This window comes from Triticum urartu, chromosome 6 (assembly GCF_003073215.2).
Source record: "Triticum urartu cultivar G1812 chromosome 6, Tu2.1, whole genome shotgun sequence".
In the NCBI taxonomy this organism is placed as follows: Eukaryota; Viridiplantae; Streptophyta; class Magnoliopsida; order Poales; family Poaceae; genus Triticum; species Triticum urartu.
Window position 1 is genome coordinate 423,347,558 of NC_053027.1, and position 71,742 is coordinate 423,419,299.

Consider the following 71,742-nt stretch of genomic DNA (forward strand, 5'->3'; position numbering starts at 1 on the left):
CATGTCTTTGTTTGCATATATGGAGTGCTCCAGGTTGACTCAATCGAGCTCAACTTTTGCTTCGTTGTTAATCTGGGCAGATCGTCAACTCGTTTGCGATTTTGCCGGTGCTATTGTTAGTGATCCATGCATGCTATGCCTTTGTTCTTGACATGTGTAGCTAGAATATTGTGCCTTCTTGCTGGATATATGCTTGCCTTGCCATGACTTGCACCGTAGTGAGTGCATCGAGCTCGTTTACATGCCTTCGCGAGTTAAATTTCTGCATGTCTCAGTTTTCACAAAGTCTGAAAACTGATTGTGTTCGAGCTATGTTCGTGTGCTCGGTAGAGTATTTTGTGAACCCTTTTGGCCCCAGGTCACTTTGGGTGTTTTGTTAATCTTGTTGAGTAGCTCCATGCCATGTTCTTACTTTTCATGTTCAGGTTTTCTATCATGTTGTTTTGCTGCTCCGAAGAGGGCTTCGTGATCTGAAATTTCAGGCTAGTGTTAATTTCACAAAGTCTGGAATCTGTTTTGCGTTTGCGTTTTTGCCATGCTTGTTTGAACCTCTTAATGGATGAATTTGCCTATGGCTCAGTGCTAGTGTTTTGTTAAGAATCTTGTGTAAATCACTGCCATGTATTTTGTTTTCATGTTTGGTGGTTGTAGCATGTTCATTTCATTGCATTTAGGAGCCTACTTGCTGTATATCGCAGATCGGTTCGTTTCGTAAAACGCTCGCCATTTCCAAACCGTAGCTCCGATTCCTATGATCTTTATATTGTTTTCAGGTGATTTCTTCCCCTCTATCCAGTGGCACACTTGGTTTTCCAAGTTGAGGCCAGATTCATGCATTTTCTGTCACGTCTTGCATTTTGCATCCCGCATCGCATCCCGCATAGCATACCGTCTTTGCATATTATTGTTGCCCTTGCACGTGGTTGATTGTATCCTTGTTGCTTGTTTGTGTTGTTGGGTAGAGCCGGGAGACGAGTTCGCTGACGAGGAGCCCGTTGAGTGTGTTTTTGAGGATCCAGTCAACTCTGACAGCTTTGCAGGCAAGATGATCATACCCTCGAAATCACTACTATCTTTGTTATGCTAGTTTGCTCGCTCTTGCTATGCCAATGCTACGATGCCTACCTTTTGCTTGTCAGCCTCCCAATTGCCATGTCGAACCTCTAACCCACCATTGTCCTAGCAAACCGTTGATTGGCTATGTTACCGCTTTGCTCAGCCCTTCTTATAGCGTTGTTAGTTGCAGGTGAAGATTGGAGCCGCTCCTTGTTGGAACATTTGTTTACTTGTTGGGATATCATTAAATTGCTATGTTATCTTAATGCATCTATATACTTGGTAAAGGGTGGAAGGCTCGGCCTCTCGCCTAGTGTTTTGTTCCACTCTTGCCGCCCTAGTTTCCATCATATCGGTGTTATGTTCCCGGATTGTTGCGTCCCTTACGCGGTTGGGCTATAATGGGAACCCCTTGATAGTTCGCCTTGATTAAAGATTTTCCAGCAATGCCCAACATTGGTTTTACCATTTTCCACCTAGCCTCTTTTCCCCTGGGTTTTCCGGAGCCCGAGGGTCATCTTATTTTAACCCCCCCCCCCCCCGGGCCAGTGCTCCTCTGAGTGTTGGTCCGAACCAGGCAGCCTGCGGGGCCACCTTGGGGAAACTCGAGGGTTGGTTTTATTCGTAGCTTGACCTATCCGAGCGTGCCCTGAGAAAGAGATATGTGCAGCTCCTATCGGGATTTGTCGGCACATTCGGGCGGTGTTGCTGGACTTGTTTTAACCTGTCGAATCATCTTGTTGTACCGGGATACCGAGTCTAATCGGTGTGTCTTGGGTGGAGGTCTATTCCTCCGTTGACCGTGAGAGCTTGTCATGGGCTAAGTTGGGACCCCCCTACAGGGATTGATCTTTCGAAAGCCGTGCCCGCGGTTATGGGCAGATGGGAATTTGTTAATGTCCGGTTGTAGATAACTTTAACTAAACTTAAATTAAATGAATCAACCGTGTGTGTTACCGTGATGGCCCCTTCTCGGCGGAGTTCGGGAAGTGGACACGGTGTTGGAGTAATGCTTGCGTAGGCTGTTCTTCTAGACTCTCGCTCGTGCTTCGCTTTCTCTTCTCGCTCTCTTTTGAGTATAAGCTAGCCACCATATATGCTAGTCGCTTGCTGCAGCTCCACCTACACTTGCCTTAACCTTCCTATAAGCTTAAATAGTCTTGACCGCGTGGGTGTGAGATTGCTGAGTCCCTGTGGCTCACAGATACTACAACTCCAGATGCAGGTCCAGGTGTTCCCGCTCCAGATGACGATTACGAGCTCAAGTGGGAGTTCGACGAGGAATCTCAGCGATACTACGTGTCTTTTCCGGATGATCAGTAGTGGTGCCTAGTTGGGGTTATCGATTCAGGGCCTTGTCGCATGTTGGGGGTCTTTTCTATTTTGGCACCATAGTCGGGCCATGAGTGATTTGTATGATGGATGTTATTTATGTACTTTGATGTGACGTGGCGAGTGTAAGCCAACTATGTACCTCCCCTTTATATTATTTATGTACATGGGATGTGTGATGATTTCCTGACTTGCGACATTGCTTTCAATGCGGTTATGCCTCTAAGTCGTGCCTCGACACGTGGGAGATATAGCCGCATCGAGGGCGTTACAAAGACAACCACTGATGCATTTGCCAGAGTGCCTCGAGCTCAGTGATCTGTTGAAGTGCCTGTTCCAGACACTAGAGTCACTTCATCTGCACCAGCTACAACTCCAGCGCAACCAGCTCCAGCACCAACTCCATCAGCTCCATCTACTTCGACTGAAGCCTTCGTCCTTGCCGTTCTCCGGACACCACCACCTGAAGACCAAGCTTGAGAGACGTTTTAGTGCTATGCATTTTCTATGAACTTTTTGGTAACTTGTTGCCAAAGGGGGAGAAAAATGTATAGATCATAGGCTTCGAGAGAGAGCGTTGCTTTTTATTCTCTCTTGCTTTGGTGGTTGAACTTTGTTTGTCTTTTGATTGCTTGAGATACTATGCTATTATCTGTGAGACATTGATGATCATGTGGTTGATCATAAGCTACACTTATGCTTGTTAGATGATATTATCTTACTTATCCTTATATGATCATTCACTTTGCTTGGTGATGAGTGCATGTATTTAATTCTTATCATTTTGAGCGCTCCACCAAGATGTATGTGACATGGAAGAGTAACCCATGATCCTAACTCATTGTGCATTTGCAGTCCAAAGCAAATCTTAAGATATGCACAAATTTAGGGGGAGCTCTTGCTTTTCACATACTTCTCAAAGCGACAATATCTTTCACTCTTATTATCATTTGTCGAAGCTTTGATCTATATGTTGTCATCAATTACCAAAAAGGGGGAGATTGAAAGTGCAACTATCCCTGGGTGGTTTTGGTAATTCCTAACAACATATAGCTCATTGAGCTAACATTATTCCAAGATTAATATTTCAGGAAAAGCTCAATGAATGGCATGGCATGGATGAGGAAAGTGGATCCCTCAAAATTCTAAGGACAAAAAATTTGGCTCAAGCTTCAAAATCAAGACTCTACATTTTATATTTTAGTGATCCAAGATCACATTGAGTCTATAGGAAAAGCCAATACTATCAAGGAGGGATGAGGTGTTGCTTAATGGCTTGCTTGCTCAAAGTGCTTAGTGATATGCTCCAAAATCCTCAACTACTCTCCCACATCCACATATGACCTAAACCAAAAGTCAAACTCGGCCCCACCGATTCTTTCTATCCGGCGCCACCGAGTTTCAAATGTCATAGCCACTGCCACAAACCCTAGGCAAATCGGTCTCACCGATAGGGATCTCAGTCTCACCGAGATGGGATTGTAATCTCTCTGTTTCCCCTCGTAACGTTTCGGTCTTACTGAGATGAGCGATCGGTCCCACCAAGATTGCAATGTAAACTCTCTGTTTCCCTTTTGTAACATTTCGGTCTCACCGAGATGAGCGAATCGGTCCCACCGAGTTTACCTGACCAACTCTCTGGTTAGCTTATTACCAAAATCGGTCCCACCGAGTTTGTGTAATCGATCACACCGAGATTACATTATGCCCTAACCCTAACCATATCGGTGAAGGAAATATGCCCTAGAGGCAATAATAAAGTTATTATTTATTTCCTTATATCATGATAAATGTCTATTATTCATGCTAGAATTGTATTAACCGGAAACGTAATACATGTGTGAATACATAGACAAACAGAGTGTCACTAGTATGCCTCTACTTGACTAGCTCGTTAATCAAACATGGTTATGTTTCCTAACCATGGACAAAGAGTTGTTATTTGATTAACGGGATCACATCATTAGATGAATGATATGATTGACATGACCCATTCCATTAGCTTAGCACCCGATCGTTTAGTATGTTGCTATTGCTTTCTTCATGACTTATACATGTTCCTATGACTATGAGATTATGCAACTCCTGTTTGCCGGAGGAACACTTTGTGTGCTACCAAACGTCACAACGTAACTGGGTGATTATAAAGGTGCTCTACAGGTGTCTCCAAAGGTACATGTTGGGTTGGCGTATTTCAAGATTAGGATTTGTCACTCCGATTGTCGGAGAGGTATCTCTGGGCCCTCTCGGTAATGCACATCACTTAAGACTTGCAAGCAATGCAACTAATGATTTAGTTGCGAGATGATGTATTACGGAACGAGTAAAGAGACTTGCCGGTAACGAGATTGAACTAGGTATTGGATACCCGACGATCGAATCTCGGGCAAGTAACATACCGATGACAAAGGGAACAACGTATGTTGTTATGCGGTCTGACCGATAAAGATCTTCGTAGAATATGTAGGAGCCAATATGAGCATCCAGGTTCCGCTATTGGTTATTGACCGGAGACGTGTCTCGGTCATGTCTACATTGTTCTCGAACCCGTAGGGTCCGCACGCTTAAGGTTTCGATGACAGTTATATTATGAGTTTATGCATTTGATTACCGAAGTTTGTTTGGAGTCCCGGATGTGATCACGGACATGACGAGGAGTCTCGAAATGGTCGAGACATAAATATTGATATATTGGAAGCCTATATTTGGATATCGGAAGTGTTCCGGGTGAAATCGGGATTTTACCGGAGTACCGGGAGGTTACCGGACCCCCCCCCCCGGGGAGGTATATGGGCCTTAGTGGGCTTTAGTGGAAGAGAGGAGAGGTGGCCAGGGCTGGGCCGCGCGCCCCTCCCCCCCTCTAGTCCGAATAGGACAAGGAGAGGGGGGCGGCGCCCCCCCTTCCTTCTCTCTCTCCTCTTTCCCCCTTCCCAAATCCTATTCCAACTAGGAAAGGGGGGGAATCCTACTCCCGGTGGGAGTAGGACTCCTCCTGGCGCGCCCTCCTCCTGACCGGCCGCACCCCCCCTTTGATCCTTTATATACGGAGGCAAGGGGCACCCCTAGACACACAAGTTGATCTGTGTGATCATATTCTTAACCGTGTGCGGTGCCCCCTTCCACCATAGTACTCGATAATATTGTAGCAGTGCTTAGGCGAAGCCCTACGACGGTAGTACATCAAGATCGTCACCACGCCGTCGTGCTGACGGAACTCTTCCCCGACACTTTGCTGGATCGGAGTCCGGGGATCGTCATCGAGCTGAACGTGTGCTAGAACTCGGAGGTGTCGTAGATTCGGTGCTTGATCGGTCGGGCCGTGAAGACGTACGACTACATCAACCGCGTTGTGCTAACGCTTCCGCTGTCAGTCTACAAGGGTACGTAGATCACACTCTCCCCTCTCGTTGCTATGAATCACCATGATCTTGCGTGTGCGTAGGAATTTTTTTGAAATTACCACGTTCCCCAAAAGTGGCATCCGAGCCTAGGTTTTATGTGTTGATGTTATATGCACGAGTAGAACACAAGTGAGTTGTGGGCGATATAAGTCATACTGCTTACCAGCATGTCATACTTTGGTTCGGCGGTATTGTTGGACGAAGCGGCCCGGACCGACATTACGCGTACGCTTACGCGAGACCGGTTCCCCCGACGTGCTTTGCACAAAGTTGGCTAGCGGGTGACAGTTTCTCCAATTTTAGTTGAACCAAGTGTGGCTACGCCCGGTCCTTGCGAAGGTTAAAACAGCACCAACTTGACAAACTATCATTGTAGTTTTGATGCGTAGGTAAGATTGGTTCTTGCTTAAGCCCGTAGCAGCCACGTAAAACTTGCAACAACCAAGTAGAGGACGTCTAACTTGTTTTTGCAGGGCATGTTGTGATGTGATATGGTCAAAACATGATGCTAAATTTTATTTTATGAGATGATCATGTTTTGTAACCGAGTTATCGGCAACTGGCAGGAGCCATATGGTTGTCGCTTTATTGTATGCAATGCAATCGCACTGTAATGCTTTACTTTATCACTAAGCGGTAGCGATAGTCGTGGAAGCATAAGATTGGTGAGACGACAACGATGGTACGATGGAGATCAAGGTGTCACGCCGGTGACGATGGTGATCACGACGGTGTTTCGAAGATGGAGATCACAAGCACAAGATGATAATGGCCATCATATCACTTATATTGATTGCATGTGATGTTTATCTTTTATGCATCTTATCTTGCTTTGATTGACGGTAGCATTATAAGATGATCTCTCACTAATTATCAAGAAGTGTTCTCCCTGAGTATGCACCGTTGCGAAAGTTCTTCGTGCTGAGACACCACATGATGATCGGGTGTGATAGGCTCTACGTTCAAATACAACGGGTGCAAAACAGTTGCACATGCAGAATACTCAGGTTATACTTGACGAGCCAAGCATATACAGATATGGCCTCGGAACACGGAGACCGAAAGGTCGAGCGTGAATCATATAGTAGATATGATCAACATAGTGATGTTCACCAATGAAACTACTCCATCTCACGTGATGATCGGACATGGTTTAGTTGATTTGGATCACGTAATCACTTAGAGGATTAGAGGGATGTCTATCTAAGTGGGAGTTCTTTAAGTAATATGATTAATTGAACCTAAATTTATCATGAACTTAGTACCTGATAGTATCTTGCTTATGTATGTTTGATTGTAGATAGATGGCCCGTGCTGTTGTTCCGTTGAATTTTAATGCATTCCTTGAGAAAGCAAAGTTGAAAGACGATGGTAGCAATTACACGGACTGGGTCCGTAACTTGAGGATTATCCTCATTGCTGCACAGAAGAATTACGTCATGAAAGCACCGCTGGGTGCCAGGCCTGCTGCTGGAGCAACACCAGATGTTATGAACGTCTGGCAGAGCAAAGCTGATGACTACTCGATAGTTCAGTGTGCCATGCTTTACGGCTTAGAATTGGGACTTCAACGACGTTTTGAACGTCATGGAGCATATGAGATGTTCCAGGAGTTGAAGTTAATATTTCAAGCAAATGCCCGGATTGAGAGATATGAAGTCTCCAATAAATTCTATAGCTGCAAGATGGAGGAGAACAGTTCTGTCAGTGAGCATATACTCAAAAATGTCTGGGTATAATGATCACTTGATTCAATTGGGAGTTAATCTTCCAGATGATTGCGTCATTGACAGAATTCTCCAATCACTGCCACCAAGCTACAAGAGCTTCGTGATGAACTATAATATGCAAGGGATGAATAAGACTATTCCCGAGCTCTTTGCAATGCTGAAAACTGCGGAGGTAGAAATCAAGAAGGAGCATCAAGTGTTGATGGTCAACAAGACCACTAGTTTCAAGAAAAAGGGCAAAGGGAAGAAGAAGGGGAACTTCAAAAGGAACAGCAAGCAAGTTGCTACTCAAGAGAAGAAACCCAAACCTGGACCTAAGCCTAAAACTGAGTGCTTCTACTGCAAGCAGACTGGTCACTGGAAGGAGAACTGCCCCAAGTATTTGGCGGATAAGAAGGATGGCAAGGTGAACAAAGGTATATGTGATATACATGTTATTGATGTGTACCTTACTAATGCTCGCAGTAGCACCTGGGTATTTGATACTGGTTCTGTTGCTAATATTTGCAACTCGAAACAGGGACTACGGATTAAGCAAAGATTGGCTAAGGAGGAGGTGACGATGCGCGTGGGAAACGGTTTCAAAGTCGATGTGATCGCAGTCGGCACACTACCTCTACATCTACCTTCGGGATTAGTATTAGACCTAAATAATTGTTATTTGGTGCCAGCGTTAAGCATGAACATTATATCTGGATCTTGTTTGATGCGAGACAGTTATTCATTTAAATCAGAGAATAATGGTTGTTCTATTTACATGAGTAATATCTTTTATGGTCATGCACCCTTAAGGAGTGGTCTATTGTTATTAAATCTCGATAGTAGTGACACACATATTCATAGTGTTGAAGCCAAAAGATGCAGAGTTGATAATGATAGTGCAACTTATTTGTGGCATTGCCGTTTGGGTCATATCGGTATAAAGCGCATGAAGAAACTCCATACTGATGGGCTTTTGGAACCACTTGATTATGAATCATTTGGTACTTGCGAACCGTGCCTTATGGGTAAGATGACAAAAACACCGTTCTCCGGTTCTATGGAGAGAGCAACAGATTTGTTGGAAATCATACATACAGATGTATGTGGTCCGATGAATATTGAGGCTCGTGGCGGATATCGTTATTTTCTCACCTTCACAGATGACTTAAGCAGATATGGGTATATCTACTTAATGAAACACAAGTCTGAAACGTTTGAAAAGTTCAAAGAATTTCAGAGTGAAGTTGAAAATCATCGTAACAAAAAAATAAAATTCCTACGATCTGATCATGGAGGAGAATATTTGAGTTACGAGTTTGGTGTACATTTGAAACAATGTGGAATAGTTTCGCAACTCACGCCACCCGGAACACCACAGCGTAATGGTGTGTCCGAACGTCGTAATCGTACTTTACTAGATATGGTGCGATGTATGATGTCTCTTACTGATTTACCACTATCGTTTTGGGGATATGCTCTCGAGACGGTCGCGTTCACGTTAAATAGGGCACCATCAAAATCCGTTGAGACGACGCCTTATGAATTGTGGTTTGGCAAGAAACCAAAGTTGTCGTTTCTGAAAGTTTGGGGTTGCGATGCTTATGTGAAAAAGCTTCAACCTGATAAGCTCGAACCCAAATCGGAGAAATGTGTCTTCATAGGTTATCCAAAGGAAACTATTGGATACACCTTCTATCATAGATCCGAAGGCAAGACTTTTGTTGCTAAATTCGGAAACTTTCTGGAGAAGGAGTTTCTCTCGAAAGAAGTGAGTGGGAGGAAAGTAGAACTTGACGAGGTAACTATACCTACTCCCTTATTGGAAAGTAGTACATCACAGAAACCTGTTTCTGCGACACCTACACCAATTAGTGAGGAAGCTAATGATAATGATCATGAAACTTCAGAACAAAATACTACTGAACCTCGTAGATCAACCAGAATGAGATCCGCGCCAGAGTGGTACGGTAATCCTGTTCTGGAAGTCATGCTACTAGATCATGATGAACCTACGAACTATGAAGAAGCGATGGTGAGCCCAGATTCCGCAAAATGGCTTGAAGCCATGAAATCTGAGATTGGATCCATGTATGAGAACAAAGTATGGACTTTGGTTGACTTGCCCAATGATCGGCAAGCAATTGAGAATAAATGGATCTTCAAGAAGAAGACTGACGCTGACGGTAATATTACTGTCTACAAAGCTCGACTTGTCGCAAAAGGTTTCCGGCAAGTTTAAGGGATTGGCTACGATGAGACCTTCTCACCCGTAGCGATTCTTAAGTCTGTCTGAATCATGTTAGCAATTGCCGCATTTTATGATTATGAAATTTGGCAGATGGATGTCAAAACTGCATTCCTGAATGGATTTCTGGAAGAAGAGTTGTATATGATGCAACCAGAAGGTTTTGTCGATCCAAAGGGAGCTAACAAAGTGTGCAAGCTCCAGCGATCCATTTATGGACTGGTGCAAGCCTCTCGGAGTTGGAATAAACGCTTTGATAGTGTGATCAAAGCATTTGGTTTTATACAGACTTTTGGAGAAGCCTGTATTTACAAGAAAGTGAGTGGGAGCTCTGTAGCATTTCTGATATTATATGTGGATGACATATTACTAATTGGAAATGATATAGAATTTCTGGATAGCATAAACGGATACTTGAATAAGAGTTTTTCAATGAAAGACCTCGGTGAAGCTGCTTACATATTAGGCATTAAGATCTATAGAGATAGATCAAGACGCTTAATTGGACTTTCACAAAGCACATACCTTGACAAAGTTTTGAAGAAGTTCAAAATGGATCAAGCAAAGAAAGGGTTCTTGCCTGTGTTACAGGGTGTGAAGTTGAGTAAGACTCAATGCCCGACCACTGCAGAAGATAGAGAGAAAATGAAAGATGTTCCCTATGCTTCAGCCATAGGCTCTATCATGTATGCAATGCTGTGTACCAGACCTGATGTGTGCCTTGCTATAAGTCTAGCAGGGAGGTACCAAAGTAATCCAGGGGTGGATCACTGAACAGCGGTCAAGAACATCCTGAAATACCTGAAAAGGACTAAGGATATGTTTCTCATTTATGGAGGTGACAAAGAGCTCATCGTAAATGGTTACGTTGATGCGAGCTTTGACACTGATCCGGACGATTCTAAATCGCAAAACGGATATGTGTTTACATTAAACGGTGGAGCTGTCAGTTGGTGCAGTTCTAAACAAAGCGTCGTGGCGGGATCTACGTGTGAAGCGGAATACATAGCTGCTTCGGAAGCAGCAAATGAAGGAGTCTGGATGAAGGAGTTCATATCCGATCTAGGTGTCATACCTAGTGCATCGGGTCCAATGAAAATTTTTTGTGACAATACTGGTGCAATTGCCTTGGCAAAGGAATCCAGATTTCACAAGAGAACCAAGCACATCAAGAGACGCTTCAATTCCATCCGGGATCTAGTCCAGGTGGGAGACATAGAGATTTGCAAGATACATACGGATCTGAATGTAGCAGACCCGTTGACTAAGCCTCTTCCACAAGCAAAACATGATCATCACCAAGGCTCCATGCGTGTTAGAATCATTACTGTGTAATCTAGATTATTGACTCTAGTGCAAGTGGGAGACTGAAGGAAATATTCCCTAGAGGCAATAATAAAGTTATTATTTATTTCCTTATATCATGATAAATGTTTATTATTCATGCTAGAATTGTATTAACCGGAAACATAATACATGTGTGAATACATAGACAAACAGAGTGTCACTAGTATGCCTCTACTTGACTAGCTCGTTAATCAAAGATGATTATGTTTCCTAACCATGGACAAAGAGTTGTTATTTGATTAACGGGATCACATCATTAGATGAATGATCTGATTGACATGACCCATTCCATTAGCTTAGCACCCGATCGTTTAGTATGTTGCTATTGCTTTCTTCATGACTTATACATGCTCCTATGACTATGAGATTATGCAACTCCCGTTTTCCGGAGGAACACTTTGTGTGCTACCAAACGTCACAATGTAACTGGGTGATTATAAAGGTGCTCTACAGGTGTCTCCAAAGGTACATGTTGGGTTGGCGTATTTCAAGATTAGGATTTGTCACTCCGATTGTCGGAGAGGTATCTCTGGGCCCTCTCGGTAATGCACATCACATAAGCCTTGCAAGAATTGCAACTAATGAGTTAGTTGTGAGATGATGTATTAAGTAACGAGTAAAGAGACTTGCCGGTAACGAGATTGAACTAGGTATTGAGATACCGACGATCGAATCTCGGGCAAGTACCATACCGATGACAAAGGGAACAACGTATGTTGTTATGCGGTCTGACCGATAAAAGATCTTCGTAGAATATGTAGGAGCCAATATGAGCATCCAGGTTCCTCTATTGGTTATTGACCGGAGACATGTCTCGGTCATGTCTACATTGTTCTCGAACCCGTAGGGTCCGCACGCTTAAGGTTTCGATGACAGTTATATTATGAGTTTATGCATTTTGATGTACCGAAGTTTGTTCGGAGTCCCGGATGTGATCACGGACATGACGAGGAGTCTTGAAATGGTCGAGACATAAATATTGATATATTGGAAGCCTATATTTGGATATCGGAAGTGTTCCGGGTGAAATCGGGATTTTACCGGAGTACCGAGAGGTTACCGGACCCCCCCCCCCAGGAGGTATATGGGCCTTAGTGGGCTTTAGTGGAAGAGAGGAGAGGTGGCCAGGGCTGGGCCGCGCGCCCCTCCCCCCCCCCTAGTCCGAATAGGACAAGGAGAGGGGGGCAGCGCCCCCCTTCCTTCTCTCTCTCCTCTTTCCCCCTTCCCGAATCCTATTCCAACTAGGAAAGGGGGGAATCCTACTCCCGGTGGGAGTAGGACTCCTCCTGGCGCGCCCTCCTCCTAGCCGGCCGCACCCCCCCTTTGATCCTTTATATACGGAGGCAAGGGGCACCCCTAGACACACAAGTTGATCCGTGTGATCATATTCTTAACCGTGTGCGGTGCCCCCTTCCACCATAGTACTCGATAATATTGTAGCGGTGCTTAGGCGAAGCCCTGCGACGGTTGTACATCAAGATCGTCACCACGCCGTCGTGCTGACGGAACTCTTCCCCGACACTTTGCTGGATCAGAGTCCGGGGATCGTCATCGAGCTGAACGTGTGCTAGAACTCGGAGGTGTCGTAGTTTCGGTGCTTGATCGGTCGGGCCGTGAAGACGTACGACTACATCAACCGCGTTGTGCGAACGCTTCCGCTGTCGGTCTACAAGGGTACGTAGATCACACTCTCCCCTCTCGTTGCTATGCATCACCATGATCTTGCGTGTGCGTAGGAAATTTTTTGAAATTACCACGTTCCCCAAAAATTGGTCCTACCGAGTTGCATCTCAGTCCCACCGAAAATCCTAACGGTCACTAGGTTTGCTGAATCGGTCCGACCGAGTTTAACCATTCGGTCCCACCGAGTTTGGCAAATTGTGTGTAACGGTTAGATTCTGTGTGGAGGCTATATATACCCCTCCACCCACTCTTCATTCATGGAGACACCATCAGAACATACCTACACTTCCAACACACATTTTCTGAGAGAGAACCACCTACACTTGTGTTGAGCTCAAGATATTCCATTCCAACCATATGAATCTTGATCTCTAACCTTCCCCAAGTTGCTTTCCACTCAAATCCTTTTTCCACCAAATCCAAATCCTGTGAGAGAGAGTTGAGTGTTGGGGAGACTATCATTTGAAGCACAAGAGCAAGGAGTTCATCATCAACACACCATTTGTTACTTCTTGAAGAGTGGTGTCTTCTAGATTGGCTAGGTGTCACTTGGGAGACTCCGACAAGATTGTGGATTTGAACCAAGGAGTTTGTAAGGGCAAGGAGATCGCCTCCTTCGTGAAGATCTATCGCTAGTGAGGCAAGTCCTTCATGGGCGACGGCCGTGATGGAATAGACAAGGTTGCTTCTTCGTGGACCCTTCGTGGGTGGAGCCCTCCGTGGACTCACGCAACCGTTACCCTCCGTGGGTTGAAGTCTCCATCAACGTGGATGTACGATAGCACCACCTATCGGAACCACAACAAAAACATCCGTGTCTCCAATTGCGTTTGAATCCTCCAAACCCTTCCCTTTACATTCTTGCAAGTTGCATGCTTTACTTTCCGCTGCTCATATACTCTTTTGCATGCTTGCTTGAATTGTGTGGAGATTGCTTGACTGTGCTAAGATAGCTAAAATCTGCCAAGAACTAAAATTCAGAAAAGGCTAGATTTTTATTTGGTCAAGTAGTCTAATCACTCCCCCCCCTCTAGACATACTTTCGATCCTACAACAAACAACGTAAAAAAATACCTACACACAAGCAAAGCAATGCTTGCACCCAATGAAGGCAAGGGGGTTATCAATCCCCTTGTTCTCGCCAATTGCAAAGATTAAATCTGATAGTGATAGGTAATCAAACAAAACAAAATAAAGCAAATAAAAACAACAAGCAATTGTAGGATTTTTAGTAATAAGGGAAAATGGACTCGGGGGCGATAGGTTCACTAGAGGCATCTCTCTCATAAGCATAGCATCGGTGGGTAGAAAAATTACTGTTGGGCAATTTGACAGAATTACTCATGGTTATGATTATGATTCTTCATGGCATGATTCATATATAGGCATTACGTCCATGACAAGTAGACCGTTAATCCAACTGCATCTACTACTATTAATCCACCCTAAGACCGCTATACAACATGCATCTCAAAGTATTAAGTTCATACAAACAGAGTAACACATTAAGCAACACGATATAATGCAGACAAAGTAAGACCAAGCAATATGTTCGAACCCCATCATTTTATACTTAGTAGAAACAATACAATACGTGCCCTAGCTCCTCATGTCACAAAGTAAGGCTAACCACAAGATTGAACCCACTACTATGCACCACTCCCTCTGAATATCTACTCATCCAATTGGACAAAGAAGACTCATAGATCGGCTTTGGTAGGAGAAGGATTGGAGTGGAAAGCAACTTGAAGAGGCTAGAAATGAAGGTTCAAATGGTTGGATTGGAATGCCTTGATCTCAACACATCAGTAGGTGATTCTCTCTCAAAAAATGAATGGTGGAAGTGTAGTTTGGTCCTGATGGCTCTCCTAGAGAGTGAGTGGGGCAGAGGGGTATAAATAGCCTTCACCCAAAATCCAACCATTACAACCTTTTGACTCAACTAGGTAACATGGAACCAAAAATTCGGCGAGACTGACCTATGTAAAAGATTTAAACGTTGGGCTTTTTGGTGGGACCAAACAAAGAACCCCGAACAGACCAATATGTGACAACCTAAGCGAGACTGCATTTCAGTAATTCTTATCGGTTCAACTCGATAATTCTGAAGTGAATCAATTGGGTTACAAAAACTTGGTCAGTGCAAATCGGTAGGACCAATCGTCATCTCGGTGAGACCGAAACTCTAGGGTTTGGGTATGGCAAAGTATAGGATCAACTTGGTGGGTCCGGATGTGGTGATTTTGATGGGACCGAGTTGGGTTTTAAGGGTTTGGACAGATATGATGTTGAGAAGGTGGTTGAGGGTTTTTGGAGCGATGTTTTCAAGCACTTGAGAAATTGAGTCATGATCAAAACCTCATCCCCTTTTAATAGTATTGGTTTTCCTATGGACTCAACGTGATCTTGGATCACTTAAAAAAATTAGAATCTTGAAGCTTTGCCAATCCATGTCCTTAGCATTTTGAGGGTTCCACGTTCTCATGTCCTTGCCATGCCAATCATTGGAAGTTTCTGAAATCTATCTTGAAAAGCATTAGTTCAATGACATATATGTTGTTATGAATTACCAAAACCACCCGGGGATTAGGAGCACTTTCAATCTCCTCCTTTTTGGTAATTGTTGAAAACATAGATCAAAGCTTTAACAAATGATATAATCAATGAAAAATATCGCCGCTTTGATAAGTATGTGATAAGAAAGAGCTCCCCCTAAATTTGCGCATTTTAAAAAAATTGCATTTGAATGCAAATGCACAATCGATTAGGTTCATGGTCACTCTTCCATGTCACATACATCTTTGTGGAGCGCTCAAAATTATATGAATGAAATGTAACAAGCACTCATCACCAAGCATACACATGAATGATCATACAAAAAGCATATAGATAGATAGATAAACATGCACACCATCGAAGTATGGTATGATCAAGCACAAACGTAGCACGGTCTCATACAAGCATCAAACAATGTATCACGAAGTAGCAAAAACTCAATGACAATCAAACAAGCAAAGAAAATCTCTCTCTCTCTCTCCCTCTCAGCCCTAATGATCTATACTAATTGTCCCCCTTTGGCAACAAGTACCAAAAAGTTTGAATGAGTGAAGAGCTAAATGTCGTTCTTGGCTCGATCTCCGGCAGCTCCTGATGGAGAAGTCCTCTAACTTGCAGCTCTGGTGTGCGTAGACGTTGTTGGAGTAGAGAGAAGTGTGTCTGCAAAGATCTCAGATGATGTCTGTTGAACTAGTGGAGTGGAAACAGCTGGAGGGACTGTGGGAGCAACTGAAGGTGCAGCAGCTAGAGCTGAGATTGTGGCTCTGGTGTCGGTGACTGGCATGGTTGCTGACCTAGGTATCGTGTGAAACTGAGTAGTAGTAGTAGTAGCAACAGTAGTAGTAGTAGCAGTAGCAGTAGCAGTAGCAGTAGCAGTAGCAGTAGTAGTAGTAGGAAGACCTATGCCCTGGTGCTCATCGTCACTACTAGAATGCAGCTTTGCATCATCCATCTCCTCTCTTCTCATTGATGTTTGCTTGAACACCGGATGAGCAATTTGCTTTCTCTCTCTTTTCCTCCCGGCCACTTTGGCTATAGATTTGCCTTGACCCTGCTTTGAGCTAGCTACAATCTCAAAAAAAAAAAATTGGTCTCTCCTTTTGAGCATTGTCATACTCCTTGGCAACTACAACATTCTTCTTCTTTAAGGTGGCCTCCTCTGGCTGGAAGTCTTCATCTTCCTCATCTGAGTTCTTCTTCCTAGCCCTAGTTGTCGTCTTAGGAAGACTGTGAGAACTGGGAGTGTATGTGTCCTCAAAGCTTCCTTCTGGACTAGTGTCTGCATCCAAGTCAACACTGGCCTCTGCAGACATGTTCTGACTGTCCTCTCAATCTGACATGCTGAACACTGACCCTGTGAAGTAGAATGAGTAGAGTGAAATGGATGAGTATCACAAAACACAACAGGTTTTTTAAATAAAATAAGTTCAAACTTCAGTTTAGGTTTTCACATAAAACATTTCGGAATTACCGAGTTGATAATTTCGGAAGTACCAAGGCAACGACAGAACTAGGTTTCATTGTTCGAGGAATTCGTCCGGTTAGTTCAAACCCGGCTTCAAATGTATTCAGACAGCGTTCGATGGCCGCCTTCCTTATCCATGTCCGCAGACGGATGCTGGAGTAAATTTGTGGGTCAGCGTTGGAGATGCCCTTATCTACTCCCTCTATTTCTAAATATAAAGACATTTTGGCAATTTAACCTGAACTACCAAAATGTCTTATAATTAAGAAATGATGAAGGGAGTATTTGCAAGATATACTCATTCATAACTATAGGGCATTTCACTTTGTTGCGGCAGTGGGGCTGCGAAGATACATAGATATTGGGGAACCAAACACATTGCAGGTAGCAGGCGGTGCAGGCACTCACCACGCCCATTGATGCTTCCAGATTGAGCCACGGGCTGCGGCAGACAAGGGGGGATTTTCCTATCATTGCAGCTGCGGCAAAAGCCTCTTCTTCAGGCCCTGCTCTCCTTGGCCACTTCTCCCTCAATGCGCACACATCTCTGCCACTAAATCCATCATGCATGCATGTGCATGATCTCCAATTAATTCGAATTAAGGTGCAAGATCCATGCGTATGCAAGTACTACTGCGTTTATCATCTGCGTGGTGAATGTACGTACATGCATTGATCCGATCAAGCAGTACAGTACATGTTCAATACTGCTGTATGTACGACGAAATGGTTGGTCCGTGAACATGGAGCAGGCACTTTGCTAGGCAGGGGGTGCATCATACATGCACGTGAGCGCCACTACCGCTGCTGGGCTAACGTGCAGAATCCAAGAGAGCTCGGATGGCGTGCCCGGAAACGGCGAGGCACAAAGAGTTGGCATAGGCAGGCACAGGAAACGGCGGCCGCAGCGGCAAGAAAAGAATAGAAACCCCAAAGTGGCGGCCGGTGTCGCCGTGGTAGCCAGCGCCGTGCGTGCCGACCCAGACCAGGAATACGTACGTACGTGGAGAAGGAGCAACGGCAAGGAGACAAGGGGTACCAGCTAGCTACACTACTCCTGCATACGTGCGTGCATGCATGCGCATGCTTGCACCGCGCACGAACGAATCATCATCTTTCTTGCTGTCATTTCTTTCCCCTCCTCGCCTTTGCATAGCCTCGTCGGTGTCGCCTGCCTTCCGGTGCCATCCGCGTCCTGCAGCCCCTCGTCCATGGGGACAAACAAATAGCCATCATTGTGCGGCAGCTGGTGGCTGGTGGACGTGTCTCGTGGATGTAGCTTAGGCATACTATTGCGCAATGTTTGCTCATCGAGAGCATGGCACCGATTAACAAGACAAGCTAACTATGGTACTGGGGATCCGCCCATGCGTTTCATAGCCTCATAGCTATGGTGCTCTTTCTCATCACAAACTTTCGATGTTTCTTTTCCGTGTTCCCGGGAAATCATTGATCATATTTTTTTAGAAAAACTTCTCATCTTCCACTTCAATAATGACAGTACAACAAACACTAAAAGTAATAAAAATTATATCCATATATGTAGATCACCTAGTGACGATTGAAAGCACTGAGCGAGTTGAAGGCGCGCCGCCGTCATCGCCCCTCCCTCGTTGGAGCCCGGCAAAACTTGTTGTAGTAGACAGGCAGGAAGTCGTCGTGCTAAGGCCCCATAGGACCAGTGCACCAGAACAGCAACTGTCACCGATGAAGAGTAGCGTACATCGGAAGGATCCACACACGAACGTAGACGAATGGCGACCAAATCTAAGCAAATCCATCAAAAACAGATCTGCTGAAGACACACCTGCACACGTCCACCGACGATGCTAGACGCATCACTGAACAGAGCTAGGCGGGGACAACTTTATTCCATCTTCAGACCGTCGCCATCTTGCGTTCCTGAGCAGGACATAAACCCTAACAAAACTCTAAGGAACATCTAAAAACGGAGCCCTCCAATTGGCAAGGGCCAAAATCCACCGCGCCCCCATGGCTCCAAGGCCACTGGAGACAAGGCGGGCCAGTGGCAACGTCGGCGGGAGGTAAAGGAACCCTACCTGATCATATTGGACGTCTACCCTTCATCAGCTCCAAGGATGATAAGGATGATTAGAGTAAATCACCATGCATACAGATTTTGCACTAAGAACATCTCCAAACCGGACCCTCAAACCACGTGCATCCGTCCAGACCGTGCGGTCCGAACGTGTTTTGTCATCCAACACGGGTATGTATCTGTCCGCGGGCTGGTCCAGACATCCTTTTTCTAGCAAACTAGATGCAAACTCGGGGAGCGGCGCTTTGCAGGACTCCAGACACTAGCCACGTAGGACTTCGACACCCCCGCCCAACCGAAATCCCCCTCCCTGTCCCTTTTTCTTTCACTCCACCCCTCACCCCTCTTCTTTTCATTCACACCCTCGTCATCCGTCGTTGCCGTTGTACCTCTCCGGTCGCCGCCCAGGCATCCTTGGACGCCCTCACCCATGTGATTGCCCTCCTTGGACTACGCCATTGTCCACCTAGGAGTCCCTCTCTGCATCTCTGCCAACACCGTCCATGGTGGACACCGCGCCCGGCAGGTATTCTGTCCAATGGCATTGAGCTTTTTTGAACTTCTTGTTGTTTTCTCAAGAAGTACGATGGCGGGGTTTTCGGTGTTCGAGGATGAGTTGATGTGCCATGTGTGGTTAGCCGTTTCTAAGGACTTTGTAGGCATGAACAAGGGCCGGCCTTTTGGCAAAGCTTGCATACTTTGTTTCATGAGTGAAAGAACTTTGCGCCCTACGACATGCATGGCATCCATGCACCCAATGTGAAGTCGCTAAGGCGTCGGTGGTACACTGTCTGCAACTATGTCGTGAAGTTTTGCGGTGCGATTCACCAAGTGGAGACAAGGTGACCATTGGGCTTGTCAACCATGGAGATCGTAATTGTTGCTTCTTGTCACTCTTGATGTTCGTTAATTCATTCATTCACTCAATGTTGATGTACACATTGTATAGCATGCATGCGCTGCCACGACGTACTACATGACCGAGCAGGCCATTCGTGCACATATAGTTGGATGAAGCTCAAGGGGCAGTGTGTGTGGGATGAGATGTGTCGGTTCTGGCTCTAGTGTCGTTGCATTTGGAATAGATGATTTTGAAAGCTTTGTTGTATATCTGGTTATCTCGTTGAATTTGAACTATTGTTATACTATATATATATATATATATATATTAAATTGTGCTATTTTCTATAATTACTTTGAGTGTTGCGGGCTTGGTTTTAGTTAAACGGATAAAATACCATCTGTCTTATGTAAATTATGTTTGAACTATGTTGAATTATGTCGTGTTCGATAAAATTCATCTGGTTTGTTAAAATGCAGTTTGAAATGTATGCGGGCATGGTTGGATAGCCGGCTCCCGTATCACTGTCCATAGACTGCTCTCCATGGAAACAGTGTCCGATTTAGGGGTCAGCATTGGAGATGCCCTAAGGCATTTTTGTGTTATATAATAAGTCAGAAAGGCCACACCTTCATTTCATAGCAAAAGTGGCATATTCGAAAAATGTTTAGGGTCCTTTGATTCAAAAGAATTCTATAGAATTTTTGGAGGATTGAAATCCTTAGAATTTTTTCCTACCTTGGTCCTTTGATTTATAGGATTGGATTGCATTGAAATTTTTCCTATGAAATCTCTTATACTAAATTTTATAGAAAATCTAATGTCCACTCCAATCTCTTTTTACAATTCCTTTGTTTTTTCTTTGGCATCAAACACTCCTTGCTAATCATATGGCATTTAAGTGGATATGCTACTCTAATCATATATTTATCCTACTCTTATTTTTTCAGAACCCTGCGAATCAAACAGGCTCTTAGTCAAGCCTTTAAACTTTGTCCAACAATATATTTGTTGATGTGTGAGAGACATGTTTAGATTTTCCTAAAAATACTTTACAATATAACAATCATTTTATTTTACATTGAAGTAGATATTATTGGTCAAAATTGCATTAGACTATGTCGGGGAATACCCAAACCCAATAACTTTTGACGCATACCCTCATTGTAAACTTCTATAAGATCGTTTAGATCACTAAAGTAAGTTTACGGAGGGAGTATAACCAATGAATCTGGCTACACACAAGAAGGGGATGATGAGACGATGCACCAACGTAGCTACCACCTCTTCCAAGTTTAGGTTTTCTTTACCTCCCGCCGGCACCATCGCCGGTCCACCTCGTCTCCGGTGGACTTAGGGCCATGGAGGAACAGTGGATCTCGGCCCTTACCGATTGGGGGGGGGCTCCGTTTTTAGATGTTGCTTTGTGATTTATTAGGGTTTGTGGCCTATTCAAGAAGGCGAGATGGCGGCGGCTCTCTGAAGATGGAATAAGGTTCTCCCCGCCTAGCTCTATTTCCGGTGGTGCGTCTAGCATAGTCGGTGGGTGTGTAGAGATGTGTATCTGGCGGGTCTATCTTTGGTGGATCTGCTCGATTCTGTTTGTCGTTCGTATACGTTTGTGTCTTCAGTTTGGATCCTTCCAATATATGCAACTCTTCATCGGCGGCGGTTACTATTCTGGTGCGCTGGTCCTATGGGGCCTTAACACGACGACTTTCCGACTGTCTACTACAATAAGTTTTGCCGGCTCAAACGAGGGAGGGACGATGACAGCAGCGTGCCTTTGGTTCGCTTCAGTTTTTGTAGTCGTCGCTAGATGGTCTATAATTTGAATGTAATTTTTATTATTTCTGACGATCAGTGTACCACCATATGATCGGAGATGAATAGATCAAAAAAATCCATAAAAAAAAGAAACGACGCACCAACATGCAGATTGTAACAGTGCCTCCAACTGCAGCATGTGATTGGCACCAAGATTTATACATTTGCCACACAATGGATTAGGTCCACATGTGTATGATACAAACAATTTGATCCAAATTTGGCCACATGCATAAAAACAAGATTTCCAAATAAGAGCATCTACACTTGGGTGTCTCAAACTCACCTCATACGTCGGAGCGTGCCGCCCGATCATTCACCTGTCACGATTTTCTGGCCTAGATGGCCCCTCCAAACGGGGCTCAAACGTCCGGGTTGACCGGCACCCCTCATATCCGGCCCAAATATGGGGCGGATCGGGGATGGCTGGGCGCGTTCGGAACGCCCGCCACGTAGGACTGTTGAAGGGGTCCCACGCGGACTCGCCCGGAAACCCGACGGTCCGACGAACGCCTCCTCCGTCGTCGCGGTGTGAACATCGTGTGGCGCCGCTTTGGCTCGCCGCTCGAGAGCAAATCCGCCTATTTAACTCGGCCGAAGTCCCGCAACCCTAGTCCACCCACCTTCCCCCTCTCCGTACCTCCAGTCCGAGCCCATCCACCTCCTTCCTCTCCTGCTCCGGTGCTCTGCCCATGTTCCGGCGCTCCGTCATGGTCCAAAGGAAGATAACATACTACACAATGCTTACGTAGGAGCACCGCTACGAGATCCACTAGACAAGCCGTGTGCGCTGCCCGCATTGTTGTCGGGCTGCCTTCTGACTTGCCAGAGCCGGAGGAAAAGGATGAGCAGCCGGGGGAAGAGGAGGAGGAGGAGGAGCTAGCTGCGATGAAGGGGGAGGATGCGGAGGAGCAGCAGCTGTCGGGCTTCCACATGGACCAGGCGGAGGCGGAGTTTGCCATCGCCTAGTGCGACGAGATGGCGGAGCAACAGGCCATCCTGGAGTCCATCCAGGATGAGGCCTATGGGCGTTCCTCCGGCAGGAGCAGGCAGCGTCCGACGCGCTGTTCGTCGAACTCGACGTGGAGATAGAGGCGAAGGAGGCCGGAGCGGAGCAGCCGGAGGCACCGACGGAGGCAGAGCTACAGCTGCCGCCAATACTGCCGGAGCCGGTCACGGAGATCGCCCACATCTCCGACGATGAGTAGCTAGGTGATCAACGTAGTAAGTAGGTCTATTTCGTTTGGATGTCTTTGTATGGATTTAAGAATCTAGTATGAGATATCCAGATAGAACTAATGAAATTTGAGGTGTACCCGGTCACTGCCCGCGGACGCTCCCGGACGCGTCCGTGGGCATTTGAGGGGTCATATTTGACATATCGGTTGTAGATGCTCTAAGAGCAACTCCAACATGCTGGCTCATTTCGTCCGCGCGTGTCCATTTTGGTCGTCGTGGATAGAATAGTCAGCCCAACGCGTCAATCCAAACGGAAGCGCGTCCGCTTTTCATCCTCCTACCGACCCATTCCCAACCCAATTTTTAGGCTCATTGCATCGGCGCGGACACGAGGCGGATGCGCGCGGCATGCACCTACTCCTCCCTTGGCCCGCCAGTCAATGGCAAAGCGACCAGCATTTCCCTCCAATATCCCAAAACCTCCCGCCCGCTCGCCATGGACGACGCCCTCTATGCCGCTGCTGGCCTCGCCTCCCTCACCTCATCCGGCCTCACCTCCGCCACCCCCCCTCCCCACGCTTCAAAGGCAAGCCCCACGTCCCCGCAAGACCGCTACGCCGCCAAAGAAGAAGAAGCAGCTGACACTCGAGGAGCGGGTCATGCAGTCGGCCAAGAGAAACAGTCAGAGGCACGCGGTGGACGCAAGGGACAAAGCAGCGGCCGTGGCTGCCCTCACCGCCGCTGTACAGCAGGAGGAAACCAACGCCTGAGTGGTGGCGGAAATGAGGGAGACCTTGATCTACCTAGGGTTAAACCTTAACCAGCACGGGCTCGTCACCGTCGCCGGGGCCACGGCTAGCATGAGCTCGTCCGTGTTTCCTCAGATGGTGCTCCCAGAGTCGTCGCGCGCGTCTGCCACGCTCCCGATTCCCAGCTTCCACGTCTATCCACAAGCCTCTCGACTCGTCAGGGAATGCTCGTCGGAGGTGAGCGTGGTGGCGCCTTTCACGCCTGCGCCCATGCCCATCAACATCAACGCCACGCTGGTGGTCGGTGCATCATCAACCGGAGGGGCGAGGAAACGCCCGTTGGAGATGCCAGCCGACGTGCTCCCCGGCGCCCACAACCTGTTCGACAGAATGCCGACGGCCGGCGACGAGGAAACGGCCAACCGTTTCATCATGGAGAACATCATCTTCGAAGGTGGTGCGGCGGCCGCTGGCTCCGATGGTAGTTCCGCCGTGGCTGCCTACGATCCCAATTTGACCCAAAGCCAAGACGAGCGAACGCCATTCACAATGGCGACCTATGATCAAGCTGACATGCATGACACCTTGATGGAAGATTAGGTCGGCCCGGACGGCTTCCCGCTCGACCACGAGTTCCCGAAGGACTACAACCTCGAGGAAGAGGATGAAATGGACATCGACGGGGAGCCTTTGTTAGAGGACGAGCTCGCCAACCAAGCCGCTGGGGCGAAGCCGAAGCGCAAGAGCAAGAGGACAAAGGCATACACGTTGTCCGAGAACAAACTCCTTTTTGAATGTTGGAGGGACATTGGCAAGACCCAAGGTCGGCGCCGAACAAAAGGCATCAACCTTTTGGATTCGTGTCCATCGTGAGTTTCATGAACGCGAGAAGTTTCCGTCCTACCAAATGCATAGCATGCATGGGTGGGTGTCCATTTCGAAGCAATGGAGGGTGATACAATAAGAGTGCAACAAGTTTTGTGCCACCCTTGAGAGCATCAAGGCACGCCCCATGAGCGCCATCAGCATGCAAGATATGGTATACATGCACCCCTCTTCATTTCCATTCCCGTTATGCTTGCATGTCCATTTGCATATCCATTTGCCCATATGCTTGCATGCTATTCATTTGTACGCATTCTAAGCTTTGGAGGCATTCAAGGCCCAACATGAGGGCAAGTCCTTCAACCTCTCCCATTGTTGGATGGTCATGAATGGGGAGGAGAAGTTCAAGGCGCAATGTCACCCTCATGGCGCATGGGGGGAAGAAAGCCGTGGAGGAGGTTGGGTCGTTGGGGAGGGAGAAAAGCCACGGCCGCGGGGGAAGACTAACTCCAAGAAGGAGGACAAGCGGGATGCGGCGTCGATCACCTTGCTTGCAATCGTGGAGGGCATGATGAGCAAAAAGGACTCAAGGGAGAAGAAGCGCCGGCAAGACAAGGGAGAGCAAATGAACGCCTTCATGGAGATCCAAAGGAGGAGGCTTGAGATGGACGACGAGAAGCAAGCCAAGATGCTTGAGATGGAGGCCGCCAATGCCAAGACCAAAGCGAAAGAAGTGACGCTCGCTAGCATGATGACGGGGTGGAGATCATGAAGGTGGACCTCAAAACCGTGTTGCCGAGGAACAGGCCATGGTTCGAGAAGATGAAGGCTGACATGCTCAAGTTTGATGACGAGTGAACTATGACGGCAAGCGTTGTCCCTTTTTTGTATTCCGGCAAGTGTGATGGCATGACCACAGTCGAGATGGCGTGGTCGACTTCCCGCCCCCTTTCTATGTGTTGGCATGTGTGCGGCCGCTGACAAGTGCGCTAGTATGAACTGTGTGGTGGGTTTTTTGAAGGCTGACATTGTATGCCGGCCGCTGGCATGGTGTCGGCGTGAACTTTGGACGACAGCATGGCCATTGGCATGATCTATGACCGCGGGCCTTTCAAATTTGTGGTCGGACATGAAATGAGTCGTGGACGTTGGACGTACAACCAATCCAAAAAAATAGGACGGACGCCGAGTAGGCGACCAACCCAAACAGATAAAAAAACAGACAAAATAGCTGTCGATTTGACTCGGCACGTTTGAGTTGCTCTAACCCATAGGAAAATCGTGCCACTTCGGAGACAAACGCGCAAGCGCGCACCGGCGGACATGAGAAGAACTCGGGGTTTTTTTAGGGGTAGAAGAAGAACTCGTTGTTGGTACGTGTAGCAGGAGGCCATCTCTTGTCTCAACTAGTTTTCATCTAAAAAAAGTCTCAACTATAGTTTTTACGGCTCAAGACAGTGGCAGTGGTCCATTACAACAACTTGTGAAAAATCAAAATGCCCTTGGAGATCAAGATTTTCATTTTGGTTGCTGCTGAAGAACAGCATACCAACGAAGGATGGGTGGGCAGGAAATAAGCAAAGTCATTTCTGCTCCGAGGATGGAAATGTAGATCACCTTTTATTTATATGTTCTGTAGCTAGATTTATCTAGCAGGTGGTGTTGTCTGCTCTGAATCTCCGTAGATCTCCTATACTGACACAAGGGATCTTTTTCATTTCGAGTGAAGCCACGCAACCCGCTACTTTGTGAGGCAGCGGTTGTAGTGTGGACAATATGGAAGACACACAATGTTGCTTGCTTCCGACAAAAATTCTCTAATGATCCTGCTAATGTGGTTTTTACGATGTGTAATTACACCAATTTTTGGGCGATGTTGCGGAAGAAACCCAGGCGAAAAGATCTTGAAGGAGTCAACCTGATCAAGATGGTGATTCGAGATGCTTTTACTCACAAACATGGATGGGCGCCGACTAGAAGGAGGATTGCAGGATGTTGATGAATATATTTTCCTCAGTTTCACCTTGCTTTTACATCTATTCCACGAACAAGGAGGATTGCGCCGGCTACAAGGAGGATTGCAAGCCCGTTGCTTCAAACAAAAACTCGTTCATATACGGCTAAGAGGATCATATATTGATCAACATACCGACAAGGCCCGTATGTAGGCACAAGGTGGCAGGATACTTGATCAGACCCGTTGAAGTTTCAACACAGTACAGGGTTGGCAAGACTGAGTGCTCTCCGAGGCAATCGGTATCCCCACCCCAGATCGATAATATGATAGGACGGGTGAAATCTAACGCCCCATCAGGATTCCTCCTATGATGATGCCTTTCGTGTGTCCTCGACAGCTTCATGCCAGGTACTAGATAGATGAATGAACATGGGCAGATCTTCTCTGATCTCGGCGACTGCACGGTTGCACACATGTCAAATACACCATGACAACCCTACTCCCATTTTGATCCCCAAAAGGGATGGCAAGGCGTCGGCCTACAGAGCCTAGAGAACCAAAGCGGTAGCGTGTTCATTTGGTCGGAACCTCTATATCTCTCTAGCAATCGGTCCTAGACCCTTACCCACACGTGGTAAGAGGGTTTAACCAGTTGCAGACAACGGCGAGCATAACTGAAGGATGTGTTCATCGATTGATCGCCCAATTGAAAATCCATGGATAGTAAGTAAGATCATCATACTTGCACGACCCAAACAATAGCGTGCGGTGCGGTGCCAATTCTACGCATCACCTTTTGAGGGTGCAGTATCAGCCAGCCGCTTGTTGGGTTTTTTTTAGGGAAACAACAGGACTCTGCTGCGTATTTTTATTAAATTTCAAATAAAAGGTACAAAAGTAGTTCATGAAAGAGAAAAAAGGAAGTATACATCAAAGAAAAAATAGTGGAAGCCACCTGACCCAGACAGCAAGCAAGCACCACCACCACCCCTGGGGCTGCTGTAAGCCTGTAACCATTGTTCAGACTTCAGACTCCCTTTTCTCTATATTGTTAAATAACTCATTTTTTAGTAATTTGGTTGAACAGGCAGGTATACTTGCCTAGTACACTAGTGTCAAAAACGCTCTTATTATGGGACCGAGGGTGTAGGTTCTGAGCTGCAGCTAGGCCACATACCGCAAAATGGTTTGCATTTGGAACAAGGTTCATGCATCTTTGACGTGAACAGCAGGAGCTCTGCTTTGGCATTAAAAAAGAATAGAAGTTTTATACAATTCGGACAAATCCAGGCCAAGAGCCCGGCCTTTGGTCAGAGAGTATTGACAGGAGAAAGACAAAGAAAAAGAATATGAAAAGACGCCATGTGTTTTTATGTGTCCCCAGTGCCTTTTTATGTGTTTGCGAGCTGTAAGACCTTTATGATGATACTTTCTGAATTTTTAATAAAAGGGCCACATGCATCATCATGATGCAGAGGCCATGGGCTTATCTCCATTTCCAAAAAAAATATGAAAAGATGTCATGTGTTTTTATGTGTCCCTAGTGCCCGCCGCTTTGGTGGCCTTGTAGAAAATCTTGACGTCTTCTCTTATCAGTCCAGCAAGTGCAGTCGGCGTCAGCTCCTTCTGCTCAAAGACCCTACGGTTTCTTTCTTTCCACAGGTTCCACACTATGTAAGCAGCGAGTGTGATTTCATCTTTGTTCTTGTCCTTGGTTCCATCACATGTGCATAGCCGAGACCACCACTCTCCAATGGAGGTTGTCGAGGAGGCCAACATGCCCATCATGTCGTCAGGTTGCTGGAACTGGAGCCAAACCTCTTCCGCAAAGCAGCAGGCCAGGGTGATGTGTTCGGCCGTCTAATTTCTGTTTTGCAGCAACAACCATAAGTAGAATTTAACTTTTCCTTTCATCTTGCCCCTCCACACTTGGGCCAGCCCAGGCTTGTTTATCCTTGCCACAAAGTGGGTGTCATAAGCAGAGACGGCAGAGTATTTTCGATTAGCAATCAGGTTCCAGAGGATCTTGTCTTTGCTGTCCGTGAGCTGGATCGATTGAAGTTCCTCCCAAAGCCGGACGAACTGATTGAGCTGCCCTTCCGTTGTCATTCTCTGTAACCCAAGCATCCATCTTCCATTGTGGAGCGCCTCTCTAACCGACATCTTCTTGAATCTGGCCAGTTGGTATAGTTCAGGATACATAAGACATGAGGCCTCCCCGTTTAGCCATCGGTCCCTCCAGAACGCCGCAATGTTGCCGTCTCCCAACTAAATCGACGCGCAGCTCGTAAACAACTGCTTATCCATCTCATCACAAGGCGTCGGCGATCCCTTCCATGGCCTATCCTCATCTTCCCATCGAAACCATTCCCACCTAAGACGGAGAACACGGCTGAAGCAGTCAATGTTTTTGACCCCTAGCCCACCACATCTTATTGGGGAGCAAACTTGCTTCCAGTTGCGACCTCCCAAACAAAGTTTCTTCTAAACTTATCCACCTTCTTAATAAACCACTTATCCGGGGCAAAGGCTGTCAAGAAGTAAGCTGCCGTTGCCGTGACCACCGAGTTGATGTACACTAATCTTCCTCTCCTATTAAGCATTCTGCCTTTCCTCAACGAAATTTTTCCGGCCATTTTATCAATCAGCGGTTGAATCTCAACTCTCTTTGGTTTTCGAATCCCAAGGGGCAATCCCAAGTATTGGCAGGGAAGAGAGCCTTGCACAATCCCAGCATCGACCAACAACTGTTGAAAATCCCTGTCATGGAAAGCAATGAAGAAAACATCGGATCTGTATCAGCTGGAGACTAGCAACAACAGCTATGGTAGTTGCTGCGCACTCAGATTAGCTTTCACAAGAGGCTCCTGGTTACAAGGACAGAGACAAGGACTACATTCCGTGGTATTATGGGCAATAACCAAACTTTAACAGCACACACACACACACACACACACACACACACACACACACCCTACAAATACTCTGCCCTCCTGGTAGTTGGTCGGATACTGGAGTCACCCTACGTGACATGCTGGCCAAGAAAACCCTACTATGTAAATACATGAGAGCCCGGGTTATCAGAGTACCTAAAACGCAACAAGATACAGGGGCATCTACATCTTGGAATTCTCTCGCTGTATAAGGACACTGGCTGCATCGTTCAGCGATTCAAGCCTCGCGGCGACATGTAAGCCATGTTAAGGTTTCAGTTACTAGCTAGCAGGCTAGAAGCTTGTACGATGGCATATCCTCAACCCGCTGAATATCTTCAATCAACAGCTCCCTTTCTAGCTGCCGTCGTGTGGATTTCATGACTGTCTGCAATTTTAGTAGTGTAATCAGGTCAGGAAGGACTCTTAAGTTCGAATACATGAAGCTGTTCAAAAAGTGTTAAGGTTAAGGGCCTGTCTGGAACAGTGGCATTTCTTGGTGAAGTGTCGGTATTTGTTCCAAACAGGCCCTGATAGGGGAGAAATATTCCTGGTTGCAAGAATTTGGGTAGAACGGCATCATACATTGAAGTCCATGTAAGTAGCATGCATGTCAAGCCATTGCTGATCCATCAGCTTGAAGGTTATGCAGTACAGGATATCAAAGGCTCGATCATTTTCTGAATTACAAAAATAAATAAATGAGAAATCAGCATCAGGAGTATTAGTAGTATGTGGTGTCTACTTTTAAGAAGTACTATAACTAAAAAGTATGATATGCTGGCTTTGGGCCATAAAGGAGAATTCAGAGAACACTCCTTATCAATTTAATAATGAAAAATTATCGGTAAGTGGTAAGAACTGTTAATGCACTTGTAGTCATCACAAGCATATATTGTTCAGCTGCCGTGGAAAAAACCTAATCGTAAGCAGCTCTTGTAGATTCTCAACTGCTCTCCATAAAAGGAAAGAGGAAAGAAAGACTGTACCTGAAAGTAGCTTTAGGAAAACAGCTCCCAACAATGACCTTGGTTTGACTGCAGAGGAAACAAAGATCAAGTGTCAGTTCAACATGAAAATGGATACTCCACATTTCACTGCAGGAACTAGTATTATCTGGTAAACAATGATAAGCACAAAACTTTTGGCAACAAAACCTGCTTGTAGATCAAGCATCTGAATGAGCATGAATGTAATATTTACACCAGCTACCGCAAATGGATACTCCCAAATTGCACGGTCACCATTCTGCTTACGAAGAAGTTCCTGAAAAGATTTCTGTATAGGGCATGCATTGCTTAGTGTGATGACCATAAAAAGAAAAAAAATAAGGGTACGAGATTACTGTTTCAGTGTCATATTGAGCAACATTAAAGGTAAAACTGGACTATTTCTGCATTTTATTCTGTAAGGTGTACCTTGGATTCGCTTTATTTAGTCTACTGGATACACTTTACATTTTCTTCTTTACTTTTCTACATTAAGGCAATTATCAGAGGAATACTACATGCCCTACATCCAGTAAGAGCAAACAGTGCCACATTTCATATTTAGCACTGCAGCATTGCAAAGCCATCTATATTATGCCTATTGTGTTCAAACATAAGTGTTAACTGCTAAAGAGTGAAGACTTTGTCAGAACTTCATCCTGTAAACAGTGACTAAATGAATCATAGGATACACATATCCTTGGAATTGACAACTACACTCACCGGATAGTTCCTGGCGAAGAACAATAAATTCTCCAAGGAGATGAAGCCTCCACCTCTGTAATGCAAACACGGCAAAAAATCATACATCTCAAGTTCTGTAGTTTAGCGACAGAATACTGACATGGAGCGTAGTAACTGGAATGAATGATAAATACAATACCTAAAATCCGTGGATGGATCTTTCCCTTGCCAGCCCATCTCTTTCCATTGTTCCGATATTAGGCCCCTAAGCTCAGTTCCAGGAAAGGAGGCGCACCAAAGGGCCTTCAGTTCTTCCTGATAGAGCGAAAAATGAGGTCACGGCTTAATAAATAGTTCCAATTTATGAAGGGTCATTTTGTATTGAAGCTTGCAAGATATAGTGCGCCCCCACTTCATAAAGAAACAATATGGACTACCAGAACTACCTAACTTAGTAACTAACTCCACTTTCAAGAGTCATCTTGTACCAAGAGATTAGTTGAGGAAATTTGGCAAAAGTGGCACTCGCCCACTTCTGAACAGAACAATATGGAATATAAGTACTCAACTACGATCCATGTATGAACAGTTCGGTGGCAATATCAAGAAAACGCAGGTACCTGATGCTCTATGTTTGAACTATCATACTGAATTTCTATCCGGTTCTGTAACCTCAGTAGGCTCTCTTCCTGGAACAGGCAAGGCAAAAGGCAAAGATATTACTTCCATGGAAAACTTTAATATCCTGTGGTTAACACGAGAAACGCACAAAATTAGTCGAGAAAAACTGAAGTGTGTTCAAAGTAGCATGAAAGCCAGTTAGTTGCACTGCAGTATGTAAGCATAAAAGTGCATAAAGCAATGCGAGATCCGGGTGTGGGTTAGCAAACACGAGATGAGCTTCGGGGACGCTAAGCCAAAAAATTACAAGCTCGCGATCGTTCTCCAAATTCTGGCGCAACATTGACACCAGAGAGGCAAACCTGGGGATCAAATGGCTGAAGGGGGAGCTAAGCTATGTTCACCTGAACGGGAGTCAAATCGAAGGAAAGGCGGGCGTCGCTGTCCCTACTCTGCACACAGACGCAGGAGAGCCCCCTCCCTATCCACGCCGTCGAGCCGGTCACGACCTCCGCTGCAGCAGCGCACGCGAACACTCGAAGCGTAAGGTAAGCATCCATTGGCGAAGAGGAGACAGAGAAGTCGGAGAAGGGCCAACCTGAGGACGAGTGATGGAACGCGACGGCGCCGGCCGCGCGGTCGGAGCCGGCGAGCCGCCGGACGGCGACGAAGGAGCCGGCGTTGGTGTCCATGCCCGCCTCGCCCCTTGGCGCCGGCGTCTCTGCCACCTCTACCTCCCGCTACTCGGAGCGATCCGCGCGACGGCGGGGGTCCATGCGCCGGCCGGAGCTCGAGTCTCGGCGGCGGGATCGCGCGAGCGGATCCCAAGTAGGCGGGAGAGGAAAAGGAGGGAAGGGGGCCGGATTGGCGAGGCTTCGCGGCGGTCTCTTCCGTCCGTTGGTTAGTTGGTTGGCTCGGCTGTGCTGCCTGCCTCTTTCTCTTTCTGGTTGGGGGCGCTCCGCTGCTGCTGCGCTGGTGAACTGCTGGTGGTGGCAGCGATGCTGCAAATAAATGAATAATCCATCCCAGCGTGCCATGCTTCTCTTTGATTCGCTCCTTTTTTTTCTATGATCTGATTCGGGGTATTTGTGTTTGAATAGTACTGAGTATTTTTTTAAGGGCGTATAAACAGGATGCTTTTGTAGATGCAAATCTTTATGTTATTCGTCCGTTTGGGTCGGCCGACCGCCCGGCGTCCGTCCTATTTTTGATATGGGTCGGCAGCGCGTCCAACGCGTCGATCCATATGTGCCGGCGTGGCCGGCTGGCCGCTCAATTTTGCATTGATTTGCATTTAACATATTGTCAAATGAAAATGTTTTACAAGCAAAATAGTTTGACCGCCCAAATAAATAGTATAGTTTCATAAGCCAAATACAAATAAAAATGTTTCACATAGTTTTGCAAACGAATAAAAGAAGATACATCTATTGGTTGTCAACATGAACCCACATATGCTCAACCAAATCATTTTGCAGTTGCACGTGAGTTTCCCAATCACGCATGTCTTCATGAAATTGAGTGAAGTGCTCAAATGTTGCCGCTACTCCATGTTCAGGCACAACATTCTCACCCTGAACTAAAAGCCTTGATCGTACAGACGTTCCGGGCGCTCGTCTTCTACGATCATATTGTGCATGATCACACAAGCAGTCATCACCTCCCACAGTTTCTACTTGCTCCAAATATTAGCAGGATACTGAACGATGCCCCATCGAGATTGCAAAACACTAAAGGCACGCTCGACATCCTTCCTAGCATTTCTTGCTCTTGGGCAAATCTTTTATTTTTCTCTCCAACAGGGTTGGGTATTGTCTTGACAATAGTGGTCCACTGAGGATAGATACTGTCACCCAGATGGTACCCTTTGTCGTAGTTGTGGCCGTTGACAGTAAAGTTCACCGGTGGGTTGTTGCCTTCGGCAAGCCTAGCAAACACCGGCGAGCGCTGAAGCACGATGATATCATTGTGTGATCCAGCCATGCCAAAGAAAGAGTGCTAGATTCAGAGATCTTGAGACGCCACAGCCTCTAGTATGACAGTGCAAGCCCTGACATGTCCCTTATACTGCCCTTGCCAAGCAGAAGGGCAGTTCTTCCACTCCCAGTGCATGCAGTCTATACTGCCAAGCATCCTCGGGAAGCCCCTGCTAGCATTCATCGCCAACAAACGGGCTATATCTTCAGTTGTCGGCTCTCTCAAGTACTCAGGGCCAAACACAGCAATAACAGTCTTGCAGAACTTATACAGGGACTCTAGGCATGTAGACTCACTCATACAGACGTACTCGTCAATGAGATCACCGGGCACTCCGTATGCAAGCATTCGGATGGCGGCAGTGCATTTCTGATAAGAGGAGAAACCAATCTTGCCGACGGCATCCTCTTTGCACTCGAAGTAGTCATCATAGCCGACCACTCCCTCTCTAATACGCTTGAAAACATGCCTACTCATACGGAAACGGTGGCGGAATTTATGATGTTTGAACAACAGGTTTGTTGTATCAAAGTAGTCCTTCCAGAGAAGGAAATGCCCGCTCTCTCGGTTGCGATTCAACGCCGGAAGGTGGCCCGGAATGGAGCCACGGAACAACGGCCGCTGGCTGTTGAGGCGGTGATGGACCAACACGGCAGCCAATATCTCCTCCTCGTCGTCGGACGACGAATCGTCGGAGTCGCAAAGGAAATTGTGAAAAAGGAACTCGTCGGCGGAGTCCATTTTGTACCTTGGCAAACTGTCAAACAGCTTGTGGGCGTTGAAGAAGGAGACGGCCGGCGAGGGCAGTCGTGGCGCCCATAGACCAGCTAGCTGCCCTGCCGGCGTCCGACGAGTGTGACGGCATCCGACGAGCATGCCGGTCGGATGTGGCAGGGGCGGCGAGGCGGCTTCTTGGTCGCGGGCAGTTGTGCAGTGGGGGGAAGCGACGGTGGGAAGCAGTTTGCTCCCTGGCGGCAAAACGGCGACAGAGGGCGACGGGAGGGAGCGGCGGCGTTGTTGGGCGGATGTGGAGGCGGCGGCAGCTGGAAGAGTCGCCGGCAAAAATGGGTGGCGGCGTCGGCGACGGAGGAGGCGGGCGAGGGTTGCTTGTTGGCCGAGGGGTGAGAGGGGAGGCCAATGTGCCACAGACCAACGGGCCCGGGGACAGGAGCAGGTGAGCGCGCGCGTCCGTCGCGTGTCCGGCCGACGCAAATCCGGCTCAAAATGGGCCGGGAATGGGTCACCCGCGGACGAAAAACGGACGTGCGTCCATTTCGGTCGGCGCGTTGGGCCGCTTTTTGTGTCCGCACCGACCCAAACAGACGGCCGCAGACAAAATGGGTCGCCCCATTGGAGTTACTCTTAAGGGGTATTTTAGTTGTTTAGGGCTGGAGGGATGTGAGTGATGCTGCTCAGCTCGAAAGTATATGGGCGATATAAGTGGTGCGACTAGTTGAGATTTTGTGACTGATCATCGACCGGGCCGTCCTCCCGGATGTATAGGGAGCGTTTGAGGAGTTCGACTATAGATACTCTTAGATCGCACCAAAGGTTTTCTACTTTATTTTTTAAATGGAACACCTTGAATTACAATTACGAGGGACCGATCAAATCGACAGTCACAGCACGAATTACATCGTCCAGAAAGTTCGATTGTCAGACATGCAGGCTTTTGAGAGCTCCACTCGACCCAATAGCAGCCAACACATGCGCTAGGAGATTACATAAATGAGGATAGCACATAGCTCCATGGAATAATACACCCAGAGGTCCATGATCCTGGGAAGGAGAGGATGTAGCCTGTTGCAGGGTCAAGCAATCCATCTCAAAAAACAGACGCCCCATACCTTGTGTTTCAGCTGGCCGAATAGCTTGAGAGCTTTTGTTTCTGCGTGTAGAGCAGCACTTTGTTGATGATCTCCCCAGCAGCAGTGAGGATAGCCACACCGTCCGGCAGTGGCAATGGCTCCCCAACCCCCCCTCTCCCGCCTTTGTCTTGTAGGTTGTGTCGAAGTTTATCTTCATAAAATTGCACAATGGGGGGAGGGGCAGCCACCACTTGTGATTGGGCTTGGTCTGTTTTGTTGTCTTACTGCCCAAGAACTCCTGCCATTCAGCAATTTCATGGCCAACATTAATCTCGGTTGCTTGTGATTTGATCAACACGGTGTTCACCACCGATGCTTCACCGGTGTGGAGAGGGATCGAATTTGGTCTTGGGTTACTCAAAGAAGGTCTGATATGGCGAGTGGGTAATAGAAGGAGAATCCAGATTACAAGAGATCAATGGATCCAGAAAAGAAGGCCTCAAAACAGCGAATTTTATTCAGAGAACTCGACTACGATGGGTCAGTCAACTGGTGTCCCATGACTCAAATGAGTGGAACACGGATCTCATTAGGCAATATTTCACCCCTTTGATGCAGATGAAATTTGCAAAATCCGTTTAGTTTTGGAACAGGTGGAGGATTGTGTGGCATGGCACTACGAGAAAAACGGTATATTCACTGTTAATAGTGCTTACAAGCTTGTGGGTTCTCTGAAAAGAAAAGGAACACTGTTGCCGACTAGCTCAACCAGTGATCCGGGGGATAGGAAAATCTGGGATGTGATTTGGAAGGCAAACATACCGAAAAGGATTAAAGTCTTCGCTTGGAGAGTGGCTACCAAGTCCCTTGCTACAAAACACAATACCTTCATTAGAACCATAGTAAAGGAGGATGTATGTGATATATGTGGAAGGGAGAGGGAGGATGAATTTCATGCAGTCATTTCGTGTACTCGCAGCAAAGCGTTGAGAGATGCCATGAGAGCAAACTAGAAAATTCCAAAAGAATCGGCATTCAGAATGATGGGTGAAGATTGGTTGCAGATGCTACTCACTTCACACCCAATGCATATCAAGAATAATATCCTCATGATTCTGTGGAAAGCCTGGCAGTTAAGGAATAACGTGATTCATGGGGATGGGAAAGATACTGTAACCGGAGCTGTGCATGAGTTAATTAGATTGGGTGAGGAACTGGCACTTGCAGCACATGCAACAGTCACATCTGCTAGTCAGTGCACTAGTCAGGCACAGGAAGACCTGATTCAGGCTCCAGTGAGGCCTGCATCCATGCACTGGCTAACACCTCCTTTCGGATCAGTTAAACTGAACTGTGATGCAACCTTTATGCAGGAGACACGCGATACATGGGGAGGGGCCATCGCGCGGGACCATAGGGGGCACCCTCTCTTCTCTGCTAGACGACAACTGCGTTAGTGCAGTTCCCCTAAGGAAGCAGAAGCGTCAGTTGTCTCGATGGGACTAGCGGATTTGGCTAGACTTTTTAATGGCCATGTTGTTGTGGAGGTGGACAACTCCATAGGTGGACGTGAGGTGCTATCCAAGGATATATGCAAATCACCCTGGTTTGCGGTAATGAAGGACATTGGAAACCAGTTGAAGGCATTTCTTACAGTGGAGGTGAATATTGTTGGAAGGGCACTGAACAAAGTGGCCCATGAAATCGCAGCGATGGCGAGAGGTTCAGGTGATCATTACCTGATAGCGGATGTGCACGCAAATGTGAGGAAAACCATGTTGTCGGATTGTACTAACACCAACGCATAAAGTGTATGTTGTTGGTTCTAAAAAAGGCAGATAGCCCGCAACTTCTTGTCCTTCGGGAGCTTGAAAATGGCCGCAAGCATTTCCTTAGGTGTTTGGCATGTAAAGAAGTTTTTGGCGGATCAGCTCCAGACCACATCCTCTTCAGACCTTTTTAACCTCCTTGCACCGCATGAACAAATGTGCACCGCCTTGAGGTAGGCATTCGCAAATCACGCACTTAGTATCCAATTCCACTCGGGTGTGTTCCACATTTCATAACATAGGGTGACTATTACGTGCAAGATGCCACATGAAATGGTGAACTCTCCCCGGGCATGGAACCATCCATAAGCTTTCTAGAACCTTTTGATTTCCTTTGAACCCGACAAGCTCCCCCTCACCCACACACATGTTGCACTCATTTTCTTGACTGTATATCCGCGTACACCCTGTACGCAGACCGTACTGAGAACATTATTTTTGGGTCAAAATACCAAGCCACAAAATCATCATATTGATCACAAATCGAAATGCTCATGATTGTTGATGCATCCATTTGACAAAAAGATTGGCGAACAAGTTGGGCATCCCATGTGTTTGTTACAGGGTCCAAGAGCTCAGACACCTTTGTCAGAATGTTGGCTCCTTGCAAGGTCCTAGGTTGCCTTGTATCATTTGAAGGCAACCAGTGATCCGACTAGATGTTAATGTGCCCACCCGAACCCACCCTCGAGATAATACCTGCCACCTCCACTCCTTGAAGTAGGCTCATCCACCCATAGCTCATACCAGGGTGGCTAGTTGCCTTCAGAACATCACCCTCGAGGAAGTATTTGACATGTTACACTCGCGCACAAAGCGAATCCAGCACTGACGGGAAAGCATTGCCATGTTGAACGAGTGTAGGCCAGTAACTGGGACAAGTCAGCAGTGCTTTTCAGCCGAAGGAGGACATGATGCGCCAAATCAGCAAAGCTTCACACACCCTCCATCAACGCCAACCAACATATCCGAAAGGATGACATGATGGATTTTTTATATATATTTCCACTCCGATAGTGACGTCATCGTCTCGCCACCGCCGGCAATAGATGTAGCCTGATACGTCTCCAACGTATCTATAATTTTTGATTGCTCCATGCTATTATATTATCTGTTTTGGATGTTAATGGGCTTTATTTTACACTTTTATATCATTTTTGGGACTAACCTATTAACCGGAGGCCCAGCCCAAATTGCTGTTTTTTTGCCTATTTCAGTGTTTCACGGAAAAGGAATATCAAACGAAGTCCAAACGGAATGAAACCTTCGGGAACGTGATTTTCTCAACAAACGTGATCCAGGAGACTTGGAGTGGGCATCAAGAAACAATCGAGGAGGCCACGAGGCAGGGGGCGCACCCTCCACCCTCGTGGGCCCCTCGTTGCTCCACCGGTCTACTTCTTCCTCCTATATAAGTCCACGTACCCCGCAAACATCCAGGAGCACCACGAAAACCTAATTCCACTGCCGCAACCTTCTGTACCCGAGAGATCCCATCTTGGGGCCTTTTCCGGAGCTCCGCCGGAGGGGGCATAGATCACGGAGGGCCTCTACATCAACTCCATGTCCTCTCTAGTGATGTGTGAGTAGTTTACTTCAGACCTTCGGGTCCATAGCTAGTAGCTAGATGGCTTCTTCTCTCTCTTTGGATCTCAATACAGAGTTCTCCTCGATTCTCTTGGAGATCTATTCGATGTAATCTTCTTTTGTGGTGTGTTTGTCGGGATCCGATGAATGTGGGTTTATGATCCAGATTATCTATGAACAATATTTGATTCTTCTCTGAATCCTTTTATGTATGATTGGTTTATCTTTGCAAGTCTCTTTGAATTATTAGTTTGGTTTGGCCTACTAGATTGATCTTTCTTGCAATGGGAGAAGTGCTTAGCTTTGGGTTCAATCTTGCGGTGCTCGATCCCAGTGACAGTAGGGGAAATGACACGTATTGTATTGTTGCCATCGAGGATAAAAAGATGGGGTTTATATCATATTGCATGAGTTTATCCCTCTACATTATGTCATCTTGCTTAAGGCGTTACTCTGTTCTTATGAACTTAATACTCTAGATGCATGCTGGATAGCAGTCGATGTGTGGAGTAATAGTAGTAGATGCAGAATCGTTTCGGTCTACTTGTCGCGGACGTGATGCCTATATACATGATCATGCCTAGATATTCTCATAATTATTCACTTTTCTATCAATTGCTCGACAGTAATTTGTTTACCCACCATAATACTTATGCTATCTTGAGAGAAGCCACTAGTGAAACCTATGCCCCCCGGGTCTATTTTCCATCATACAAGTTTCCAATCTATTTTATTTTGAAATCTTTACTTTCAATCTATATCATAAAAATATCAAAAATATTTATCTTATTATTATTATCTCTATCAGATCTCACTCTTGCAAGTGGCCGTGAAGGGATTGACAACCCGTTTATCGCGTTGGTTGCGAGGTTCTTATTTGTTTGTGTAGGTACGAGGTGACTCGCGCGTGGTCTCCTACTGGATTGATACCTTGGTTCTTAAAAAACTGAAGGAAATACTTACGCTGCTTTGCTGCATCACCATTTCCTCTTCAAGAAAAAACCAACGCAGTGCTCAAGAGGTAGCATAGCCTAAACTCTAGTCATGGCTAGGACGACACAAACTCTACAACCAATTCCCAAACTAGGGTTGCCCTGACTTTGCCGGCGCTTGAAGGCACCCGGAGGCAAGGGGGGCCACTCGCAGCGGTTTCACATACGAAAACCCTAGTTGCATGTATCTTTTTATTTTTTGTTTTATCAAGGATTCAATAAGCTATGACATGTAAAATAGGGTCTAGGATATTGTACATGTACACGTATTTGTATACGTATGTAATTGTATTCTGATCATCTATATATTGAGATGTGAGGCTCGATGTTAGCCACCCATGCAAAAACCCTAAACCTACCTCTTCAACTTGGTATCAGATAGCCACCGGGCCACCGCGCGAACCCTACGCCGCCGCCCGATCCATCCGCCGCCGCCGCCGCGCGGCGCCCTTCCGAGCCGCTGCCACCGTGCGCCGTCCTCCTCCGTGCCGCCGCGATGTCGTCTGCCGCCCTTTCGCTCTCCAACAGCATTGGCACCATCACCTCACCCGCGGCTGCCACCATTCCCGTAGCCCTCGCCGTTCTAGCGATCTCCGTCCGCCTTGGCCGCCACAACGTCATGCTGTGGGGAGGCATCGTCGGCACCGTCTTAGCCGGCGCCAACCTCCATGGCTACCTGAACGGAACCACGGCGGCACCCGACAAGACCATCGCCGTCGGGACTGGTGATGCCGCGACGACCGCCACTAACCCGGCGTACCACCATTGGTGGACTCAGGGTCAGAAGGTCAAGGGTCTCCTTCTCACCTCTATGGATGAGGACATCGCCTGCCAGCTCATCAGTTGCGAGACGACGTATGCGGTATGGACGGCCGTCGTTGCCATGTACGGCACGCAGAGTCACGCTAATGTCCATCACATCCGACGTCAACTTCAGACGCTGAGGAAGGAGCAGACGTCCGTGGCTGAGTACATGCACAAGGTGAAGGCCCTCGCTGACACCATGGCTGCTGCCGGCTCTCCGATTCGTGATGATGAGCTCATTGATCACATCCTCACAGGACTCGGCTCCGCCTACAACCCCATTGCTGCCTCCCTGGGTGTGAGTAACGCACCTATGCCCTACACCAGCTTCTACTCGCTCGTCTTGTCGTTCGAAGCGTTGTAGTCTCAGCAGAGTGTGCCGGAGGGGTGGACTCCCTCGGCCAATGTCATGACTCGCTCCGGCCCCTACGTCCAGGGCGGACGCGCTCCCTACTCGGAGCCCTACCCCTCCCAGGGTGGGGGTCGCCCGGCTGATGGCAACGGCCAACCCGGGCACGGCCGCCAAGGCGGCAACGGTGGCCGCGACCGCAACCCCTCCTACGCGGACAATGGTCGGCAAGGTGGCGGGGGTAACGGCGGCAACAATGGTGGCGATGGCCTTCGCAACAATAGCTGGCGCCCCCGGGGTCAAATTTGTAAAAATAACTAGGGGCATGAGGCTGATGATTGTCGCAAGCGCTATGACCAGGACAACACTACTCACTCTGCCAACTCGGCCTCCACCAACACCGTCGAGTATCCTTGGGTACTGGACACCGGGGCTACGGATCACCTGACAAGCGATCTTGAATGTATCCAGGTTCACGAGTGCTATGATGGTGATACGTCTCCAACGTATCTATAATTTTTGATTGCTCCATGCTATATTATCTATTGTTTTGGACTATATTGGGCTTTATTTTCCACTTTTATATTATTTTTGGGACTAACCTATTAACCGGAGTCCTTGCCCAGAATTGCTGTTTTTTGCCTGTTTTAGGGTTTCGAAGAAAAGGAATATCAAATGGAGTCCAAACGGAATGAAACCTTCGGGAACGTGATTTTCTCACCGAATACAACTCAGGAGACTTGGACCCTACGTCAAGACAATTAACAGGAGGTCACAAGATAGGGGGCACACCTGCCCCCCAGGCGCGCCCCCCACCCTCGTGGGCCCCCTATTGCTCCACCGATGTACTTCTTCCTCCTTTATATATCCACGTACCCCCAAACGATCAGATACGGAGCCAAAAACCTAATTCCACCGGCGCAACTTTCTGTATCCACGAGATCCCATCTTGGGGCCTGTTCCGGAGCTCCGCCGGAGGGGGCATCGATCACGGAGGGCTTCTACATCATCATCCAAGCCTCTCCGATGAAGTGTGAGTAGTTCACCTCAGACCTACGGGTCCATAGTTAGTAGCTAGATGGCTTCTTCTCTCTTTTTGGATCTCAATACAATGTTCTCCCCCTCTCTTGTGGAGATCTATTCGATGTAATCTTCTTTTGTGGTGTGTTTGTCGGGATCCGATGAATGTGGGTTTATGATCAAGTCTATCTATGAATAATATTTGAATCTTCTCTGAATTCTTTTATGTATGATTGGTTATCTTTGCAAGTCTCTTCGAATTATTAGTTTGGTTTGGCCTACTAGATTGGTTGTTCTTGCCATGGGAGAAGTGCTTAGCTTTGGGTTTGATCTTGCGGTGTCCTTTCCCAGTGAGAGAAGGGGCAGTAAGGCACGTATTGTATCATTGTCATCGAGGATAACAAGATGGGTTTTTTTATCATATTGCATGAAACTATCCCTCTACATCATGTCATCTTGCTTAAGGCGTTACTATGTTTTTAACTTAATACTCTAGATGCATGCTGGATAGCGGTCGATGAGTGGAGTAATAGTAGTAGATGCAGAATCATTTCGGTCTACTTGTCTCGGACGTGATGCCTATATACATGATCATACCTAGATATTCTCATAACTATGCTCAATTCTGTCAATTGCTCAACAGTAATTTGTTCACCCACCGTAGAATACTTATGCTCTTGAGAGAAGCCACTAGTGAAACCTATGGCCCCCGGGTCTCTTTCTCATCATATTAATCTCCATCACTTTATTATTGCTTTGCCTTTACTTTGCCTTTTACTTTTTACTTTGCATCTCTATACCAAAAATACCAAAAATATTATTTATCATCTCTATCAGATCTCACTTTCGTAAGTGACCGTGAAGGGATTGACAACCCCTAAGCGCGTTGGTTGCGTTGAGCTATTGCTTTTGTGTAGGTACAAGGGACTTGAGCGTAGCCTCCTACTGGATTGGTACCTTGGTTCTCAAAAACTGAGGGAAATACTTACGCTACTTTACTGCATCATCCTCTCCTCTTCGGAGAAATCCAACGCGGTGCTCAAGAGGTAGCAAGAAGAATTTCTGGCGCCGTTGCCGGCGAGTCTGTGCAAAAGTCAACATACCAAGTACCCATCACAATCCCTATCTCCCGCATTACACTATTTGCCATTTGCCTCTCGTTTTCCTCTCCCCCACTTCACCCTTGCCGTTTTATTCGTCCTCTCTCTCTCTATCCTCCCTCTCTATTTGCCTCTTTTGCTCGTTTGTTTGCTCGTGTGTTGGATTGCTTGTTTGTCGCGATGGCTCTACCTAGATTTGATGGTCTTCACCTTAAAAGGTTAGAGGAGATCGAAAACAACGTCAGGAAGTTTATGGTTTTGCAATTTGAGCATAATAATTTCTTTAGAAATGAGCTTAAAGAACAAAAAAGTTTCATGAATTATATGAATAAAGAGCTCGATGATATGTCTAAAGAATTTGAAGGTATAAGATCCCAAATTGCTCATCTTGAAAAATTAACTGCTGAAATTTCGGATATGCAAGCTACCTTAGTCAATAAGATGGCCGCTAAACCGGATTGCTATGAAAATAATGATGAAGATCTAAAAGTTATTGATGTGTCCCCTATTAAATCTTTGCTTTGCAATATGAATCTTGATAATGATGGGACTGAATATAATCCACCTTTACCTAGAAGGCGTTTTAAGAATTCTGAATCTTTTGATCTTGATGCTAAATTTGACAAAAGTGGGATTAAAGAAATTAAAACCCTAGATGTTGCTAAACCCACTATTATGGACTTCAAGGAATTTAACTACGAAAATTGCTCTTTGATTGATTGTGTTTCCTTGTTGCAATCCGTGCTAAATTCTCCTCATGCTTATAGTCAAAATAAAGCGTTTACTAAACATATCGTTGATGCCTTGATGCAATCTTATGAAGAAAAACTTGAATTGGAAGTTTCTATCACTAGAAAACTTTATGATGAGTGGGAACCGACTATTAAAATTAAAATTAAAGATCATGAGTTTTATGCTTTGTGTGATTTGGGTGCTAGTGTTTCCACGATTCCAAAGACTTTGTGTGATTTGTTAGGTTTCCGTGATTTTGATGATTGCTCTCTAAACTTGCATCTGGATTCCACTATTAAGAAACCTATGGGAAGAATTAATAATGTTCTTATTTTTGTAAATAGGAATTATGTGCCCGTAGATTTTATCATTCTTGATATAGATTGCAATCCTTCATGTCCTATTATTCTTGGTAGACCTTTCCTTAGAACGATTGGTGCAATTATTGATATGAAGGAAGGGAATATTAGATTTCAATTTCTGTTAAAAAGGGGCATGGAACACTTCCCTAGAAAGAAAATAAAATTGCCATATGAATCTATTATGAGAGCCACTTATGGATTGCCTACCAAAGATGGCAATACCTATATCTATTCTTGCTTGTTATGCCTAGCTAGGGGCGTTTAACGATAGCGCTTGTTGGGAGGCAACCCAATTTTATTTTTATTCCTTGATTTTTGCTCCTGTTTAGTAATAAATAATTTATTTAGCCTCTGTTTTGGTTGTGTTTTTTGTGTTTAATTAGTGTTTGTGCCAAGTAGAACCGTTGGGAAGACTTGGGGAAAGTCTTGTTGAACTTGCTGTAAAAAACAGAAACTTTAGCGCTCATGAGAACTGCTGTCATTTTTATTTGAAGAGTGCTATTTAGTTAATTATTTTTTCAGATGATTAATAGATAAATTCCTCACGTCCAGAAATTTATTTTAGAATTTTTGGGGTTCCATATCTTGCGCTAGCTACAGATTACTATAGACTGTTCTGTTTTTGACAGATTCTGTTTTTCGTGTGTTGTTTGCTTATTTTGATGAATCTATGGCTAGTAAAATAGTTTATAATCCATAGAGAAGTTGGAATACAGTAGGTTTAACACCAATATAAATAAAGAATGAGTTCATTACAGTACCTTGAAGTGGTCTTTTGTTTTCTTTCGCTAACGGAGCTCGCGAGATTTTCTACTTTAAGTTTGTGTTGTGAAGTTTTCAAGTTTTGGGTAAAGATTTGATGGATCATGGAACAAGGAGTGGTAAGATCCTAAGCTTGGGGATGCCCATGGCACCCCCAAGATAATCTAAGGACATCTAAAAGCCAAAGTTTGGGAATGCCCCGGAAGACATCCCCTCTTTCGTCTACTTCTATCGGTAACTTTACTTGAAGCTATATTTTTATTCACCACATGATATGTGTTTTACTTGGAGCGTCTTTTATGATTTGAGTCTTTGCTTGTTAATCTACCACAATCATCCTTGCTGTACACACCTTTTGAGAGAGCCATATATAATATGGAATTTGATAGAATACTCTATGTGCTTCACTTATATCTTTTGAGCTTTATAGTTTTACTCTATGTGCTTCACTTATATCTTTTGAGCTTTATAGCTTTTCTCTAGTGCTTCACTTATATCTTTTAGAGCACGGTGGTGGATTTCTTTTATAGAAACTATTTGATCTCTCATGCTTCACTTAGATTATTTTGAGAGTCTTTAATAGCATGGAAATTTGCTTAATAATAATATGCTTGGTATTCAAGATTTGTAGAACTTTCTTTTGAGTGCGTTGAATACTAAGAAAATATTGATGCTTGATAACTGTTTTGAGATATGAAGATGGTGATATTAGAGTCATGCTAGTTGAGTAGTTGTGAAATTGAGAAATACTTGTGTTACAGTTTGTGATTCCCGTAGCATGCACGTATGGTGAACCGTTATGTGATGAAGTCGGAGCATGATTTATTTATTGATTGTCTTCCTTATGAGTGGCGGTCGGGGACGAGCGATGGTCTTTTCCTACCAATCTATCCCCCTAGGAGCATGCGCGTAATACTTTGCTTTGATAACTTCTAGATTTTTGCAATAAGTACATGAGTTCTTTATGACTAATGTTGAGTCCATGGATTATACGCACTTTCCTTCCTTCCACCATTGCTAGCCTCTCTAATACCATGCACCTTTCGCCGGTATCATACACCCACCATATACCTTCCTCAAAACAGCCACCATACCTACCTATCATGGCATTTTCATAGCCATTCCGAGATATATTGCCATGCAACTTTCCACCGTTCCTATGACACACTCCATCATTGTCATATTGCTAGCATGATCATGTAGTTGACATCGTATTTGTGGCAAAGCCACCGTTCATAATTCTTTCATACATGTCACTCTTGATTCATTGCATATCCCGGTACACCGCCGGAGGCATTCATATAGAGTCATACATTGTTCTAAGAATTGAGTTGTAATTGTTGAGTTGTAAGAAAAATAAAAAGTGTGATGATCATCATTTTTAGAGCATTGTCCCAAGTGAGGAAAAGGATGATGGAGACTATGATTCCCCCACAAGTCGGGATGAGACTCCGGACGAAAAAAAGAGGCCACAAAAAAAGAGAAGGCCCAAAAAAATAAGAGAAAAAGAGAGAAGGGACAATGTTACTATCCTTTTACCACACTTGTGCTTCAAAATAGCACCATGATCTTCATAGTAGAGATTCTCTCATGTTATCATTTTCATATACTAGTGGGAATTTTTCATTATAGAACTTGGCTTGTATATTCCAATCATGGGCTTCCTCAAAATGCCCTAGGTCTTCGTGAGCAGGCGAGTTGGATGCACACCCACTTAGTTTCTTTTGTTGAGCTTTCATATACTTATAGCTCTAGTGCATCCGTTGCATGGCAATCCCTACTCACTCACATTGATGTCTATTGATGGGCATCTCCATAGCCGTTGATATGCCTAGTTGATGTGAGACTATCTTTACCTCTTTTTGTCTTCTCCACAACCACCATTCTATTCCACATATAGTGCTACATCCATGGCTCACGCTCATATATTGCGTGAAGATCGAAAAAGTTTTGAAAATGTCAAAAGTATGAAACAATTGCTTGGCTTGTCATCGGGGTTGTGCATGATTTAAATACTTTGTGTGGTGAAGATAGAGCATAGCCAGACTATATGATTTTGTAGGGATGGCTTTCTTTGGCCATGTTATTTTGAGAAGACATAATTGCTTTGTTAGTATGCTTGAAGTATTATTATTTTTATGTCAACATGAACTTTTGTCTTGAATCTTTTGGATCTGAATATTCATACCACAATTAAGAAGATTTACATTGAAATTATGCCAAGTAGCACTCCGCATCAAAAATTCTGTTTTTATCATTTACCTACTCGAGGACGAGCAGGAATTAAGCTTGGGGATGCTTGATACGTCTCCAACGTATCTATAATTTTTGATTGCTCCATGCTATATTATCTACTGTTTTGGACTATATTGGGCTTTATTTTCCACTTTTATATTGTTTTTGGGACTAACCTATTAACCGGAGGCCTTGCCCAGAATTGCTATTTTTTGCCTGTTTTATGGTTTCGGAGAAAAGGAATATCAAACGGAGTCCAAACAGAATGAAACCTTCGGGAACGTGATTTTCTCACCGAATACAACTCAGGAGACTTGGACCCTATGTCAAGACAATTAACAGGAGGTCACGAGGTAGGGGGCACACCTGCCCCCCCAGGCGCGCCCCCACCCTTGTGGGCCCCCTATTGCTCCACCGACATACTTCTTCCTCCTATATATATACACGTACCCCCAAACAATCAGATACGGAGCCAAAAACCTAATTCCACCGGCGTAACTTTCTGTATCCACGAGATCCCATCTTGGGGACTGTTCTGGAGCTCCGCCGGAGGGGGCATCGATCATGGAGGGCTTCTACATCATCATCCAAGCCTCTCCGATGAAGTGTGAGTAGTTCACCTCAGACCTACGGGTCCATAGTTAGTAGCTAGATGGCTTCTTCTCTCTTTTTGGATCTCAATACAATGTTCTCCCCCTCTCTTGTGGAGATCTATTCGATGTAATCTTCTTTTTGCGGTGTGTTTGTTGAGACCGATGAATTGTGGGTTTATGATCAAGTCTATCTATGAATAATATTTGAATCTTCTCTGAATTCTTTTATGTATGATTGGTTATCTTTGCAAGTCTCTTCGAATTATTAGTTTGGTTTGGCCTACTAGATTGGTTGTTCTTGCCATGGGAGAAGTGCTTAGCTTTGGGTTCGATCTTGCGGTGTCCTTTCCCAGTGAGAGAAGGGGCAGTAAGGCACGTATTGTATCGTTGCCATTGAGGATAACAAGATGGTTTTTTTAATCATATTGTATGAAACTATCCCTCTACATCATGTCATCTTGCTTAAGGCGTTACTCTGTTTTTAACTTAATACTCTAGATGCATGCTGGATAGCGGTCGATGAGTGGAGTAATAGTAGTAGATGCAGAATCGTTTCGGTCTACTTGTCTCGGACGTGATGCCTATATACATGATCATACCTAGATATTCTCATAACTATGCTCAATTTTGTCAATTGCTCAACAGTAATTTGTTCACCCACCGTAGAATACTTATGCTCTTGAGAGAAGCCACTAGTGAAACCTATGGCCCCCGGGTCTCTTTCTCATCATATTAATCTCCATCACTTTATTATTTCTTTGCCTTTACTTTGCCTTTTACTTTTTACTTTGCATCTCTATACGAAAAATACCAAAAATATTATTTATCATCTCTATCAGATCTCACTTCCGTAAGTGACCGTGAAGGGATTGACAACCCCTAAGCGCGTTGGTTGCGTTGAGCTATTGTTTTTGTGTAGGTACAAGGGACTTGAGCATAGCCTCCTACTAGATTGATACCTTGGTTCTCAAAAACTGAGGGAAATACTTACGCTACTTTACTGCATCATCCTCTCCTCTTCGGGGAAATCCAACGCAGTGCTCAAGAGGTAGCAGATGGCAAGGACCAGGTTCAAGTGGCCAATGGTGCAGGTTTGTCTATTTCACACATTGGTCATTCCCGTTTACTCGGTTCATCTCTTAAACTGCGCAACATCCTGCATGTTCCACACATCAGAGAGCATCTTCTTTTTGTCTATCGCCTTGTTTGTGATAATGACGTGTTTGTTGAGTTTCACAGTCGTCTTCTCTTTGTTAAGGACAAAGCAACCAGGCGCATCATTCTTCAAGGTAGGGGTCGGGGAGGGGTCTATCCGATTCCCTTTGCTCGTGCATCGTCCTCGTCATCTCGCCATGCTTCATCCAGTGTCCGAGTTTCGTCTTTGCAATGGCATCAACGTCTTGGTCACCCTACCAATAATGTGGTCACCTTCATTGTTCGGAGCCATGACCTTCCATGTTCTACTTCAAATACTTCACTATTAGTGCGTGATGCATGTCAGCGTGCTAAGAGTCATCAACTACCGTATTCTACGTCTTATCATGTCACTACTGTACCTCCTGAATTGATTCATTCAGATGTTTGGGTCCCGCTATTGCGTCTTCGGGGGGGGGAGGGGGTACAAGTATTATGTTAGCTTTGTTGATGACTACACGCGCTTCACTTGGATTTATTTGCTTAAATATAAGTCTGATGTTGAGCAAGTCTTCTATAACTTTCAGGCTCATGTCGAACGCTTTTTGGATTGCAAAATCAAGGTCGTTCAGTCCGACTGGGGTGGTGAATACCACAAACTCCATCGCTATTTTCAACGCACGGGCATCTCCCACCGTGTGTCATGTCCACATACATCTCAGCAGAACGGTATTTCCGAGCGCAAACACCGTCATTTGGTCGAGACCGGCCTCGCCTTACTGGTGCATTCGTCTCTCCCACTCCGGTTTTGGGATGAGGCCTTTCTTACGGCATGCTATCTCATCAATTGTATGCCCACTCCGGTTCTCAACAGGGACACACCCCTGTTCCGCCTGTTTCATGTTCAGCCCAATTATTCTTCTCTTAGGATTTTTGGGTGTGCTTGCTGGCCTAATCTCCGCAAGTATAATGCTCACAAGCTGGAGTTTCGTTCCAAGATGTGTGTTTTCCTTGGCTATAGCCCTCTGCATAAGGGCTATAAGTGTCTTGATCGCACCTCGAGTAGGATATATATCTCTCGTGATGTTGTTTTCGACGAGTCAGTTTTACCTTACTCTAGACCAGGTGTCTCGGTTGACATTGCTTCTATTGAGCATGCCCTCACTTTTCCATCTAATGAACCGGTTTCAGATGTCCATGTGCGGAAATACGACATGTCATATTTGTCACCTGACTTGTTTTCTGCAGATACTACTCTAATTTCTTCCCAGGAACCCGTCGCCGCACCTGCATCCGCCGGCATGATCGACGTGCATGGCCCCGACGTGCATGCCACGCCTCCCCAAGCAGCCTCATCGGCATCGCCCGCTGGCGCGTCCGCGGCCCAGTCTGCCTCGACCGTCAGCGCCATCGCGGGCCCGATTGAGTTGCCCGCTGCATTTCCCGCCTCGCCTGGGTCGGCCCGGCCCGCCTCGCCCGTCGTCGCCGGGTCGCCGGCTGCGTCCCCTGGGTTGCTGTCTCTGCCTGGCTCTCCGTCGTTGCCTGGTCCGGCCCAGCCCGACGCGTCTCCCTGGCCCGTGTCGCCTACTACTGAAGATCGTTCAGCCGCGACACCACTGGTCAGGTCTCCGTCCTTGCCGCCACCATCTACCAATGATGCCACTCCCGGGCACATTATGGTCACCCGTCACCGCGATCATACGCGTAAGCGCAAGACATACACGGATGGCACGGTGCGGTACGACACTCGTCTGCGTGCATTCTTCGCCGCACCCACTTCTCATCGTGATGCTCTTGGTGAACCGGCTTGGCGGGCCGCCATGTCTGAGGAATTTGCTGCCCTTTGTCATACGCACACATGGGTGTTGGTGCCTCGGCCTCCTGGTGTTAATGTTGTCGGCTGCAAGTGGATCTTTAAGACCAAGCATCGACCGAATGGTTCTGTTGACAAGCACAAAGCTTGCCTTGTTGCTCGTGGTTTTACTCAACAACAAGGGATCGACTATGGAGATACTTTCAGCCCCGTGGTGAAGCCTGCCATGGTTCGTCTGGTCCTCTCTCTTGCTGTCTCTCGCGGGTGGAGTCTTCGACAGATTGATGTGAGTAATGCTTTTCTCCATGATTTTTTGGCTGAAGATGTCTACATGCAGCAGCCCCCTGGTTTTGAGGATGCTCGTTATCCCTCACATGTCTGCAAACTCCAGAGGTCTATCTACGGGTTTAAATAGTCGCCGCGTGCCTGGTATGCTTGGCTGTGTCAGCGTCTCTCACAGCTTGGTTTTGTTCCCTCCAAGGCAGATGGGTCCTTGTTTATCTTTTCACATGGTGCTATCTAGATATACATGCTAGTGTATGTTGATGATATTGTAATTGCTGGTTCTACACCTACTGTGGTGGATCGCCTTGTGCAGTCCTTGTCTACGAGTTTTCCCATCAAAGACTTGGGCCGACTGGAGTACTTTCTTGGACTGGAAGCGTCCTTTCATTCATGGGCATGACATTGACGTAGAAGAAGTATGCACTTGATCTCCTTCATCGCGTCAATATGGAGAACTGCAAGTCCACTTCCACTCCTCCTGCCACATCCGAGAGCCTCTCGCATCATAGTGGTGCATTGCTGAGTACCGATGATTCTTTTAGGTATCGCAGTGTAGTTGGAGCACTTCAGTATCTGACACTCACTCGTCCAGACATCTCCTTTGCCGTGAACAAAGTGTGCTAGTTCCTGTCTCAGCCTACGGAGGTTCATTGGGAAGCAGTTAAGCGTATTCTGAGGTATGTCAAAGGTACGCTAGACACGGGATTATGGATTCGTAAGTCCAGATTTACTGGAGTCAGTATATTCACCGATGCAGACTGGGCAGGTTGTGTTGATGACAGGCGGTCCACTGGTGGCTTTGCTGTATTTGTTGGACCCATCTTGGAGTTCCAAGAAGCAGCCTACAGTCTCGAGGTCTAGCACCGAGGCAGAGTATAAGGCATTAGCTAATGGCGCAAACGAAGCCATTTGGATAGACACAGTTCTCACAGAACTTGGAGTCACACGGCAGCGCACACCCATATTATGGTGTGATAACTTAGGGGCAACTTACCTGACGGCGAATCCAGTGTTTCATGTTCGGACCAAATACATTGAGATTGATTTCCATTTTGTGAGAGAACGAGTAGCTGTTGGTAAACTGGAAGTCAGGTCCATCTCAACTGATGATCAGCTAGCGGATGTATTTACTAAACCCGCTACTCGACAGATACTAAACCGCTTTAAAACCAATCTGAATTTTGTATGTAGTTCAGATTAAGGGGCATGTAAAATAGGGTCTAGCATATTGTACATGTACACATATTTGTATATGTATGTAATTGTATTCTGATCATGTATATATTGAGACGTGAGGCTGAATATTAGTCACCCACGCAAAACCCTAAACCTACCTCTTCAACTTGACATACAAATCATATGTTTTTCCTGATCCTCTATTTGCAAAACTATGACGTATAAAATGGTTCTGGTTTAATTTTGATATTTTGTGTTATTCTATCCAGATATGTACGGCATCATAAAAAATGATTTTTACTAGTACAGATATTTATTTATGTAATCAGCACCCTGTAGGTATAGGTGGTCTGCTTCAACCACCCAAGGAACTTCCAGAAAAGCTGCACGACTCGAGTTGTTATTTATTGATTTTCATGCGTGTGCATTTCTTTGGCGGAGTCAGCCCCATCACCATTGCATCAGACTTCCAGACAGCAGTTTGGTTTGATGACGGATGACTTCAAATTCAATATTGGAGCAGTGGATCTGCACCGAACAAACGAGCGCGCATCATATGCTGTGCGTTGCTGTCCACTGACCCAATCCCATCTGCTCCTCTTCAAAAGGCATGGAATCGGCCAGGCTAATCATGCGTGATGCTCCCCTGCCTGCTACTTTCGTCCCCAAATAATAAATAAATTCAGCGACACCTTTCATCTCCTACTATAAAAAACGACACCTTTCATCCCCGCTACGTGTTCCCTTGATGTCGCCTCTGCTCAGAAGATGTGCTGTATAACATAGCAGTAGCAGTGGCTGTCAATTAGAACAGCTAGCGCAACCAAATATTTCACCGCCAGTCCGCAGCTGACAAAGTAATTGCCTAGATCTTGCCGAAGACAGACGGAAATATGAGCAGCGCTTGCCGTATACGCCTACGAGCGAGCGCCGTGCGGAGACAACGCGTGCGGGCGCGGCACGAGCGAATCGCCCCTGGAGTACTCGGCCCATTGGTTTTACGGCACGAACAAAAAGGACGTCGACGAAATCTGCTAGTAGTAGCTGGTTACCCAGGCTGGAAAGATACTGGCTGTGATCAGCCGCAACGCCGTGCTATAATGGCAGCTCCTCTCCTCGGGACGGCAGCGGCACGCATGTGCGACGGTGAGACGTCCCGCTCCGCTGTTAGGCCGGCGCCACGCCACCCCACCCCAGCCGGTGGCGGTGGGCACGCGCGCGCCGGCCGGACGGGCGGACGCGTGGGGCGCACAGACGACGCGGACGACTCGCACGGCCTCGCTTCGCTGGGCTCGCCCTGCGCCCGCTCCCCGTGGCCGCCGAGGGAGAACGACCGATCACGGCCGGGCGGGGGGCTAGGGAGACCGCTGGCGTCGCGACGCGCGCTGCCGAGCCCGGGGCGACGGCGACGGCCACTGGCTCCGCCGGCAGGCAACCAACCTGTCGGGGCGGTGCTGGCGCGGGACGTGTACGTGCGCTGCGCGCTCGCGTGCGTGCGTACGTTGTATCCGCTCGAACGTGGGGGATGGGATGTGATGTGCGGCCCGGCCTTCCGGTGCATCGGTCGCGTCGATGGATGGGTGGATGGTTGCGGTCACGTAAGCAGGGGGGGCCGACGATGGGTGTAGTTCCAGAATGGAATTTTGTGCTTGGAAGGGAATACTGGAATCCACGGAACTGTGGCGCTTGTGTGATGACAACGAAAGTGTCGATGAAATCTGCGTTTCTTTTTTCTGAATACACAAAGCGTGATTTTACTTGCTCTGCCAACAGCTCAATGAGATCGTCTGTCGGGAGAAAAAGGGAGTTGATAGCTAGGCAAAGTGTTCTTGTCCATGAAAACAGAGAGGAAATGTCACTGTATTATGCTGGGACTTATAAAATGATCGGCATAGGTAACTGGCAGTGGCAGGCATACGAAGTTGTAGGCACGACGTTTCTTCGAGTATTTAATTAGGTGACGGTGCTTACTGATCCTATATCGGATTAGCTGGTGAAAAGATCATCACGTCAGAAGAGTGAACTGAAATGATTAGATCAGGCGAGGCCATCATTTGAGGATTAAGTAGGAGGACTTTTACTCGAAAAGAATAAATATTAGAGAAACATTATGAGGATGACTTTTAGCAAGCTCATCTTTTCGTGGCGCTTCTTTTCATGAAGTACGCCATCCACTCTCCTGTCTGTGTAATCATGGTTTAAGGTTGTAAAGCCACCACTGAATACTTTTTTGAAATGACAGGCTTCCTCCCATGCATGCTCAAGCTTCATACTTATACTTAACACCTAGTTAATGAACTAAAGGTATCTATTGTACTTATAAATTAGCAGCAAGTCCGTCTATTGAAGGCAATCGATCGGATCGCATCCCCTTTCTTTTTCAGCCAGGATTCATCTTGTAAGAGCGTCTAAGCTGGACTTGACAACTCCGATCCTTCAAACGTCCACGGACATGTGCGGGCATGGACAGTGACCGGTCACATCTCAAAAAATGCATTTCACATCCGAATACCTCAAATTAGAAATCTCAAATCCATATTATTACATGCAACGTAGCGATCTTTAAGCAGAGCTTGTCTGGTTGCCGTGGCCATGTCCGACGACTGGCTGCTCTCCTCAAAGTGTTGGTCGGTCGCCCGCAAGATAGAGTACTAGGGTATGTGACACGAGCCGGCTCACGGGACTCAAGGCGGCCGCAATCTCCCATGCCCTACTCTTCCTCGCCGGAGCCCGGAATTCATTGGGTGCCTGTGGGCGTCAGATCGATGACGGATCCATTTGGGGACGAGCCACCGACTTCCACCACGATGCGTTTTGCGGCGCCTGGACTGATGCGCCATACGAGACGTCGGAGAATGCGACTCCGTCTCGTCGACGTCCACCGCCATGAGGGTTGCCGCCACCTCCCTCGCCCAGTGCCTTGCACGACAGGCACGCCGTGCCATGGCCTCGCCCGACGAGGCCCATGGTGTGTCCCGATGCTCGACGCGCCAACGGATGGGTTGCGCGTTCGGACGCCAGACGGACCGCACGGCCTCCGGCGAGGCAGTTACGGCTGGCCTAGCGCTGGATCCATGCACCATTTGGGCGAATACGATGGATTCCCGATGGATGGAGTCTGAGCGTAGCCGTGCACGGGCCTCCTCTCAGGCGCGGCGGAGCTCAAGCCGGACAACCATCTCCTCCTCGGGGCCGCGTGTGATGAGCTCGGGGTCGACGGATCTAGAGGTGAAGGACTCGAATTCGCTGCCCGCCATGCCGGAGACGGCCAGAAGGAGCCGGAGACGAGTTTGGGTGGGTGGGGAGTGAAGGAGAGGGGAGTGAAGTGGTTAGGGTTTGGTCCCGTGAGCGGATGGGGAGAAAGTTATGTGATGTCAGATGAGCCAGCGTGGGCCGGGTCCGACGTGACGGGAGTGTCTGGACGTGCCCGGGCACCCCATATCCGCTTCATATTTGGGTTGGATATGAGGAGTGCCGATCAGCCTGAAAGTTTGAGGACCATTTGAGAGGGACATCTAGGTCAAAAAAACGTGATAAGATAGTGACCGGGCGGCAAGCTCGGATGTATAAGGCGGGTTTGAGACCCTTGACTGTAGATGCTCTAAGAATCCATTTGAAAAATAAATTAAGAAACTCCAATATAAAAAATACCTTTGAAACTGAGAAGACTGGAGCGAGTATGTCCCAATGAATCCGAAATGAACGACCATTTAGGATTTCCTCTACAAACCGGTCAGATCTCTATGTGTTTGTTTCCTATATATTTTGAGTGTGACTAGATTAAGTCTCAGTCAAGTGACGTAATATATAAAGTAAAAAAATCTAAAAAACAAAAGGGCATAAATCTCGTTGTAACATCTCACAAATATAGTGTCGATTGAGATATAACTAAGTCTCAATTAACTAAGATTTAGCAACACCAATATATTCTACTCTTCCCCGTACTTAGAGCATCTACAGCCGTGATGGGAAAATCCGACCTCTCAAGCGTCCGCGGACGCGTCCGAGCGCTTCTGCGGGCATTGTTCGGGCACGTCTTTTATTTTGTCTTCCACACTCGCGTCCGGGAAAGTATCTAGTGCTCCCAGGCCTAGGGTGCTCCCGGTGCTCCGATGCGAAAAACATTTTTTAAAATGTTCAAAAAATTCTGAAAAAAATGCAGCACATCGACGGAACATCGATGTCTCTTGTCATAAAATTTCAAATCAAAATTCAAAACATTGCTCGAGATACAAAAATGACAAATTTGACATCAATGTGATAATGGGTCAAAACTAAAGTCCAACTTATGTTATGTACAAAAAATTGTCATTTTTGTATCTCAAGAAATGTTTCGAATTTTGATTTGAAATTTTGTGACAAGAGACATTGATGTTCCGTCGATGTGCTGCATTTTTTTCAGAATTTTTTGAACATTCTAAAAATGTTTTTCGGACATTTGAAGCACCGGGAGCACCCTAAACCTGGGAGCACTAGATACTTTCCCACTCGCATCCCTCATATCCAAAATCTCAAAACCATACAATTTATGCAGCTACGCAAAACACATGATCAAAGCGGCAGTTTATCGGATAGCTGGACAAAAGGAACATAATTCATGGAAGTTCAATGGCGGACAGTGCAAATCCATACTACAAACTACTTATGAAACCTAGATAAAATATAAAGAGAACAAGGAAGGGCGGAGGAAATCACCATTTCCTCGCCGTCCCCTTCCCCTTCCGGCCGTCGACGTGCGGAGGCACATCGTAGTCGGAGCTGGAGGTGGAGCCGTCTGTCAGATCCGAGTCAGAGCTGCACCTCATGCCCGACAGCCTGCGGAGCAGGCGGTTCTGCTCCTTCGCATTGCGGGCAAGGTTGGAAAAAGCGGTAGGCGTAAGTGAGGCGGTTGGCCTTCGCCTAGTGCCTAGGCAGTGCCTAAGCGCCCTAGGCGTGGCCTAGGCGGTAATATAATTTTTACTCGTAGTGTCTTTATGATTATTATATGGGTGTTGATATTAGTTTAGGGCATATAAATAGGTTGATTACCATCTACTGCCATTGGAATATAACCCGTTTTGCATATTAGTGCGGTATGTGGCATGATTTCTTACTTGGGTAGATAATTCCTTGCTTGCCCTGTCTAGACCTCCATTTATGCCCTAGGCGAGGCGTTTGGCCACTGCCTAGCACCTAGGCGTGCCTAAGCGCCTCCTAGGCACTGCCTTTTCCAACAGAGATTGCGGGTCGCCTTCGCCTTCGCCGCCACCTCCTTTGTTGTCTCGCACTCCGATAACTCGATGGAGACTCGAGCGCCTTGGCATTCTCGCGGCGGAGGCGCTGCGCATCCAGCTCCGCCGTCGTGAGAGAGTGGCGGAGGACACACGCGAGGAGCGCTACCTTAGAATCGACCGGCATGCTCGCCCGCGGACGGCGCGCGGACATCGACTCGAACGCCGCTGCCCTCTACCTCGCCCGCTGCCGCTAGCGCTGGGCTGCTCGTGCCTTCGAGTGCGCGTCGGCCCCGGCGCGGGCATGAGGACCCAGCGATGGCCGGGCACCACCTTCAGAGCAGAGGGTGGTGGGGGTGGGCGGCGTACCTGGAGAAGCGGAGGAGAGTGGTTAGAGTTGCGCGCCAGGCGGAAAAGGCTGGCGACGTCGTCGGCGCTGCGTCGACAAGTGCCGGGCGCTGACGAAGTGGATCAGCCGCTGCCGGATCCGTCTTGATCGATGATCGAACGCCTCAATGCGATGCGGAGGGCGACCTCCTCCACATTGTTGGGCTCCGCTGCGCGCAGCAGGCTAGGCCAATCGTCGTCTGAGCCGGAGTCCCCACCGAAGGTGATGCTGCTTCGGTCGCCGACCATCGAATGGGTTTAGAGGGGATCGGAAGTGGAGTGGGCGGAAAGTGAAGTGAGGTGGAGTTTGAATTGACTACGATCTAGGGTTTTCCGGACTGGGATATTTGTGGGCAGGCATAGGCCAGACTGGGCCAAGCCCATGTGGCGGGCGCGCCCGGACCGCGGCATATTGGCTTCATATTTGGGCTGGTTATTATGTAGAAGAAGGCCATTCGGCCGTGTGTTTTGCATCGAACGGCTCAAACAAATCGACTGGGAAAACAATCAGTCGGCTGACCCCATACCTATTCGTATTTCCAGAATAATTGCCATTTACTAGCTCGTGGCTAGATCTCGGAATTACCTGAAAGTCATGTTAGGAGTACTACATCCCAGATAGCACATCATTCAGTAGCAGTGCAAGTTACAGAGAGGAAGTGGCAGCAGGAACACCCAACTGCTAGGAGGCAAACCGTCGACAAGAGCAACAGTGCTGAACATGGGCATTGTTGAACGTTGATGTGTGCAGTGCAGACTTTGGGCCATTGATGTTGACCACCTGGATCTCGAGAGTGTACTTACTGGGACTGTACTGCAAAGCGTGCGTGCGTTCCCCCCACAGATTCTCAGCAGCGCACACTTAATTAATTAACTGCGGATGGTGATAAGTCGACCTAGATAATACAGTAGCTTGGCGCCGAGTCATCCGGAGCATGGGAACACGGCGACGCACATGCATGCGGCGGATGCCTCGGTGCGATCGATCGCTGCCGTGCAGGCAGACCGATCTCCGCTCTCCAAGACATGGGGGATGCCTTTCCATGCCACCGGCCGACACACCGGTGACCGGTGCGTGCGGCGCGCGTGACGAGCACATTAAACAAAGGCATGGTCGCACGGATAGCGCATCGCGATCGTCGCAGGCACAGAGTAATGCGGCGGTGCGTGGACATTGTATCGGCACGTTCGCTTTCGTCCTGGAGACGGCGGCATGGCGCGCGCGCTGGATACGGCGCACCGAGACGGGGGTCTCCGATGGAGGTTCGGGATCGGCGAGCTCTGCTCCTCCCGCGCCCTGGGGATCATGCCGCGAGCTCCGGTGCTGTACGGGTCTGATGGCACGCATTCAAGCGATCCCACTAGGAACTGTCCCGACGATGAGACGACGAGGCCCGTTAGCGACGGACACATGCACGCGTGGAAACAGAGCCCGCCTAATTTGCCGTGCCTGGCGTGGCGGTAGAGCACTGGAACGCGGGCGGCGGCGGTGGCAGGACGCACGGTGAAAGTGGTTTGCTTTTTTTTTTTGTTGAGGTGCCGTCCCCGCGAAGAGGCCGTTTAGGCCGTCTCTGTTTTTCTTTTTTTAGAAGAGAAGGCCGTTTATGCTCTTTCTCTCTTCTTTTTTGAGAAAAAGGCCGTTTCTACTGGGGTGCCTCACGGGGCCTATGGGCTTCCCTGGGTATCGTTCGTTCGCCCCGGGGCATGCGCCATGGGCTGCAAGCCTACTGCTAGAGATTGCGGGCTGCTATACGTGTAGCATGGACTAAAAAAAAATGCTATTACGTGGAGCATACCATCTCCGCTTGGGTTTATTTGTCCCTTTGTATCTTGTATATACTAAATTTTGATTATAAATTTGACAAAAAAAATATAAATTACGTGTCAAAAATCTTATATTATTGGATTCATATTTAAAAAGGTTTTCAATGATTCTAAAAAAATATTATCTGTTGTCCTTTTTTTTTGTTTCTAGGACGACAATTATGTACTCCATCTGTAAACTAATACAAGATCTTTTGGATCACCCTAAATAAACACATGCATGTTTCAAGATGTGCAACTTGGTCGATATACAAATAATTATTTCTCACATGACTTAGAAATAGAAATTTGAAAGAAGAAAAGGCAAGAAATCTTCTCAAAAGCAAACTCTTGCTCGAGAAGTGCAATCGAGACCTTTTTGCAAGTCCTTATTTAGAGGAGCCGACTGCAAACTAATACTGTCATGAGCATAATAATAAGCAAGTGTCTCTTTGTTTAATAGGAAATTAGAGGAATGCATTTTTAGGTCTTTCTATTTTCCTATAAACTAATTTGCATGTAATTCAAAGGAATTTTTTTGAGTGAGTACAACCTCATGGAAGCATTTATATGTTTCTATAACAACTATAGTGAACACCTAATGATGGGCAGTACTCTGCAAAGTCTGCTTATTTGGCGCAGTTTCATGACCTCCCGCTCTCAAGTTTGGCTGCTGCGGTTTGGAAGGCGTGAGCTCCCCCCAAATGCAAATTTTTCGCGTGGCTCGTTATCCACAACAGAGTTTGGACGGCTGATAGGCTTCAGAGGAGAGGATGGCCAAATTGTGACAAATGCCCACTCTGCAGTCAGGTGCAAGAATCTGCAGCACACCTGATCTTCAAGTGTCGTTTCTCTGTTCGGATTTGGAATGCGGTCTTCTCATGGCTCGGGCTTGCTATCCCCACGGCTCCGTGGCTCCTGTTCGATTCGGTGAAATCTTGGTGGGATGCGGTTCTCTCTGATAATACACTCCCGATGAAGGCCCTATCTTCCCTGTTACTTCTTGTGGGATGGGAGATATGGAATGAAAGGAATGCTCGTGTCTTCAGGAGCAAAGCGGCGCCGGTGGCGATTGTCATGCGACGCATCAAAGATGAAGTTTCGATTTGGGCCACTGCAGGCGCTAAGCATTTGCGTAATGTAATACCGCGAGAGTAATTGTTTTGCTTTTCCGCCGCTTGGCGATGTCTGTTAACCTCTTCTTATTAAATGAAAATGGCAAGTCTTTTGCCTTGTTTCAAAAAAAAAGAACACCTAATTCTTCAAAGTAATTTGTGCATTGTTCTTGTGGCGTGATCAAACAACTTTAGTTGCATATTTTTGTGTTTCCCATCTCATGATATTAAAGTCTAAGTTTTTCCTATTCCCATGTTTTATAATCCACTAAATAAATGAGGCTCTAAACATAAGAATGGTCCATGCGTCAGCTAGTTCATTAGATTATCAAACATGTTTTCTTAAAGTTACTCCCCCAAGTCAGATATGTGGCATATTCATATTTTGGTTTTCTAAGTTTGTATTTTGACCGTAATTTTTGTATATTATATTCTGTAATTGTTATGAGATGGAAAATATGTTTTTGAACACGTGTTTCTATCAATTTTTGTATAAAACAAATTACATACTATTGATCAAAGTCTAGGAACAAAATATGCCCTACATTTTGAAAGAGGGTCACTAGGATAGATAACACATGCTTCCTTTTCAGCCTTTACATTTCTAATAGGTGAATGCATACATTTGTCTTCCTGATATATGCCAAACTAATTATACAGAAAAAAATACACAGTAGAGGAATATAAATACAAATGGAAGACGAAGCAAACACGGGCTAAACATTGCAAGCCCGTTGTGATAAGGCATGTATACCTACAATGCAAAGAACAAAGAATGATAGTTGAGACTAGAGTAATATAACTTTTAATCTTTCTCCCCAAGCATCTGGAAACTGAGCTGAATACTGTTACTCTAGGCTTCAATCTTGGCATCTAAGCAGTCGCTGGAGGGGAAGAGAAGATGAGGCTCATCAACAGCCCAACCAGGAGACCTATGATCCCAGCAAAAGCAGCAAATGTCAAAGAGAAACCAGCATCACCTTTGCGGCTTCTACGCCTCCTCAGCATGTCCTGAAATGTTAATTTTTTTATATTTAGGGATAAATCCAATATAAGCGAGGACGTATATGTAGGCAATCAGCATTTCATGCAGAAGTTAACCTAGGTTTAGTACTTCGATATCAACCGCCAATCTACATTTTAGAGTCAAAAGTAATAAAAATATGGAAATAAACTTAGCATGATTGGCAGGTGGCACCTCACATTTCTGTTCATTTTCTGTTATATCAACGTCTAAAGTGACCATATTAACTGCTGGCAGAAAAAGAACGAAACAGTAGGCACCATGGCATATCCATAGTATCAAGTCTGATTTAACTGGCCCACTACCCTTTGGCAATCTAGTTTCACTCCAAAATTGAGCTAACGCCATAGTGACTTGGTTTCCCATTTCCAAGGTCCAGCTCTTAGTCTGTGTCCTCTCGATAAATAAATGATCTAGTAGGACAAAGGACAAAATAATATAGTGCTTTGACTTTGTTTCTGCTAAAACATCCACAAAGTAACTTATGGCAAGGGAAAAATGGTAATCAAGCCAATTTTTTATATTTATAAAAATGAAATGTGATTAATGACACATTGCAAAACAAAAAACTTGTTACTCATCAAGGACCAACATATTCTTTTGCATTTGCTCAAAGGTCATACTTTTTTATAAAATAATATTTATCATTATCTGCCTTTTACATATTTAGTTATGGATTCAAACAACGAGAAACAAGCAAAAGCATCAAAATCCAAATGTTAATATGCTTAAGCAAACTAGGAGCTGAACTGAACTAAAACAGTGAGTAGAAACGACATGAAGTGTGAAAAGGTCAATGTACAGCACCAGTTCACGTTGCATTTGTTGATTTTGCTGAAGATTGTTATCCCTTTCGTCCTTCAGACGCTGTATTGTCTGGATCTGGATAAAAGGAAAGGAACAATTTACTGAGTAAAAAGGACAAAAGGTTCGCATAATATGTTTTTTTATTAGTAACAGCTTGATCATAAAAGTTAATTGCTGCACAGTGAGCATATCTCATCCAGGACACACTTTAGAATCATGATTTTTGGGAAAAAAAGTTTGAGTTGGAATATGTCAATCAGGATAAAGGAAGATACTCTGGTCCAGATGAACAAAAGTGGGTAAAAAATTCCGAATTCTGGTCCCATTGCACAATTAACTATGTACATAGGGCAACATGCCCGTGGGCTTCTGGGCATCCCTTCCTACCTCAATTATGACACCGGCCTGGAAGCATAGGTACCTTTTCTCACGCTCGATCAACTTTACGCTGATTTCAACAATGATTTGATGGTGCTTGAACATTGTCCTATTTCCAATATTTGCTCTTTTCACAATTTTATATAAGAAAAGGTAGCGTGTATTTTCTTCTGCATTTAAGAATCTAAGAGAGAAATAGTATTTGCAAGACTACAGCAACTACCTCAGTGCAAAAACGTACTGCAAAGTATTAAAAAGATCCTAAGATGAATGTAATGTATATTTTTTGGAAGTGCGCAGCGCAATATTACAGAGTTTGGTAGAGGCTTCAAGTCTGTCAAGTCTAAATGGTAGAATAATTCTTTCTCAGAACTCATCAGGGGAAATGTCTTTGCTAGCAGTTTTTTGGTCAGGTTTCTAAATAAACATGCGAAATTTCTGTTTGGATAGAGCGGGTTACCTCTTCAATGCTCGCATTCTTCAGCATCTGCAAGGTAAAGCATAAACATGTGAAATACAGTTAGCCTTTGTACTAAATTTTTATTAGCAGATCCAACATATGTTTCCTACGTAGATGATAGAGCTAGCCAATCTCACCGAGAGATCGTCGCCGCCCTGCTTGAAGCTCCTATTTGCTGAAGATGTAACACCAGAGTCGTCCGAGCTTCCACTGGGCAATGTGTAGACAACCTTGAGCTTCATTTCCTCAATCACCTTATCAGTCTCCTTGTTGAACTGAGGAATACATACAAAGGTGGAATATAGTTGGTGGAATCCCAATCATTTTATTCTGATGACATTGCGATGCTAGATCATAGAAACCAGTGATTATGAGTTTTATTTATGCTCACAGTGTCAGGGGGGATTTCATCCATGTCGGTGCTGGCAGCCACCCTGGTGCTCTGAATCAAGAATTTATCCTTGGATTGCATATCTGGAGGGTACTCTTTCTGTGACTGTAGGGTAACTATAACCCAAAACAAGAAGGCAGATGCGCGCACATCAGAACCAAATGAAGAATCCTGGAGTATGTATGCATGTATGCATTCTTACTTGTTATCGTGCAAGAATCCCACGGCTGGACGACGCTGGCGTTCGGCCGGACGAAGTACTTCCTCGGAGACGTCGTCTTGACCTGAAAAACGAACGAATTCTGATCAAACCTGAACCTCGATCTTCTCCAAGAGCTTCACCGGAACGCACGGCGGAAAACCAGAGTCCGTCCCGCGCCGTGGAATGGAAATGGCACGAACCTTGAAGGCGACATGGTGCTCGCTGTTGTTCACCACCTTGAGATTGCAGTAGCACGGCTTGTCCAGCTCGACTAGGCACAAGAATTCAGTTCAACCAACGGAGAGAAAACCACGGAGGTTTTTTATTTCGCAGAATGCGGAGAAAAATCTCAGGAACAACTTACAGAGGAAGGTGAGGTCGTCCGGGTAGACCGAGATCAGCGCCCCTCCCACCATTGCGGCGCCTGAACCTGACGCGGGAAACGGGGAAGAAACCACCACACTCGTGAATCGTTTGCATTGGAAGAGACATAGGAGGAGGTGGTTTCTGCTGGTTCAGAGGAGGATCGTCCCAACCTTTCTCTCCAGGAAGGCAGGAGCCGGGCCGGAGCGGAAATCGACGACGAGCAGCGATTCGGGGGAGAAATGGGGAGGGAGGGAGGACGGAGGGGAGGAAGAAAGAGGGAAATGAATGGGTTCGCTTTGCCTTTCTTGGCCTCCCGGCGACATTGACGGGGCAGCACTCACTTCTTGGGCCCGTGGCTGGCAGTTTGCGTTTTCCTCTCCCCCCTTTTTTCCCGCGAGTGAACAGCACTCCTCCTTTATCTAATCATTTTTTTATTGGTGGTTGGTGATTTTATGCTACTACTTTTTCCGTGTGCTCTTGTCAAGGCCACTTGGCATGTGATTTTTTATCATGTTTCGGGAGCAACTTTTACCCGGATGCACTGGAGATGAATCGCTTGCTCTCTCAAGCAAATCTATATACTGTAGTAGTACATTTCTCTTACATGTTTGATGTAATAAATCACCAGAAAAATTCGAGCGTAAGAGAGACAGTGAGATCATGTTGCCACTTGCCTTTGCCCACTGAGAAAACGTAAAAGGCCATAGTGATTAAATACTCCTACATTGCACATTACTAATTAAGAAGTACAAAAAGGGGATCGGAAGGATATTCTTGTCCGATTATAATAATTTGCCCTTTCGTTCGGTACTCTTCCCAACGAATAATCGCAGTATTTGTTGCTCTTATTGTACTCACGGTAGGCGCCCTACACAACAAAAATTGCTTGTAGTAGCTGACGAGGTTTTCAATCATTTTCGCCGTTAGCGATAAGACACGAGAAAATCAGCAACGTAGGACCCAGTTATTGCTTGCTTTAATGAAACAAGAGCTAATCTTTGCCTTAGCTTAAGAGCTAAACTTTCCCTAACTTAAAACTTGGTCCTGGATGATGCTACCAAGTAGGCTTAACCCTCCAGACTCCAGTACGAAAATCATAGATGGTCCAGCAAAAAATAAATATAAAAACTACACCTAGCATAGCAATAGCATGAAACCTCCATGCCATACATATATCTAGCTGAGTGAAACTTTATTGTGTTTCTGGAGTGAGCAAGCAATGTGAGTTTCCAGGGCAGCAATGCCACGGGCACATAGACACCCAATGTCGTCTAACCCCTAGGTGCAAGTTTCCTAAGCTGGAGAGAAAATTGATACGACATGACTCACCATCAAACCAACCAGCGGTACTGCAGAAAACTTCAACCCTTCTTCATTATATAGGAGTACATAAGAGCCCAGACCTACTATTTCGTAACCACTGTTCTTCTTTCATAACAGCAGCGTTACGTACTGTTAACCAACAGTTGGGACTCTGGTGCCTTTCAAAAAAAGAACAGTTGGGACTCTGGTGGGTAGCTGGGAGCAAGGAAAGGGCGCAATAAACATCATCATATTCATACCGGAGCGCTGGTAGGAATTTTATACACTCACAAGTACACTCCTCCACCGCAAGACGAAATATATGTCAATCGAAAAAAGATGTAAGATTATGCAACTTGAGGTTCAGAGATCATTACAGTGGATGCACAGATCTGAACATGATTGTGAAAACTCGTTTGTCAAGGAGAAATCGACATGCTAGTGTGAGAAGCTGCGAGTCTAATCTCACTTGAAGGTTGAGAAACGGGGAAGCTTGTACTTCAGGTAGTACAACTTTGCCCTCCTCACCTTCTTGTGTCTGATTACTTTGATCTCCTTGATCCTTGGTGAGTATCTGCAATGGAATGTATAGGCTCAGTAAGTATCATTCTGTTGCAGGGATCCAGTCTGGACAGTGTTTGGTCTTCAAGCATTTCTATTTCCGGGTGCACGCAAAGCAAAACATGATATTTAGCACAAATAAAGGGCCACTGCTCATATGATTTCAATTTTTACACATGAGACGATGGGCCAGCTGCTTTCTCGTTACTACGGAAGATGTGTGCAAATAAACACATTCAACAGCAGCAATATGCAAAGTGTTGCAAATAGACTCTTCTATTTTATTTTCAGAAATGAGAGCATTTGTAAGTTGGATAACCCCATCTGAGTAGTGAGTAGAATAAGAGTAACGGAAAAGTACTTGCTTAATCCAAAGTTTCACATTCATGATAGTGCAACAATGTCAATGCCAAACAGAATTCCGCAATGAGCTGTTTAAGTACGAAAGGACTATATCGGCGATTAATTGAATTCAACTCCTACTTGATAGCTATCCAATCCTTCATAGAAAATTCCAAGTTGCATCAATTAACTGGTTTCGTAAATTTGCCTCTTCTGTACGGACGTAAGTAATGCATTTTGAGCAATAATGCTTCACACCTTTCAAACATGAGAGAAGTGCATATTACACCCCTCAACTCTAGCCCTAGTCTAATATACAACCCCCAACTCCAAAACCGTCTAATCTGCAACCTCCAACTCTTAAAACCGGCCAAAATTCAACCCTCCCCTCCCCTTGACCGGTTTTGACCGGGTTTGACCCATTGATTGATGAACAGTAAGTTCGGAAAAAAATGAAAATTCAGAAAAATAAAATTTTAGAAAGCATTTTTTGCCTCCGGATGAACAGTATTTCAAAAAAAAATTGGGAACAGAATTTTTAAAAAAGTAAATTCGACTTTTCACCGGTGAACAGTATTAAAAATTCAGTTTTTTTTACATGTACCCGGAGGTAATAAATTGGAAACAAAATTCACCGGGATTTGTTTTTTGAATTACTGTAAACAGCATGAACAGTATTCAAAAAAGTAAAAAAAATTCAGGAAAATCATTTTTTCACTGCGTGAACAGTGACCGAGGGAAAATTTTCGTTCCAAAAGTTCAAACTTTTTTTGAATTACTGTTCGCACGGTGGAAAAGTCGAAATTATTTTTAAAATTTTGTTCCCAACTATTTCTTGAATTTACATTTTTTTTTTATTTTTCTGAATTTTCCATTATTTTCAAATCTACTGTTCATCAGTCAATGGGTCGGACCCGGTCAAAACCGGTCAAGGGGAGAGGAGGGTTGAATTTTGGCCGGTTTTAAGAGTTGGAGGTTGCAGATTAGACGGTTTTGGAGTTGGAGGTTGTATATTAGACTAGGGCTAGAGTTGAGGGGTGTAATATGCACTTCTCTCTTCAAACATTCAAAGGGAAATTCCAAATTAACCTACGCACTAGTATCTTAGACCAAACAGATCGTGAGAAAAGTATCTTGGGTGCTCAATTCATTGTAAAATTGATACAAATAGCCATTCAACCATTTTAAGGTGGACATTAGAAAACCTAAAGTACCTGAGACCAAGTATGTGAAGGCCAACGAACTCAAAAGTTTCATATACACATGTTGATATAACTAAGGTTAGTATGCCGGTAGAAAGACATGTGCATAGTCCAAATTTCTTGTTGAAGGGAACAAAAGATACACATAAATGTTTTGCAATATAGATTCAATACAAACTCACTGTCACCATTTGATACATGGGAGGGTATCCACATTAAATGAAAAACTCGGTAAATTAAGTAAACTCAACTTACATGGGGAATGTAATTTCAACTCCAACACCGGCAATAATCCTCCTGACGCGGATCGTGGTGTGAACACCAGATTTGTGCTTTGCAATGATTATACCCTTAAAGAGAGACAATCTCCTCTTGTTGGGACGTTGCTGCAACAACATTTGCTTAGGACATCAATAACCCCCAAATAAGAAAATAAAACCACATTCAAGAGTAGCAAACAATCTCACCATTCTAAGCTCGATGATGTCACCGGGCTTCAAATCCGGAAGCACTTTCACCTTCTCAGCCTCCTCGATGAACTGCTTGTTCAGAATCTATGGTACCAAATAATTCAGGGAATAGTATATCACACGTCAAGCGCTCCAAAAAACCAAAATGGTCTTGGATGTAACAAGTAAAAGCATACAGAAATCCAAAGAACGACCAGACTCCATTCACGCATGCTAATGCAATCATGAAACTTATTTTAGCAAGACACATCTTCTCCTATCTGAACCTCAGCAAGAAAAAACAGTTATATTTGCGTTGCTAAATTCACAATATATGTTAGTACAACCTAATGCGATGGTGCTCGAGAGACTATGCTCCTAGCAACTCAACAGACAACTCAAAACTATTCATATCGAGATTACAATTTTGCATATTAAGCTAAGAAATGATACCCCTCGATGGCATGCTGTTTCGTTACCTGCATTTCTCCACCGCCAACAATTCAGCCTAACTTGACCGGCGGCTTGCATTTCTACAAACCGAAGAGGCAATGTATGGGGAAGTGATGCTTACCCCGATGATCTCGCCGAACTTAATCGGCTTGGGCCTCGGCGCCGGCTCCTCCTCTTCCTCCGCCAATGCGACAGCCCCCTCCGCCTCCCCCTCCTCGGAGTCAGCAGAGGCAGCGACAGGCTCGCCCTCAGGAGCAGGCTCCGTCGCGGGCTCCGGCTCTGCGGCACCGGCGTCTGCATGGGCGACTAAATGGGTGTTCCGGCGATGGGAGGTGGATAAGGAGAGGCGGCGGAAGGAGGAGGAAAGCGCGAGGAGCTGTGGCGGTGGAGGCGAGCGGTGATTCAATAGTGCGTGGGGAAGAAGTGTGCCGGTTGCGGCGGCGGCGGTGGCGGCGGCGGCCATCGAAAGGTCAGGCGGGCAAAGATGTCAATGCCGTCGCATGGGCCGGAGGAAGAAGCGAGAGAGGTGCCGGACGGGGGCGGGGGAGGATTGGGGGATGAACGTTATCCTTTTTGTTGGAAGGGCAGTGCCGCTGAATGTAGGCCCACGTTCTATCCAGAGGTCGTAAACGATCTGAACCATCCATTGTACTAAAGCTGATGACAATTGGCGTAAAAAAAAATTCTCACCGTGCCACCCGCTGTGTTCGGGTGCGGGTTAGAGCGTCTACACCTGGACTTGCAAATTCGACCTCTTAAACGCTCGTGAACGCGCTTATGCGCGTCAGCAGATAATGACCGACCATGTCTTAAATATTTGATTCTACAATTGGATATTTTAAATTAGAAACCTCAAATCCATATTATTACAAGCAACATAAAACATATCTTTAAACGGAGCTCGTCTGGTTCCGCCGTGCCCATGTCCGGCGGCCGACTGCGTTCCCTAGAGTGTTGGTCTGATCACCTACAAAGGTAGAGTAGGGTGTGGGACACAAGTCGGCTCACGAGACTCAAGGCGCCGCCATCTCCCATGCCCTACTCTTGCTCATCGGAGCCCGAAACCCGAACAGTGTCGGTGGACGTCAGATCGATGATGGATCCTTCTTGGAACGAGCCGGCGACATCCACCGCGACGCGGTCGCCCGGACTTCTGCACCATACAGGGTGCCGGAGAATGCGACTCCGCCACCGTCGCCTCCCGCACCCGCTGCCTCGCACGACGGGTACGCCGCACCATGTTTGCGTCGGACGACGCCCATGGTGCGTCACTGGCCTCGGTGCTCCAATGGAGGGGTTGCGCGTTCACCGTCGTGTTCGGACGCTATATGGACTGCATCATCTTCGGTGAGGCAGCAACGACACACCTAACGCCAGATCCATACTCCATTTGGGCGGACACACTGGACTCCCGACGGAAGGAGTCCGAGCGCTACCTTGCACGGGCCTCCTCCCGGGAGCGATGGAGCGCAAGCTGGACGACCATCTCCTCCTTAGGGTTGTGTGGGATGACCTCGGGGTCGATGGATCTGGAGGTGAAGGACTCAGATCCGCTACCCGTCATGTCGAAGAAGTCCGGAACTCACCGGACGGGAGCTTGGGTGGCGGGGGGAGGAAGGAGTGGAGTGAAGTGACTAGGGTTTGGTCTGGTGAGCGGATGGGAAGGAATATATGTGGGGTCGGGTGGGCCAATGGGCCAGGTCCAACATGGCGGACGCGCCCGGGCGCCCTCATATTCACCCCATATTTGGGCTGGATACGAGGGGTGTCGGTCCACCCGGACGTTTGAGACTCGTTTGAGACGCCCATCTAGGTCGATTTTTCGTGACCGGTCAGTAGATAACCCACCTCAAACGCCCAAGCGAACGGCCCGGTCATTGACCGGTCATGAAAAATCGACCCAGATGGGCGCCTCAAACGGGCCTTAAACGTTCAGGCTAACCGGCACCCCTCATATCCAGTACGAATATAGGGCGGATATGGAGCGCCGGAGCGCATGTGCCACGTAGGACCCGATAGCTAGATCCCACCTCAAAATGCACCAAATCCACCTCCTTGACATATCGGATCCATTTGCTCTCTCCTATCTTCTTCCTCCTTCGCGACGTCCGTCTCGCCGCTCCGCCGCCATGCACGCTCCGCTGTCGTTCCTAGCCTCCGCACCGCCAGCACCGACACAACAGTCTTCTCTCATGTCCTCACCGCCAGGGACATCGTCGCCGGCCCGGACGTTGATACGTCTCCAATGTACCTATAATTTTTATTGTTCCATGCTATTATATTATACATCTTGGATGTTTATATGCATTATTATGCTATTTTATATCATTTTTGGGACTAACCTATTAACCTAGTGCCCAGTGCCAGTTGCTGTTTTTCCTTATTTTTGACTTCTACAGAAAATCAATACTAAACGGAACAAAACTTTTTGACGATTTTTCTTGGACCAGAAGACACCCAGGAAGCTTTGAGGAGGCTAGAAGAGCCACGGTTGGGCCATAAGCTCACCAGGCGTGCCCTATGAGCTTGTGGGCCTGTCGTGGCACCTCTAACCCTAATCTTAGCTCCACAAATACCCAAATATTCCCCGTATACTAGAGGGCACACCACAAATACTTTTCTGCCGCCGCAAGCTTATGTTCTCGTGAGATCCCATCTTGGGGCCTTTTCCAGCACTCTGCCGGAGGGGGATTCGATCAAGGAGGGCTTCTACATCAACCTTGCTGCCCTTCCGATGATGTGTGAGTAGTTTACCATAGACCTACGGGTCCATAGCTAGTAGCTAGATGGCTTCTCTCTCTCTCTCTCTCTCTCTCTCTCTCTTTGATCTTCAATACAATGTTCTCCTCGATGTTCTTGGAGTTCTATCAGATCTATTCTTCTTTTGCAGTGCGTTTGTTGAGATCCGATGAATTGTGGATTTATGATCAGATTATCTATGAATATTATTTGATTCTTCTCTGAACTCTTTTATGCATGATTAAGATAGCTTTGTATTTCTCTCCAATCTATTGATTTGGTTTGGCCAACTAGAATGATTTATCTTGCAATGGGAGAGGTGCTTTGTGATGGGTTCAATCTTGCGGTGTCCTCACCCAGTGACAGTAGGGGTAGCTAAAGGAAATATTCCCTAGAGGCAATAATAAAGTTGTTATTTTATATTTCCTTATATCATGATAAATGTTTATTATTCATGCTAGAATTGTATTATCCAGAAACTTGATACATGTGTGGATACATAGACAAAACACCGTGTCCCTAGTGAGCCTCT

The 71,742-nt window shown here is 46.2% G+C and overlaps 3 protein-coding genes across 4 annotated transcripts; all 3 read right to left on the reverse strand.

The window, feature by feature from the left end:
• Positions 1-29,116: 29,116 nt before the first annotated feature.
• Positions 29,117-32,452, reverse strand: LOC125513924 (ELMO domain-containing protein A-like). 2 transcript variants are annotated; one of them, XM_048679137.1, is made up of 9 exons: positions 32,060-32,448; positions 31,866-31,975; positions 31,461-31,529; positions 31,040-31,155; positions 30,880-30,934; positions 30,325-30,445; positions 30,157-30,204; positions 29,753-29,847; positions 29,117-29,555 (listed from the first exon to the last, which is right to left on the reverse strand). In XM_048679137.1, the coding sequence occupies exons 1-9, from the start codon at positions 32,151-32,153 to the stop codon at positions 29,454-29,456; spliced, it is 810 nt and encodes a 269-aa protein (XP_048535094.1). In that variant the 5' UTR covers positions 32,154-32,448; the 3' UTR covers positions 29,117-29,453. The 2 variants fall into 2 exon arrangements, with proteins under 2 accessions (XP_048535094.1, XP_048535093.1); XM_048679136.1 differs by having other exon boundaries at positions 31,866-32,452.
• A 28,652-nt stretch (positions 32,453-61,104) lies between these two features.
• LOC125513925 (vesicle-associated protein 2-1) lies at positions 61,105-64,759 on the reverse strand. The gene is made up of 9 exons (XM_048679138.1): positions 64,333-64,759; positions 64,161-64,226; positions 63,997-64,067; positions 63,797-63,878; positions 63,595-63,710; positions 63,341-63,478; positions 63,204-63,230; positions 62,366-62,440; positions 61,105-61,545 (listed from the first exon to the last, which is right to left on the reverse strand). The coding sequence occupies exons 2-9, from the start codon at positions 64,210-64,212 to the stop codon at positions 61,408-61,410; spliced, it is 699 nt and encodes a 232-aa protein (XP_048535095.1). The 5' UTR covers positions 64,213-64,226; positions 64,333-64,759; the 3' UTR covers positions 61,105-61,407.
• A 1,026-nt stretch (positions 64,760-65,785) lies between these two features.
• Positions 65,786-69,035, reverse strand: LOC125513926 (50S ribosomal protein L19, chloroplastic). Its single transcript, XM_048679139.1, has 4 exons — positions 68,593-69,035; positions 68,037-68,123; positions 67,825-67,955; positions 65,786-66,038 (listed from the first exon to the last, which is right to left on the reverse strand). Exons 1-4 carry the CDS (start codon positions 68,932-68,934, stop codon positions 65,930-65,932), a joined length of 669 nt encoding a protein of 222 aa, XP_048535096.1. The 5' UTR covers positions 68,935-69,035; the 3' UTR covers positions 65,786-65,929.
• Between the last annotated feature and the right edge of the window lie 2,707 nt (positions 69,036-71,742).

Coding starts and splice junctions, on each gene's coding strand:
- LOC125513925 (XM_048679138.1), bottom strand. CDS start 64,212: ATGGTGGGAGGGGCGCTGATCTCGGTCTACCCGGACGACCTCACCTTC. Junction 64,068..64,160: donor GGACGACCTCACCTTCCTCT/GTAAGTTGTTCC, acceptor TCTTGTGCCTAG/TCGAGCTGGACAAGCCGTGC. Junction 63,879..63,996: donor AGCACCATGTCGCCTTCAAG/GTTCGTGCCATT, acceptor TTCGTTTTTCAG/GTCAAGACGACGTCTCCGAG.
- LOC125513926 (XM_048679139.1), bottom strand. CDS start 68,934: ATGGCCGCCGCCGCCACCGCCGCCGCCGCAACCGGCACACTTCTTCCC. Junction 68,124..68,592: donor AGTTCGGCGAGATCATCGGG/GTAAGCATCACT, acceptor TTGGTACCATAG/ATTCTGAACAAGCAGTTCAT. Junction 67,956..68,036: donor ACATCATCGAGCTTAGAATG/GTGAGATTGTTT, acceptor ATGTTGTTGCAG/CAACGTCCCAACAAGAGGAG.
- LOC125513924 (XM_048679136.1), bottom strand. CDS start 32,153: ATGGACACCAACGCCGGCTCCTTCGTCGCCGTCCGGCGGCTCGCCGGC. Junction 31,530..31,865: donor TCGATTTGACTCCCGTTCAG/GTGAACATAGCT, acceptor TGCCTGTTCCAG/GAAGAGAGCCTACTGAGGTT. Junction 31,156..31,460: donor GTTCAAACATAGAGCATCAG/GTACCTGCGTTT, acceptor TCGCTCTATCAG/GAAGAACTGAAGGCCCTTTG.